Source organism: Pecten maximus, chromosome 4, assembly GCF_902652985.1.
Source record: "Pecten maximus chromosome 4, xPecMax1.1, whole genome shotgun sequence".
In the NCBI taxonomy this organism is placed as follows: domain Eukaryota; kingdom Metazoa; phylum Mollusca; class Bivalvia; order Pectinida; family Pectinidae; genus Pecten; species Pecten maximus.
Window position 1 is genome coordinate 21988999 of NC_047018.1, and position 72089 is coordinate 22061087.

At 35.4% G+C, this 72089-nt stretch overlaps 4 protein-coding genes and 1 long non-coding RNA gene across 5 annotated transcripts; 4 read left to right on the forward strand and 1 right to left on the reverse strand.

Annotated features, from left to right (window-relative positions):
• The first annotated feature begins 8005 nt into the window (after positions 1 to 8005).
• On the forward strand, positions 8006 to 11584 carry LOC117326436 (GATA zinc finger domain-containing protein 14-like). Its single transcript, XM_033883186.1, has 2 exons — positions 8006 to 8060; positions 10485 to 11584. The coding sequence occupies exons 1-2, from the start codon at positions 8006 to 8008 to the stop codon at positions 11582 to 11584; spliced, it is 1155 nt and encodes a 384-aa protein (XP_033739077.1).
• A 10292-nt stretch (positions 11585 to 21876) lies between these two features.
• Positions 21877 to 25024, forward strand: LOC117325504 (alpha-1,3/1,6-mannosyltransferase ALG2-like). Its single transcript, XM_033881775.1, has 3 exons — positions 21877 to 22470; positions 23468 to 23668; positions 24191 to 25024. Exons 1-3 carry the CDS (start codon positions 21975 to 21977, stop codon positions 24784 to 24786), a joined length of 1293 nt encoding a protein of 430 aa, XP_033737666.1. The 5' UTR covers positions 21877 to 21974; the 3' UTR covers positions 24787 to 25024.
• A 1172-nt stretch (positions 25025 to 26196) lies between these two features.
• LOC117325506 (WD repeat-containing protein 70-like) lies at positions 26197 to 46247 on the reverse strand. The gene is made up of 16 exons (XM_033881776.1): positions 46153 to 46247; positions 45360 to 45449; positions 44713 to 45071; positions 44198 to 44257; positions 43417 to 43550; positions 42091 to 42244; positions 40095 to 40171; positions 38937 to 39117; positions 38379 to 38478; positions 31618 to 31702; positions 30777 to 30915; positions 30215 to 30315; positions 29048 to 29127; positions 28321 to 28437; positions 26999 to 27167; positions 26197 to 26355 (listed from the first exon to the last, which is right to left on the reverse strand). Exons 1-16 carry the CDS (start codon positions 46187 to 46189, stop codon positions 26262 to 26264), a joined length of 1977 nt encoding a protein of 658 aa, XP_033737667.1. The 5' UTR covers positions 46190 to 46247; the 3' UTR covers positions 26197 to 26261.
• LOC117325507 lies at positions 34595 to 35763 on the forward strand. Its single transcript, XR_004532276.1, has 2 exons — positions 34595 to 34704; positions 35264 to 35763. It is a non-coding gene; the product is annotated as an uncharacterized LOC117325507 (long non-coding RNA).
• Positions 46248 to 53103: 6856 nt separating the features above from the next.
• LOC117325508 lies at positions 53104 to 64358 on the forward strand. The gene is made up of 2 exons (XM_033881777.1): positions 53104 to 53235; positions 63102 to 64358. The coding sequence occupies exons 1-2, from the start codon at positions 53218 to 53220 to the stop codon at positions 63999 to 64001; spliced, it is 918 nt and encodes a 305-aa protein (XP_033737668.1). The 5' UTR covers positions 53104 to 53217; the 3' UTR covers positions 64002 to 64358.
• The last annotated feature ends 7731 nt before the right edge of the window (positions 64359 to 72089 follow it).

Sequence of the window (72089 nt, forward strand, 5' to 3'; positions counted from 1 at the left end):
TGGTATAAACCGAATAAGTCATACCTCCCGCGTGGGTGAACTTTGAGTAAAGGGCATAAAGGGCCTTACTCTCAGACTTGCACAACTCTCGTACAGCGAGATGTAGATCGATATGTTCATGAAACCACAATCCTAAGTATTTATACTTAGAACAAATGTCGATATCAGAGTCGCCACACGTAAATTTAGATTGTGTTAAAGTCAAAGAAGGAACCCATCTACCTTGTAGAAATTGAGGTACCAGAAAATGTTGTTGGTGGTGTATTTTCTACATTGAACAAGAGGCGTGGAGAGATTGAAATACATTTACCTGCACCAGTAGGACGCGCAACTGATACCATCAAGGCTTATCTGCCTGTGAACGAGTCTTTTGGATTCACAGCACATTTGCGTTCAAATACAGGAGGACAGGCTTTCCCACAATGCGTGTTTGATCATTGGAAAATTCTGCCAGGAGATGTACATGATCCAAACTCCAATCCTGGAAAGGTTGTTGTAGCAACGAGAAAACGCAAGGGGCTCCCTGAGGGTATTCCAGGGTTGGACAAATACCTCGACAAGTTGTAAAGTGACCCTTCAATGTTTGACTTTAATAGTGCTTAAACGTGCAACAGTTAACCTTCAGTTTCATCATGTGGTCTTTCAATATCCCTTTCTCAGATTTAGTTATGCTAATAGCAAGAAAGTTGTAATGATTTTGTTGTTACTTCTATGTTCAAAAACACCAGTGCTGAGGGGAAATAATTCCTAACGATTTGGACATACACTGCTCACCATTTTGGTTAATTTATTAAAACAAATTTACAAGTATTGCAAAGTGTAAACCATTTTGAGATCATGGCTCCTTATAACAGCTCATTTGTTTGAGTTGTCCAAAGAAATAAATGTGGAGAAATGGAAAAAAAAAAAAGTCAAAGAAGGGTTACGGAAATGAACAACGTTAGTTTTGTCCTTGTTTATATACAGTTTCCATTTTTCACACCATTCTGCTAGTTTATCAAGCATATTTTGCATAGAGTTTTCATCCGGCGATATGATAGCTATATCATCCGCATACAGAAGGATGGATATCATTGTGTCTTCTACTTGAACACCACAGTTCATAGCGTTTATATCTTTCGCCAAGTCGTTTACGTAGATAGAGAAAAGTGTTGGTGAGGCTTTACAGCCTTGTTTTAATCCAGTCGAGACCCCGAATGGGTCAGTTAACTTTCCATTTACCCGAACCCTACTTGTGGTTTGTACGTAAAGTGATTGTATCGCTCGTAAAAATAACCCGTCTATTCCGAGATGTTTCAACTTTAACCATAAAAGATCTCTATTAACGCTGTCAAATGCTTTTTTCATGTCCACAAAGCAGACGAACGTGGATTGTTTTCGTATTTTACGATTATTTAGAATGGTATAAAGTGCATATGGGTGGTCAAGACAACTGCGATTTTTCCTGAATCCGTTTTGTTCATCGACTAGGATATTGTTAACTTCCAACCAGCTATATAAGCGCTGATTAAGTATGTCTGCATAAATTTTGCACGGTATAGATATAAGTGATATCCCTCTATAGCTGTGTGGGTCCAATGGGTCTTTTCCCGCCTTTAATATAGGGGTTACAATACTTTCACCCCACATATCCGGAACTATGCCCGATCGGAATGAGTTACATATAATCCTGTGAAGTATGTCTATACAGGCTGGATTCCTCAGCACTGCACTTTGGATATCGTCTGTACCTGCGGCTTTGTTCAGTTTAGCTCGATACACGGCGTCCTCTACTTCCTTTATAGCTATGGAGTTGTTTAAAATGGTAATGTCTGTATCTAGCACAGGGCCCAGTCAATGCTTGAGATGATCTGTTGAAAATGTTGCATCGGAGTCAGACGGCACGTTGTATAACTCTTTGTAAACATCGTGCCATACTCTTAAGACTTGCTCGTCGTCCGTAGTTATGTTACCATCCTTGTCTATCACTTTATCTGGTATCGATTTTTGGCGATCATTAGAGATACCCAATTGTCCTATTTTCTTCCAGAAATCTCTGGGCGCAGTTTTGCTAAGCTCTAATAGTTCCTGCTGTTTCGCTATTTGAAAGCGGCGTTTTTCCCGCCTTAGTGCCTGGTCAAAACTTTTTCGGTCTTTAATATATATTGCACGAAGTTGTTCCCCTAAACGTTTTGATCTCGTCCGCTTTTCGAGCCATTTACGTTCACTATCACGTCTTATCTCCCATAACCTCTTTAATTCGGTGTTCCAATATGGTCTCCTTTTGGAAAATATAGTTCTTTTGTTCCTTTGGAGGTTTATTTGAACTTTGGGAAGTTTGTTTTCCATTTCACTATGTATAAGGTCTATAAAACTTCTATATGCTTTATTCATATCACTATTTTGTTCAATGGCCTCTTCAATAGTGTCTATGGCAGATAGAACTGATAGCATAGCCTCGTGGTCCAACATGAAGTCTTCCGGTATATTCCTAGTGTTGTATCTATATTTTGTGTTGTCGTTTCCGGTTCCGGTTTCCGCGGAAGACCTGCACCGCGGAGTGCTGGCTTTGATGATAAATGACAATAACGAATGGTCTGAAGTATTTTCTTCGTCTATGCTAATAGTGTTACATATTTCCGTTATGGGATAAATATTGAAATTTGACACAAAATCTAAATTCTCCTGAGGAACCAGTAGATAATCGACGACAGACCTCCCTCTCGTAGATATACAAGTGAAGTTCTGTATCCCTTTTCTCCCGTTGACCATGATGAAATTTGAATCGGTCAGGAAATCTACGAGATGGTACCCATGGTCGTTTATCACAGTGTCGATAACTTCTCTATTCTCAACATTATCCACACCTTCCACGAAATCAGATAAATTACCACATCGTGCATTAAAATCGCCAACTATATACATATCACCAATATTTTGATAAAGATACACTTGATCCAATAATTTTGAAAAGAATATAGTGGAATCCACTGATCTCGTTGACTCCTTAGGCGGTAAATAACATACACAAACTAAAAAATACTTGATCACGTGAGTAGAATTTGATCCATAATATACCCTCCGTAGATATATTTAATATTTCATGTGTATAATTCTTGGTAAGGCCGTTTTTGATAAATACACAGACGCCTCCACTTCCTCTCCTAGCTTTGTTGTTTCAATAATCCGGTTTTGGTGAATACAGTATAGCCATCAACACTTGCGCAATCCTTCCCTTTCCAAAATGTTTCCACACAACATAAGATATCGAAATCATACGCCTTTAAAACACTTTCCCTGAAAATTGAATTTGGGTTACTACTGATACTGGTGGGTCGGGACCATCCTCCTACGTTCCACATACCAAGCCGAACGCCTGTCCTTTACACATGTATTGAATGATCCAGTGCCATGAATTATGTTCACATCTCCAGTTTCAATTTCCAGTTTTGGCACGAGCTTGACCTGTCCGTGGGGTGACCCCTTATTAGCCTTGGAATTTCATTGGTCAGTCCTATTGGGCGCCTTTTCTCTTGTTATTTCTTTGTAGCTTGGGTCACTCCGTTTTAGAATCCTGAGGTGTCAGGATGTACAGATATTTGGTCAGAAATCTTCAAAAAAAAACACCCACCCTCCCTTGAAGAATGTTAAATTATCTTTAATTTATTGCCTTCACATAGGTTTAATATAAAATTTAGAGAACTTTTAATTATCTATTGTATGTAATATGAGTATTTGGTGCTATTTGTGCGAGAGTGGAAACTTGTATAGTATGTTTGATGTGCTTAATTAATATAACAAATTTAATTTATTGATTGTCTGCCTTATAGGGCTCATATGTAAATTAAATTATTCTCATATTTGTAGCCCTTTCACCCTGTTCAGAATTTATGGCGATTTATCATGAATGGACTTTAATGTGACTCTATATTTCGATCTGGGATGAAAGGGCTTTTTGTATTGTATTATTTAGTTTCATTAAATGCCAAAACTAAAATTTCTGTCTTGTCTTATATATAATGGAGATAATATATAAAAATACAACATTCAAAAACAATAGGGCAGGCTATTAACTGCTACATTTTTAACGAGGTTTGCCCTATAAATAGCATGACTGCTCTTATCAAATCATGAAATTTTGACAATCGACCCCGGCACAAAATGCTTTTGGTTAAGTACCTCTTTGACTTCCCAGATCGCATTTAGGGTCTTTATCCTTAAACAGTACGTACAGGTTATATATTATCGGACAGTGTGTTTTCAGACACGAGTCCTAACTACAGCTGTAGGAGTCAAACGATCAGGCTTTTTGCTTAAACATATTATATTGGCATGTTAAATTTCAAAGAGATGTGTTTTTCAACTTATATATGTTACATAACAAAAGCCAGATGGTGCCATTTAAAAGTACAAACTATTCTTAGACGTTATATCAAGTATGTTATATCTTTATTATGCCTCATAGATAATAGATAAGATATATATATGCACACACACACTCTCACTCACACACCCACCCACACACACACACACACACACACATATATAGTTCGAGTTAAGAACGGAGTTGATATGCAGAATATTTGACAATCAATGCATCTCCCGGACTTGGTTGGAACGGAGATATGTGATACATTGTATGTACGTATTGTATTCAGATAAATTGCCAATCATCATGATCCGATTAGACATGGTCGGTCTACATTCTTAGCCACAGGCTACTCTCCACAAGCAATGATAGCCAAGTTCATTTATACATAGTCATAAAAAACGAATGATAGCTTGAATTAATTTGAAATATCTAGTCTCGTGTAAACTTTATATATTTTCAATTAGTTTGAATCATACGCACTCGGTATCGCTCATTTTCGAGATCCACAGTTTGGTATCCATAACCCTACAGTCCTATTGGAGCTTCGGTACTAATACGCGATTTATTTTTATACAAGAGTTACCCCCCCCCCCCCCCCCCCCCCCCCCCCCTGCCTTCTTTTGATTCCCAGCCATTAACCAATGACCGATGAATATCATTATTTTATTGAATGTTTGCCAGTGACATATAGAAATTTATCAAACTAATAAGTGCTTTGCAGTGAAAATATAAGTTTTTTCGTTTTTGACCAATCAGAGCGAACCTTTGTATTTACCTCATTGAAACTTGCCGATTTTTCCAATCGAAGATCGATAAATTGGTTATTTTGCTGTATTTCTGAAATATTCAGACTAGTTTATGACAAAATACTCATTTGACCTTGGCTATAAAAACAGAAAACGCTGCGATAAGTCCTTTCAAAATGGTGCCGTCAAGTTAACAGGAAGTAACATTACAAAGCGATGACGTCATGAATGTTGTTACTGATTCCAGTCCTTTTTGAACCTATCAACCTTTTGATGTTTTAAATTTTGTTTTTTAGTATACAAAATGCAATAAAAAGAAAATTGAATGGTTTCCCGCTTAATGTAACATATATTTCACTCGTATGACAGAATATTTCAATATTTTTCATTCGTGCTTCGCACTCGTGAAAATATCGATATTCTGTCATACGAGAGAAATATATGTTATATCAAATGGGAAACCATTCATTTCTATATACATGTATATACAAGAATTCGGTTGTTTTCTTTAAATTCAATTAAAGTTTACTACAAATATTCAACTAAAAAAACAAGAGTATTAGATATGATAAAACAAGAGTAAGAGATATGATAAAACAAGGATATCAGATATAGTAAAAAAGGGTATTATATATAATAAAACAAGGGTGTTAGTACAATAAAACATGGGTGTTAGTACAATATAACAAATGTATTCGACATAATAAAACAAGGTTATTAGGTATAAAAAAAACAATGGTATTAGTACAATATAACAAAGGTATTAGACATACTAAAACAAGGGTATTAGATTATAATAAACAAGAGCATTAGATTACTTAATTGGTTTGTATGTCAATTAGAAATATTTTAAAATCTTTCACTTTTCCTCTGAAATTGATCAAATTTTCGCCTGAATTGGCCAATGAAATTATGCCATTAAATGACAGATAGATTTCGTTTAAAATCAAGCTAAGCCATCGCCGTTGTATAATCTAAATAATAAGTTGTGAGCCTTATGTTGAAGGATTCGAATTTTGCCGGACATATTGTATTATTTTTCAACGTAATTGAGTATCTATACAATTTTGCCAGCGGTGTTTAAGGGCCTCAATGCCACATTTGAAGAACATCCTTTTCTTCCAATGCATCCAAGTCATCCAATGCATGTTAAGGTTAGGGTTAGGTTTAGGTTTAGGGTGCCTGAATCAGCTGTTTTCAGTTTTGGAAATAGATGAAAGTCTGATGGAGCGAGATCAGGTGAATGAGGCGGATTCTCAATATATTTAAAGCCGCAATCGTGAATGGCAGCCATGGCAATAGCAGACTCTTTCACCCTAACCCTAACCGATTCTGTCCATTTTGCAAAAACCGCTTGTCTTTTTTACTTTAGAGTTCTACCTCGTCGATAGAAACTTATCAAATGAGACCAGTCCTTGGGTACACGGCCCTATATAGTCAGAGAAAAGTAGGATTTAAAAAGAACATCGTTGAGTCCCCTCCTTCAATACGAGGCTCACAATTTATCAATCAGCCCTCGTACATGTCATTTCATAAACTGTCTCTTTTTCAGACCCCAACGCGCTTATCAATTATGCGCGGCATTTAAACTCAAATCACTGTATCTTTTATGATTTCAAATGTTTAACAAAATCGAATTCTACTAGCATTGAAGCAAACTATCGATATGTTCTGTGTCCCAAACACTTGTTAATTATAAGATAAAAGGGTCAGATTCTCTCTATAGGTGTACAACGTAATGATATGATAACTAGATTCTGACGTGTCTGGTTCGTGTCCTGTACACGGAATAAACAGCACAGGAACGTCATACACGTGCGTGTATGTCCGGTCGTTAACGTATTCAATTTGTTGGAGGGCGTATTCTGTTTATTATGGGCCAAATGACTTATTTAATGTACCATACTATAGCTCAAATACATTCTAAACCAACCAAGGCGTACCATATATCCCAATCTAACCACACAAACATAAGAAGCAGGGGCAATATGTCTTTCTGTTCTCATGGACACACCACCGTTGGCGGGTTGCGAACCTGTGACCTTTTGTCAAAACGCCGTCGCGATTCCAACTGTACAGCCCCAGTAACAAGGTACTCCTGAATCAACCCCATCATTAGTGGACATTATCATCACATAACTTCAACAGTTGAGTAGTTAGGATTTAAAAGCACCAACTTGGCAATGACAATAAGGTATTGTCTACAACATTCACGCATTCCATGACATCTACACGTGCTTAGAACAGCCTCGTGCATGCTTATTCAATTTGTTTTGTATGTCGCATAGCAAATCAATTTGGCCTAAGTTCAAATACAGTTTTTTTTACAAGAATGTTTTTTTCCGGACGTCAACGGCTGTCTCTGGATTTCTTCATAATAAATTCCTATTGTACACAGCGATATGTAGGCGTTTTTTCCTTTGTTTTTTTTTGTAATGACAATGAATTAAACTCCGTAAATCCGATGCAATTTCCAACGATTACACGTACAATCAATTAATCCGAAGCTTCCTGGATTTTTCTCTTTCAATTTTTCTGATTTTGAAATTCTGTAAACATTTATTTTTTTATCGATCTTTTAATTGCTTTTAATAATCATAATGGTTGCTTTGATATCTGGAAAAATCTGGTTGACGATAGTGATTCTCGTGGGAAAATATAGTGTATTCTTCAATAGTCATGCTGAGGAGGTGTCCGTTTAAAGTAGCTGTTGATCACCTAATCAGAGCACTCCTGAGCTACCATGACCCCACTCAGTACTAGAAATGACGTGTATGTGAAAGAAAGATGCACGTGGATTGCGCGCACTGTCTTGCTATCCCACTGACCTACATAGTACTTAGATCTTGATGAATGCAACAATCCAGCGTCTACAGGTCTCAGAATGTAGGTTATCGGTAAATCCTACATGAGTGACGCGCAGAAGCTTGGAACAAATATGCGAAGAGGTCAAACGAGGGGAGGTAACTGTAGTGTTTTGTGTGAGGAGTGACTGGCTGATGGCCAGGCATTCATGTCATTGTCTGTTGTGCTTACTTGTCACTTGTTTGGCGAGATCACTGGTTATGTCACGCAAAATAAGTAAGATTGTATGCATTTTATGAGTATTTGTACGAAAAAATCGTATCTTCTGAATAGCAGGATCCCGTGCTAAAAATGGTATTTTCTACAGTTTTTGTTAAAAGGATTTCATGGATTTTGTTAATGCATTTGTTTTTTTTAATCAGTATTATTGTATTGCAAAGTGAACGAGTTGCTCTTAATATTTAACAATTAATGCCGATGACCGCTGAAGTACTGCATCTACCGATGATATTACAGGAATAATCTCCCAATAGAGTAAGAAGGTGCGTGACCCAAAAGTAACCTGAGAAGTGGAAGAAGGCCAAAGGTCAATCATAAACCATCGATACAGCGCCATCTGGTGACAAGCGCTGTCTCTGAAGTAAAATTGCTGCTAATTCGCTCATAGTTCATTAGGTTTTCCGGAACTAGGTTTCCTGGATTCGGATCCGATTGTATCTGAGCCGTACCATGTTGATTAACGTTTAGCAGGACTTTTATTGGAACAAGAGATTGGCTTAGCGGTATCGATGTCAATAAAAACGACTCGAGCACGTGAGATTTGTTGACAACCATGTATATAAGACAAAAACATGGTCATAGATCAATTTTACAAACATATAACTGCATTATTGGTGTTTGGCCCTAAAGTGACCTTGTCTTTCGAGATTTGAGCGATACTGGTTTGAGTTGATGCCACAGGGACTTGGCAGAAATTCCCACTTCCAAGGTCCGTATACAATGTTTATCTAATTTATATATCGTGAGATCGGTGCATTGTACCAAATCCCTGAGATTCATGAAACTGTTGTTACGGGTCCGATCTTCACTGGAATATTGGATCAAAAGAAGTTAATGTGAACAGAGGACACGCAAAAAACATACAACAGAGGACACACCAAAACAGCAGGACAAAAACAACAAATAAATAGGAATAGACGACACACCAAAACATCAGGACAGAAACAACAAATAAATAGGAACAGAAGACACACCGAAACATCAGGACAGAAACAACAAATATATAGGAACAGAGGACACACCAAAACATCAGGACAGAAACAACAAATAAATAGGAACAGAAGACACATCGAAACATCAGGACAGAAACAACAAATATATAGGAACACAGGACAAACTAAAACATCAGGACAAAAACAGGAAATAAATATGAACAGAGGACACACTAAAACATCAGGACAAAAACAGGAAATAAATAGGAACACAGGACAAACTAAAACATCAGGACAAAAACAACAAATAAATAGGAAAAGAGGACACACCGAAACATCAGGACAGAAACAACAAATAAATAGGAACAGAAGACACACCAAAACATCAGGACAAAAACAACAAATAAATACGAACAGAGGACACACCAAAACATCAGGACAAAAACAAGTAATAAATAGGAACAGAAGACACACCGAAACATCAGGACAGAAACAACAAATATATAGGAACAGAGGACACACCAAAACATCAGGACAGAAACAACAAATAAATAGGAACAGAGGACACACTAAAACATCAGGACAGAAACAACAAATATATAGGAACACAGGACAAACTAAAACATCAGGACAAAAACAACAAATAAATAGGAAAAGAGGACACACCAAAACATCAGGACAAAAACAACAAATAAATACGAACAGAGGACACACCAAAACATCAGGACAAAAACAAGTAATAAATAGGAACAGAAGACACACCGAAACATCAGGACAGAAACAACAAATATATAGGAACAGAGGACACACCAAAACATCAGGACAGAAACAACAAATAAATAGGAACAGAGGACACACTAAAACATCAGGACAGAAACAACAAATATATAGGAACACAGGACAAACTAAAACATCAGGACAGAAACAACAAATATATAGGAACACAGGACAAACTAAAACATCAGGACAAAAACAACAAATAAATAGGAACAGAGGACACACCAAAACATCAGGACAAAAACAACAAATATATAGGAACAGAGGACACACCAAAACATCAGGACAGAAACAACAAATATATAGGAACAGAGGACACACCAAAACATCAGGACAGAAACAACAAATAAATAGGAACAGAAGACACACCGAAACATCAGGACAGAAACAACAAATATATAGGAACAGAGGACACACCAAAACATCAGGACAGAAGCAACAAATCAATAGGAACAGAAGACACATCGAAACATCAGGACACAAACAACAAATATATAGGAACAGAGGACAAACTAAATCATCAGGACAAAAACAACAAATATAAAGGAACAGAGGACACACCGAAACATCAGGACTGAAACAACAAATAAATAGGAACAGAGGACACACCAAAACATCAGGACAGAAACAACAAATATATAAGAACAGAGGACAAACTAAAACATCAGGACAGAAACAACAAATATATAGGAACAGAGGACACACTAAAACATCCGGACAGAAACAACAAATATATAGGAACAGAGGACACACCAAAACATCAGGACAAAAACAACAAATATATAAGAACAGAGGACAAACTAAAACATCAGGACAGAAACAACAAATATATAGGAACAGAGGACACACTAAAACATCCGGACAGAAACAACAAATATATAGGAACAGAGGACACACCAAAACATCAGGACAAAAACAACAAATATATAGGAACAGAGGACACACTAAAACATCAGGACAAAAACAACAAATATATAAAAACAGAGGACAAACTAAAACATCCGGACAGAAACAACAAATATATAGGAACAGAGGACACACCGAAACATCAGGACAGAAACAACAAATATATAGGAACAGGGGACAAACTAAAACATCAGGACAGAAACAACAAATATATAGGAACAGAGGACACACCGAAACATCCGGACAGAAACAACAAATATATAGGAACAGAGGACACACTAAAACATCAGGACAAAAACAACAAATATATAAGAACAGAGGACAAACTAAAACATCAGGACAAAAACAACAAATATATAAGAACAGAGGACAAACTAAAACATCCGGACAGAAACAACAAATATATAGGAACAGAGGACACACCGAAACATCAGGACAGAAACAACAAATATATAGGAACAGGGGACAAACTAAAACATCAGGACAGAAACAACAAATATATAGGAACAGATGACAAACTAAAACATCCGGACAAAAACAACAAATATATAGGAACAGAGGACACACCGAAACATCAGGACAGAAACAACAAATATATAGGAACAGAGGAGAAACTAAAACATCAGGACAGAAACAACAAATATATAAGAACAGAGGACAAACTAAAACATCAGGACAGAAACAACAAATATATAGGAACAGAGGACACACTAAAACATCCGGACAGAAACAACAAATATATAGGAACAGAGGAGAAACTAAAACATCAGGACAGAAACAACAAATAAATAGGAACAGATGACACACTAAAACATCAGGACAAAAACAACAAATATATAGGAACAGATGACAAACTAAAACATCAGGACAAAAACAACAAATATATACGAACAGAGGACAAACTAAAACATCCGGACAGAAACAACAAATATATAGGAACAGAGGACACACCGAAACATCAGGACAGAAACAACAAATATATAGGAACAGGGGACAAACTAAAACATCAGGACAGAACCAACAAATATATAGGAACAGAGGAGAAACTAAAACATCAGGACAGAAACAACAAATAAATAGGAACAGAGGACACACCAAAACATCAGGACAAAAACAACAAATAAATACGAACAGAGGACACACCAAAACATCAGGACAGAAACAACAAATATATAGGAACAGAGGACACATTGAAACATCAGGACAGAAACAACAAATATATAGGAACAGAGGACACACTAAAACATCAGGACAGAAACAACAAATATATAGGAACAGAGGACACATTGAAACATCAGGACAGAAACAACAAATATATAGGAACAGAGGACACACCAAAACATCAGGACAAAAACAACAAATAAATACGAACAGAGGACACACCAAAACATCAGGACAGAAACAACAAATATATAGGAACAGAGGACACACCAAAACATCAGGACAGAAACAACAAATAAATAGGAACAGAAGACACACCGAAACATCAGGACAGAAACAACAAATATATAGGAACAGAGGACACACCAAAACATCAGGACAGAAGCAACAAATAAATAGGAACAGAAGACACATCGAAACATCAGGACAGAAACAACAAATATATAGGAACAGATGACAAACTAAATCATCAGGACAAAAACAACAAATATAAAGGAACAGAGGACATACCGAAACATCAGGACAGAAACAACAAATAAATAGGAACAGAGGACACACCAAAACATCAGGACAAAAACAACAAATATATAGAAACAGAGGACACACCAAAACATCCGGACAGAAACAACAAATATATAGGAACAGATGACACACCAAAACATCCGGACAGAAACAACAAATATATAGGAACAGAGGACACACCAAAACATCCGGACAGAAACAACAAATATATAGGAACAGAGGACACACCAAAACATCAGGACAGAAACAAGAAATATATAGGAACAGAGGACACACTAAAACATCAGGACAGAAACAACAAATAAATAGGAACAGAGGACACACCAAAACATCCGGACAGAAACAACAAATATATAGAAACAGAGAACACACCAAAACATCCGGACAGAAACAACAAATATATAGGAACAGAGGACACACCAAAACATCAGGACAGAAACAAGAAATATATAGGAACAGAGGACACACCAAAACATCAGGACAGAAACAACAAATATATAGGAATAGAGGACACACCAAAACATCAGGACAGAAACAACAAATATATAGGAACAGAGGACACACTAAAACATCCGGACAGAAACAACAAATAAATAGGAACAGAGGACACACCAAAACATCCGGACAGAAACAACAAATAAATAGGAACAGAGGACACACCAAAGCACTGCAACAAACGACGTACCAAAACATAATATTTTGTATGTTTATGGCCAAGTTCATTTTGGTTATTTTAATTCATCCCTTAACGGAGAATATTGAAGTTCGCGATGATTTGAGCAGTAGGAGGCGGACTGGCTTCCATTACATGTAATTATATTGTGAGAATCGTGTTCTGTTTTCGCCAGCGCGTGGAGCGACCCCTATGGGGATGATACCATTACTCAATGCAACGTAATCCCTGAAGTCATCAAAGGCTATATTCAACTTCCCGCCAAAAAGTAATTACACACGAAATGATTTTGAGCCTATTTAATTTGATTAGCATTATAAATATCAATTATCTGAAAATCAACTATTACGATGATAGTAAATGGTATTCAGTAGAACCCCCACTGTCTACACATGAACGCTGGCTATAGAGTATCACGTGACAATACAGTTTGTCCACCACACCATAGAAACAATTCTAACAATAAAATGTCTAATTCTAAATTCCAATTGGCCTGCTAATGTATCAACGATATATAGGCATTATATAGATATGTAATTCCATGCCAGTCAAGATATTTATAATTTTCACAAACACGTGATATCTATTACCCAATAAAACAATGTTACTATAGATAGTTCACTGGTTCATTTCTCTATATACGTGCGCACAAGTTCATCATGTAGTAAACTTATTTTAGCGTCTCATGAACTTTACTACACAAGAGAATATGTATAGTTAATTCATTTTACAGAAATTATGAAAAAAAATTATGTCAACTTACATAAATCTCTTTTGCTCAGCCGAATGGAAGCACGCGAGGGGGTCTAAGTGTTGTAGAAAACCGGAGTGCTGACTCTACCCGAGAGAGAAAAAAAAACCAAAAAAAAAAAACCACCCAGTCGCCTAGATAAAAACGGATGTGTTGCCATTGCGCCTTCCAATTATCCAAGATAACTTGCCATTTTTATCTATTCTTAATTTATCTTTGGTTCTATCTTAACTCCCATTCTATATTGCTGTTGCTACATGTGTGTGACCAGGTGGTAGACACTGCTGGTGGACTTGTGTGCTACCAGGTGGTAGACACTGCTTGTGGACATGTGTGTTACCAGGTGGAAGACACTGCTGGTGGACTTGTCTCCAAGGTTTGACGTAGCCTGTATGTCATGGATGAATTCATTTGGATTTTGTCAAAGTTCAGAATATACACATGTACTTGTTGACGTTCTTGAGAAATCCAATATTATAGATATCTAATGTAATTTTTTGATTTATTTCCGTTCTTCCCTAAAAGCAATCAAACCCCTTCCAGATTTTAACATTTCCTTCGGCCGATTTTGAGTTCCCATCGTCGCCTCTTAGGCCCCTTTTCGTTTTTGCAATCGAATCTGTTGGACCAGTTGAACCGGTGTTGTTCATTTATGAAATAAAGACGGACCTGGTGATTTTTTTTTATTGTTTTAAGACGATCCTTGACAAAGACTTCGAAGGCCTTTATTAACATTTGCAGGTCCGTCAAAATATATGTTTGAAATATTACATCGAAAAACTGAAGAACGGGTTTGTCCGCATAAACGAACAGGCCACTAGTTATCAACATTACAGGCCCTTAAGCATTGCTGACGAGTCCTAGAAGTAAACACATATACATGATGCAGTGGTTTTACAGTATCAAGCTGTATATTTGTATGAAAGGTGATAATATCATGTGTGTCTAGTACAATCCTCGGGAGACTATTTACTTTAAAACTACATCAATCGTACAACGAGCGAGATGAACGGGAAAACATGGAAAACCAGACCTAAAAGCTGGTGGGTTTTATGTTTTCAACTTGCACGATGAAACCTAAGGAAGACTGAAGATTGATTCACAGATGCTATGATAATTCTAGGTTGTTTCGTATACAAGACATGAAAATATATAGTTTAAGGAAGTGACACAAGACAAATTACCATTGGATTTATATGACGAATGTACCACCGGTATTCGGTAAAATTTAATCGCTGTATATAGTGTATTGGCAACTGATTTCAAAATCCAAGTGTAAGATTAAAACATCATAGAAGAAAAGTCGAATTGTTGAAAGAAATATATAACAGTCAGAAGAAATAAAGGGTATATTTTAATCTCTAGCTATAGATCCAGTTGTCTTATTTTTACGCCTCCGTGGTGGTTCTAGCAGTCCCTTCTTTTCGTTCCTTGACATTCATTTCACGGTTCAAGATTGCTCAGTCTATCTTCTCTTCAATTGCTATCAATCTCTCAGTTTTTATTTTTATTTTAGTCAGAGCACGACAGATCGAGATTCCACGACAGTCCAAAACTGTTTATGTATATCCGGTAGTACGGAGTCAGAAAAATGTATTGAACTCAATTTCAAAGCGTCAGGCGCGGATCCAGGATTTTCGAAAGGGGGGGTGGGGGTCCAGTATTTTAGTGATAATGCGAGCGCCATAGGCACGAGCCGATTTTCTTTTGGCGAGGGGTCTGGGGCCCCCAGCGGGTGCAGGGCAGCGCCCTGGTAGGGGGTTCCAGTGGGGCAAAGCCCCCCGGCGGAAAATGAATATAGCAAATTTGCCATCATTCGGGATCGTTTTCTGGAGAGTAAGTTGCAAGAATTCATCAATGCATTCAAAGTTGTATCTGACGTGACTTTCATGTGCGAGAATAATATCGAAAGTTTGTAACGTGCTCGTGTAGAGAAAGTTATTGACTTTTCGTTAATACACCATATTTATAGAGTCAACATGGACTAAAACAAAAATTAAAAGACTTTTAAAACATTTGTTTTCGCTAACGGATCAGAAATCGGAGATCGAAGTGTGTTACCTGTGCGTGACCGTTTATATATATTAAGCTTCAACTTTCGACCATATCATTTTTGGATTTGATTAAAACATGTTTTATTTGCATCAATATATACAAAAGGATTGGGCAAAGGCTTTCAAACTTATATGAAGCCATTTCCCAATTATATATATGTTTTTAGATCTACCCACAAATGACAATCACAACATGGGATCATCGCGAGTATACATTAGAGAAAATTAATTTCATTACTTTCTGTGGAATTAAGATATGAACAGCATCCATTTTCAATTTATTTCCTTGTTTAGGCAGCCGCAGAGATATTTTCGATTTTCGAAAGTGGGCGGTCAGCGAGGGGTCTGGAGGTCGACAAGGCATTTTTAAGGCTATACAAAATTTTCCTCCTTCGAAAAAGGGATGTGTGTGGTGTCCTGACCCCCATTTGATCTATTTGATCTAGCTCCCGATACCGAAATGCGCGACATTTAGGTATTCTGATTTTATATTGGCCAGGGGTACTCCCACCAAAGTCGTTTGTCCTAACGGACTAAATGAAATATGTGTTGATGCTAATAATAGTTTTAGAAGCCATTGGAAATTAGAAAGAACAGTCGGAAATACTATTCATTTTTTTCAAATGAAAGTGGGAATGAAATATGAAATACAAATTTAAAAACAAAAACATAAATATATCATATTATATCATATTTCTGACACGAAATGAGATATCGTTACATTTAACTCGTGACATACCGATGACTTACGAGATTTAACGGGGAGGTGCAACAGGAGTAAAGTTAAACATAAACAACTTGAGACTGACTCGACATATAAGTTTACACTTCACTGTCTGATGGTTCTGCCGTATGACGTCACATTAACATGAAGAGCCCTTGACAATAATGCTCATTTCAAATAGATACCTCTACTGGTTGAGTGAGTATACCTAAAAACTGACAATAAATTAGAGTTGGTTAGTAACATACTTCATCTCTAGTCGTAAAACATATGGTTTCGTTTATCACTTTTAAGTTCCGGTGAACGATGTTTGGGATCTTCAGTATAAGGTTGGTGTTAACAAACAAATTTTGGAAAAATGATGAACTATCGTGTTATACCTCCGAATCAACGATTGCGTGTTTTCGTTGAAATAGCTGTATCGGTGGAATTAAATGATATTGTTTGTTGTATATTCAGTTCCTGTTGTTTGTTGTGTGGTCAGTTCCTGTTGTTTGTTTGTTGTGTGGTCAGTTCCTGTGGTTTGTTTGTTGTGTGGTCAGTTCCTGTTGTTTGTTTGTTGTGTGGTCAATTCCTGATGTTTGTTTGTGTGGTCAGTTCCTGTTGTTTGTTTGTGTGGTCAGTTCCTGTTGTTTGTTGGTCAGTTCCTGTTGTTTGTTTGTGTGGTCAGTTCCTGTGGTTTGTTTGTTGTGTGGTCAATTCCTGATGTTTGTTTGTGTGGTCAGTTCCTGTTGTTTGTTTGTCGTGTGGTCAATTCCTGATGTTTGTTTGTGTGGTCAGTTCCTGTTGTTTGTTTGTGTGGTCAGTTCCTGTTGTTTGTTTGGTCAGTTCCTGTTGTTTGTTTGTGTGGTCAGTTCCTGTGTTTGTTTGTTGTGTGGTCAATTCCTGTTGTTTGTTTGTGTGGTCAGTTCCTGTTGTTTGTTTGTTGTGTTGTCAGTTCATGTTGTTTGTTGTGTGGTCAGTTCCTGTTGTTTGTTTGTTGTGTGGTCAGTTCCTGTTGTTTGTTTGTTGTGTGGTCAGTTCCTGTTGTTTGTTTGTGTGGACCGTTCCTGTTGTTTATTTGTGTGGTCAGTTCCTGTTGTTTGTTTGTTTTGTGGTCAGTTCCTGTTGTTTGTGTTTGTGTCAAACAAACGCTCGCACTACCTGCTAAAGTCACTTGTGAGCATAAAGACATGGTTATTTTGTGCAATATGTCTGATCCACATGATCTATCTGTGTTCTCCTGAAACTTACGTTTGACACATGTTTTGCCGAAATTAACAGATAGCTTGACAAATAAAATGTCAATATCAAGACCCATGGTTAGTCATGATGCATATCAACAATATAAACAATTGGTCAAGTTATATCTGTTCCATTACACCCGAATAGTGATTTATATAAAATATCACTGGATTGGAACCTTAATAGTCTATCCATGTGAACTATAACAGTCTTTAAATCAGCTATTGGCAACCAATATTGTTCACATGGACGTTGGAACGTTATACTACAGAGGATGTTCAAATCTTTGTTCAGTGAAAGAGATTCTCTGATATTTAGGTTTGTTTAAGTATAAAGTCTTTTAGCGTGATTTGTAACACAATCAGTGGTACTTAAATCAATATGGTTCTGTATCATATATATATACTGTGGTGTAACCTTACCTTTAGTGACAAGTAATGTGATGATACACTTTGTAATTAAACGTTCAGTCGTAATGAAAGTCAGTAGCTAATGGAAGTCGACCAACCTCAGTGTTTTACATGCAATATTGCCTATCACTGACTTAAAAGCAAACAAGCATTCAAGCTTCTATGTCAGAAGAATGGTTTTCTATTATATAGACGCCATCGCCATTTAACTCTCAGTTAGCACGTTATGGGATAGTTAAGGATCACAAAGACTTGAGCTTGATGACAGAAACAAATGCATGATATATATATATATATATAATAGATAATAAATTGTTTTTATCCTTACGGACGAATTATAAAAGTAAAATAAATAAAACAACTCTCCGTTAGCGCTTTCGTCGCGTCATGGCGACTCTTCAGAATCATGACGCGACGAAAGCGCTAACGGAGAGTTTTTTTATTTTTATTTTACTTATATATATATATATATATATAATGGGTGCGGAATCAGAAAGATCTATGCTTTTATCAAAACTTTCAATGCAAATTATTCACAACTTTCATTTTCGGTTTATAAGTATTTCAGGTTGGATACGATACCAGGGTAACCCAGTACGGAACAGCATTGTCATTTTGTCCTTAACTAACGACCTCTCTCAGCAGCCGTGCTCTGTCAGTACCATCTATCGAGCTGATGCTGTAAAAATATATAGGTGGTCAAATAAACAGGACATCAGCTCTTCCAATAAACTGATAAACTTTATATTTATAGATACAGGTTTGTCTCCCAACAGAACTGATACAGATATGATAACTGGCCGAACGTGTTATGGATATCAAATATTGACAATATTATGTCCATACATCTTATCCGTCACGCCTTAGGCCTAACGATACAAGGACTCGCACAACCCAATTAATATTCTACAATATGGTGTTAATAGTGAATCCATCCCCTCAATCGCTCAAATATCAAAATAAAGTTTTCGCTACCTGAAATATAATGTTATTGGAGAGGTTTAGTGGCATATAAGAGTACAGGGGTAACGAGAGACAGTAAATTGGACGGGGAACCACCACCTGGTAAATTCCCGCATTTTTTTCACCTATCGTCCCCACAGTGGTCGAACTCCGGTCCACTGTACGGTTTCCGGATGTTGCGATGCACGAAGCCAGGAAATCAGACACGAAAACAGGTAGGTAAGGTTTCAATACCTGTGGCCAATTAATTCCTTTGAACTACTAAGTATTGTGGTGACTCACAATGATACATTAGCCATAATGCACGTCTCCAAGGCCCATGGTTAATATTTCAGAACAATCAATGGGAAATCTAATGGACCGTTCCAGTTTTTACATCGGTCAGTTAGTGAATATAAGGTTATATTATACCATCGACAATGAATCGTATTGGGAGTGATATTTACCAACTAACATTGATACATTGGGAAATGTTAGGACCCACTGTACGGGTGGTTGTGTCGATGTAAGTTTTGTATTGTACATGTAGATACTTGCGATATACAGAAATTGTTTTTTTTTATCCTGATAACTCGTCTAACCCCATTATTTTTTATATACGATTTCAGCGTATTCGATAAAATTCCATCGATATTATCAAGCATACAATGTTCAAATGTATATGGTTGTATTCCGCTTGCCCAACTTTACTCATAACATCTCTTTTGCTAGATTTATAATCACTGACAAGTTTCTTGGCAATCAACTTAATACAGATTTTGATATCAAAATTTTAGATACGTGTATGTGTACGCATTAACGAAAATGCTTACTGTACATAATGAATCTGTTTATCGTCTTCGCTTATTTATAAAAACACAAGTTACTTCGTATTTCTTTTTTTCAGAGATTGGCAACTCCTTCCAAGAAATCCAACCTCTAGATAAATGCACATGAAAAGGCATGACACAGTAGTGAATGACACTAACAAAAACCGATTACCTCCTTAACGTGCAGTTTGAAACTGAATTCAAGTATATATCAATGTTCAGAGCGCCTATTCTGTGACAAACATGCATAGAACACAAATTCATGGACAAACCTTGACAAAACAAGTGGATTCAGTGACAAAACTGTATAGAACACAAATCCAGTGACAAAACTGTACAGAACACAAATTCAGTGACAAAACTGTATAGAACACAAATTCAGGGACAACCCTGTACAGAAAACAAATTCAGTGACAAAACTGTATAGAACACAAATTCATGGACAAACCTGTACAAAACAAGTGGATTCAGTGACAAAACTGTATAGAACACAAATTCAGTGACAAAACTGTACAGAACACAAATTCATGGACAAAACTGTATAGAACACAAATTCAGTGACAAAACTGTACAGAACACAAATTCAGTGACAAACCTGTACAGAAAACAAATTCAGTGACAAAACTGTATAGAACACAAAAGCAGTGACAAACATGTATAAAACACTGATTCAGTGACAAACCTCGGTGGGAATAAAAAGTAAAACGCCGTTCCATAGTGACAATGGTGATAGGAATAAAAAGTAAAACGGCGCTCTATAGTGACAATGGGGGTGGGAATAAAAAGTAACACGGCTCTCTATAGTGACAATGGGGGGGGGGGGGGGGGGGGGAATAAAAAGTAACACGGCGCTCCATAGTGACAATGGGGGTGGGAATAAAAAGTAACACGGCGCTCTATAGTGACAATGGGGTGGGAACAAAAAGTAAAACGGCGCTATAGTGACAAAGGTACTAATCAGGGTATTGGTGTTTACTCGGGACCAATTGAACGCTTCTGAAGCAAGCGATAGTTTAATTGTCACGGCCATTGGAGGGTAGGGAACATGTGGCAGGGCGGTTTTGAATTAGATAGAGGCGGCATATAACTCAGACAACGGGCCGATATCGCTCGTCGGCAATCTATAAAACAATAATTTATGTCCGAGTTTTGCACATCGACTTGAACGCGTGTCATTTCAAAGTTCTGTTTAGACTTGCACCGGATCGAAAGTGACCTTGTTTTCATGTAATGATTATAAAGTGACCAAAAATAGGTCGTTTTGATAAAATTATTAAATTATGGCAAAGTTAACATAAATTATCGGTAAACATACAAGTATTATTGCGAAGTGCACAAAGTTTTCGGTAGATTTTTACACAAGCAAAACAGCTTTTTTTTTTTTTTTTAGGACGATATTAAAAAAAAAAAAAAAAAAAGCACTTGATCGACGTGTCATGCTTATTTCTTTCTGAGAAATAAATTCTCAAAATGGTCATGACTGTTAATTGGGAGATAAAAAATGTAAACAAATATCTCCATCTGGTAATTTGTGTTCATACACGGTATTGACAGTGAACGACTCATTCTATAGATAATTATCTTATCCCGCTCTTAATTCGATTTTTCAGGTCGGCGAACATGATTCTATAAAAATGTTTAGCGTATAAAAATGAGAAACCCAACTTCAAAATGTTCTTGGGTAGGGTTGGTCACATTATTTATGTCATTACTGGTGCACCACCTAAAAATCCGATTTTAAGGAGTTATGCCCCTTATAAGAGTTCTTTAGGCTCTGGAGATACCTTTAGTGGCCACTTCCGCGTATTGAAATCTTAGACGTGGCTAGCGGTATTTATTGCAAATTCTATCATTTAGGGTTCTAATATTGTATGATAAGTAAACAAAATGGTTAAAGTGGTATTTCTGCATCCAGACTTGGGGATTGGAGGGGCAGAGAGAGCCGTTATTGATGCTGCACTCAGCTTGAAATCCCGAAACCATACTGTTCATTTCGTGACTGCTCACCATGATAAATCACACTGTTTTCAAGAGACCAAAGATGGCACGTTAGACGTGACTGCAGTTGGTGATTGGTTACCAAGAAGTATCGTGGGGAAGTGTTATGCACTCTGTGCCTATCTACGAATGATTTATGCCGCCATTTTCCTAGTATTCTTCAGTTCACTAGAATATGACCTTGTGTTTTGTGATCAAATCTCTGCATGCATTCCGGTATTGAAATTCTCCAAAGCAAGGGTTATATTTTATTGTCATTTCCCTGACATGCTGCTGACACAAAGGAAAAGCGTGTTAAAAAGGCTATATAGAGCCCCAATAGATTGGATAGAGGAGAAAACAACTGGAATGGCAGACTGTGTTTTGGTAAACAGCAAATTTACAGGTATATATTTATATATCTTATTATCCTTTCCCAATTATTATTATCGTTTTCCATGTATACATATATCAAACAAACATAGAAAACGACTTTTTGAAAATTGAATGGTAAATGGTGAAGTGTTGATTATATAGTTTGATGCAATTGCTAACTTTTATGCCAAATCACCAGATAACATTTACTGTACATTTATGATGAAATTTCAGGCAAACTGATGAAACCAAGATACTAGTTGTACATGTAGTTAGCTCCCTTCGTGCTATATAACCATTGACTTCACCAAAAAATGATGACTTTACTTAAACTACTTTGTCCTTTCAATTAAGTTTGTATTGGCCTATATAATACTCAACTACTTACAATGCTGACAATAAGGACAGAGTTCAAATTCATTTCTGTCATAATCATGATATGAAAGCAATGAAATGGTATATGGAAAACTTATGCCATAAGACAATACACATAAAAAAAAACAATGTTTACAATCAATAAATGATAATCATTAATTGATTATATAAGCAATGTTTTTTTTGATTTTCACACATTTAATGAATGTGTGAAAACCAATAATAGACTCCATACAGAAAATCACTATGTTTGAATTGGACTATACTACTGCATTACAATATAGATGTGTAACAGGTGTGTAAAAATGCATGACCAGATGAGGATTTGAACTCGGGACCTCCTAGCACTAGCTTGATGCTCTACCAATTGAACAAATTGTGAATTGGACAACCTGCAGGTTGCTGATGATTGACCTGGTCCAGTTCCGCTACACATAGAAAGTTACTCCCAAAGTTTAATTGATTTTCCTTGGTAATACACTGTTTCAGTGTACACAGATCTTCATGACACCCTTTAGTTCATATTTTGATGAAAGTACATATTCATTAGCAATTGTTTGTATATATTTACAGATACACTTCTCTGACATATTAATCCTTTCCTTTGAGGAAGTTGAAATAAATAAAATTATTTCCACATTTCTTTTTAACAGCGGGAATCTTCAAAGAGGCATTTACATCACTTGTAAAGACAACTCCGGAAGTGCTATACCCAATACCGGATTTTTCTACATTAGACAAGCAAGCACCTCCACCTACAAGTGACCTTTTGCCGCCAAATGCATCCACGATCTTTCTGTCCATTAATCGATATGAAAGGAAGAAGAATCTCCTCCTTGCTATTGATGCTCTTGGTAAGAAATATTAATCATATAATATATAGATATGTAAATCATTTTTTTGTGTATTCAATATGAGTTGGCAACTTCGATGATCAGATAGACATTACAAGTACAACTGCAAAAACATGACTGTAACTTTAACATAAAACTTTTAAAGTGTCTAAGCTGTTAAAACTGTTTGTGAAGTTGTTAGTTATCAAGTTTTATGAGCTTGTTCTGAAGTTTTTATCTGCACAAGTATTACAATGATTGGAAGCTTGATCTTTGACATATTGCATGACTGAATTTACAAGGCAGGTAATTAATCTAGCACAAGTGATATGTGAACACAAAAGTAATTCAAAATTGTTGCTTTCACAAAGATATGGGAGAGCCAATAGACATGGAGTAATTAATTCATTAACTTTCCCAAAAATGGATTAAATGCATTTAAAATTTACATAATCTCATTCACCACATACTAGCTACTCAGCCTATACTAAGAGAAAATGATGCATGTTTACATAAATGAAGTTATATGAATTTATATTCCAGCCTGTTTGAAAAAAGCCAATGAAAAAAGTCTGGATGGAGTTCACCTGGTTATGGCTGGTGGGTATGACGAAAGAGTTGTGGAAAATAGAGAGTATTACCATGAACTCAAACAACGGGTAGACAAAGATGGTATATCTGAACATGTCAGCTTTATCCGCTCATTCAGTGATGCACAAAAACGGACCTTACTCCGGAACAGTAGTTGCCTTCTGTACACACCTGATAGGGAACATTTTGGTATTGTACCAATAGAAGCTATGTACCTGAAATGTCCAGTAATCGCAGTTAAAAGTGGTGGTCCTTTGGAAACAGTTGGGCATGAATCCACAGGATTTCTATGTCAACAAAGTGATGAAGACTTTGCTGAAGCCATGAGGAAATTTATAAAAAATAAAGATTTGCAAAAGGAAATGGGAGAGGCTGGTAGGAAAAGAGTGGTGGCACTATTTTCTTTTGAAGCATTCACAAACCAGCTTAATAGCATTGTCAAGAAGCTGTCTGATCAGGGTCGCCGCCAAACACTGACTTTGTCTCTGATGTGGATGATGGCTTTTATTAGTGTGTTAAGTCTCCTGTTAGTGTATGTATTATTCTGATAATTTATCTTTGTGTTGTAATTGAATTGTAAATGTCTACATTGGACAAGCGACGAACGCTGCACCATTGCATAAGCTCGCGTAACCTTTGCTCAGGTGAGCTAAAACCAAACGCTTATATTGAAAGTAAAGATTTTTAGCTCGTCTCTTCGAAGAAGAGTGAGAGCTTATGTCGTCACTCCGGTGTCGGCGTCGGCGTTGGTTTTTCAAATGTTAAATTTATGGTGCAAGTGTTGAAAGGCATAGTAATTTATGGTAATATGGTCCCTGTGGGGGTTAAACTATCCCCCGCCGGAATTAAACTTTTTGGAAAAAAAACAATTTTTTGAAAATTTTTGGACTTAGAATATTTCTGCATTAAGTTTTTGGAGCAAGTGTTGAAAGGTATTAGTACATCACTTTATAATTGTACTAGGGTGCTGATAATTGGCAATAGAGTCCCTCTGGGGTTAAACTATCCCTTGCCAGAGTAAAACCGACAGATTTTTTGGGGAAAAAACCAGAATTTTCAAATTTTTGGACTTATAATATTTCTGCGTTAAGTTTTTGGTGCAAGTGTTGAAAGGTATTAGTACATCACTTTATAATTGTACTAGGGTGCTGATAATTGGCAATAGAGTCCCTCTGGGGTTAAACTATCCCTTGCCAGAGAAAACCCGACAGATTTTTTAGGGAAAAAACCAGAATTTTCAAATTTTTGGACTTAGAATATTTCTGCGTTAAGTTTTTGGTGCAAGTGTTGAAAGGTATTAATACATCAGTTTATAATTGTACTAGGGTGCTGATATTTCGCAATAGAGTCCCTCTGGGGTTAAACTATCCCTTCCTGGAGTAAAACTGAAAGATTTTTTTGGGGAAAAACACATTTTAAAATTTTTTGTGCAAATGTTGAAAGCTATTAACACGTCACTTTATGATGTACTAGGGTGCTGATATTTGGTAAAAGAGTCCCTATGGAATTACACTATCCCTTCTTGGGGTGAAACTGAAAATAAAACAATGTCAAAATGATCACAATAGACAATTTATACTGGTCCACATTTTTAAAGGGAGACAACTCTCATTAGGATAATATTTTGTCAAAAATTGAAGAAATATGTCCAAAAGCAATTACATTTGTATTTAATATATTCATTTAACAACAGCATAGCTTGTCTCCCGAAAGTTTGTCAATAAATAATTTATATATATATAAAATGGTATGGTTTTGAAAATTGCATGAATTCACAAAACATAATCTGATCTGAAAACAATATAAATATTATTAATGCAATTTGCGAAACCATTCCAATTAATATATTTTAATTATTTATTGACAAACATTTGCGAGACGAGCTTTGCTGTTCTCTAACAGCTCTTGTTTAATGAGTGAACCAGATGTATGCATTTTTTTAAATGAAAAACTAGATATTGATCTTTATATCACATTTATTTATTTATTTACAAAAATAAAAGATGTAAACAAGAAAACAGTATCATCCTAGTTTTGTTTTCTTCCACAATGGCTCATCATCATCATCACTCTTCTGCTCTTCCTCTACCTCTTGGAATATCCTGACAGGTTGATTTCTAAGAAAGATAATGTCAAAATATGACTAATTGTTTATCTCTTAATCATAAACAAATAACTGAAGCTATTTCAAGTTATGGTGCATGTGCAACATGTGTAACCATATTTTCAATGATATATCTTTGTGATAATCTTCTTTCTAGTTAACTTGATGCCAAATCTAACTTAATGATTGTAGTGTAGTAAAAGGAAGGGACAATTATAGAAAGATATAATAATACATTTATTACAAAACATCAATTACTCAATAACAGACAAACGCTGCTCATTTTATAAACATCTTGAAGGAAGAGATTTTCTCAGAACCACAATCAAACTTCGAAATTTCATTGTTTCTTTCTTGAAGAACTTCATAAAGTGGTATTTCATTTAAGACTTTGCATACTAAAATTGATGATTACAAAGTGGTGTAACTTAAAATTTATAGATCAATCAGTTAGTGAAAGTACACACACTGATCACAGGCTTGCTAAAAATTTTATGTATCATTTTTGAATATTGGTTCATAAAATTTTTTAAATAACTGAAAAGTCACAGTTGACAAAACAACCATATACCATACCTGAAATGTGCATGCGTGATATCTCGCACATAAATACTGTGAAAATTTTAAATTATAATAGATAATTTAATAGCTCTTACTTTTTGTATGCTGGTTCCACCCAAAATGGATTTTCCTCTGCCTCTTTGGCATGACGAAGAATAGCCTCCCTTGGATCATTTTCATATTTATCAGGTTTTTTAAGAACAAGATTCTGGACCACATACTGAGAAAGAGTTGCTCCTCTTTGGGCAACACGACCACCTTCACCTAGAAAAAAATGTGTACAATGGTAGAGAGACAACCAATACACAAGCTAGTAAAATTTTCAATTAGAACTTGTATATAATAAATACAGTGGACCCTCGATAATCCGAACACCTTCGTTCCCAGTCCAAACCGTCCGGATTACGAGTTTTCCGGACTGCCGAATTTCGTGTACCAGGTCAAAAAAAAAAATTGTCGTGTAAGAGTTATCTCCCTTGATTATATACAATCCGGGACGTTTCATAAACACGTCTAATTGTCAGACTTTTTAACAATAAATATACTTATGTTTCTGATATGATTCTTGTTTTGTTTTGTAGAAAGTAAAAAATAAACTATGTTTTTGAAAGAACATGTAAAGTGAAAGTTGTTTTATTTATAGCGGGCATATGTGACCTACAAACAACACACATGGTGTCACGTCCCGCAGGTTCACAAACAAGTAGAAATTACAAACGTTAAATACCTTAAATAAAATACCCGGATTTTACAACTTACCGTCAGTCCATGTTTTTTTTAAATGATTTTTATGACCAGAAACCCCAAGCTATCTATTTAAAAGTACGCGACACCAGCGAGAACTACCCAAGATGTCCGATAATTATTAAACCCGTATTCACTTAACAATGTGACGCTTAGTTAAGTATCAGACGACTATTGACTAATTTATGTGTAATCAACCCAGTTCTGGTGATCACTGCTTAATACGTAAATGGTGACTTGCCCCGACATTTTTTTCTCCCCGTGGTGAAAAAATCGTCCGGATTATTGAGGGAAATTTACTAATGAAAAGTACGTTCCGTTCCCAAAATGGGCTTCCGGAATCGGAATCCGAATTTCCGGACTGGTGAGTACGTTACGGAAATCTGTTCCCGTGCAATTCCGTCCGGACTGTGAGTTTTCCGAACTATCGGCGTCCGGATTATCGCGGGTCCACTGTATAGGATATGATTTTTAAAAAAACCCAACAAATATGATTAGATACATCTCAAGTTTAATATCATCACTAAACTTAGACTTGTAACATTAGATACATGAGGAAATTAATCTATGGTAATGGCAGTCCCTGTAAGTTTTTTACTGTTGAGACAATAGTATGACATCACAAAAGTGTTGTTACATGTGTGTCGTACGATATTTTGATGCAAGATTTTACCTGGCCCAGTGATAGGGAGATCTGGTCTTCTGGATTTGACAGGGTCTTTCCTCACCCTTTCCTCTGCCTTGCGTGTACTGGTTGGGCGACCCTCACGGAACATTGGCAGGGCATATGCTGTAAGATTAGACAGACAATGAGGATTAACCAAGTGTTAGATGAGCGGATATAATATGTTAGTCTCAACCGATCGATTTTTATTATTATTAATGTGTTAGCCTACCGTTGCATAATCTTTGAAAATAGTACTTTTTTTTTATCTTACCCTGGGATTGAATAGGTCTATTTCCTCTAAAGCACAGTTTGCCATCCTTTTATACTAGCTTTACTCTGTGTAGTTTCGTATCTTTGTATTTCATCATACCATTTCCATATTTTAAACTTCAATGAGCATATACTTTTTACAATTAATTACAGGTATGTTAAAAAGGCATACTTGGTAAGAAGTTATCATTTTAGAGTTAAATGGCCTAGAAATCCTGTTCTTTTTTTAATGAAAATGAAAACAATAATCGACGTTGACAACTCATGATCGATTATCGGGAATGAGTTGCATTTCCGATTAGATATCGACTGTAACCAATATTTGGGACAACACTAGCTAAACCCTGAACAGGCTGTCATAATAACAGGTATATTATTCTATATATACATTGTAATATAGCACTCAGTATATTAATATTAATTCTATAGTAATTCCCTTTATATACTTTGAGAAAACACACACGTGTTATAATTTGTTGGGTAGTCATCACTTTGATTTGTCGACTCTTTCTTTCTGATTTCACAACACTCAACATTGCACCCCTGAAAAAAATCACAAAAATATATATAAATTATAAATACAAGGAAACACTAATAAGTTAATTTCTTGCATAAGAAAACATTACTTAACAAGGGCTTGTTGGAGGGCCACAACATATGCCTGCCTGCAATATTTAACACTTGGAAGTGGGTAGTTTCACAAGTTGTAATGCTTTAAATGAAGTATCATTGTTGGAAAGTTAGAAGGAGATATTGATACACATAATAATGGTGTGTAGTTGAAACCGAAGGGCAACTTTAAATGATGAGATGTATATATGTTGCAAATATGGGAAACTTTGGTTTAGACACAACAACACAAAAATTAGTTCACATGTTTATATTCAGAATATACAGAGCCTGGGTCGGGTAGTATTGAAGTTATGGTCCGGATAAGTAAAATCATCAAAGGGAAATAACTCTGCTAATAAGGGGGTAAGGGGCATGATTTTGGTATGTGACACTCCGGCTCATCAAGATGTATATTTGTGTCAAGTATGGAGAGCCTGGGTTGAGTAGTATTGGAGTTATGGTCCGGACAAGTAAAATCATCAAAGGGGAATATCTCCACAAATACGGGGGTAAAGGGCATGATTTTGGTATGCGACACTCCGGCTCATCAAGATGTATATTTGTGTCAAGTATGGAGAGCCTGGGTCAAGTAGTATTGGAGTTATGGTCCGGACACCATATGTGCCCATCCGCCCGCCCGCCAACATGATAACATAATACGTCCCGTCTTTCGTCGGGCGTATAAATAGAAAATTTAATGTAAAACCCATATTATTCTTTCTGTTTCCTTCCCATGGCAGTGTGTGTTACTCAGAAAATGGACCAGTCTGTGCGGATGTGATTGTTTCCTTAGGAAAGACACTTTACTCTAATTGTTCTTGACGGCATGTAAATGGCTGTCTGTTTGTTGTTCAGCGACGTAGTCACCATCTACATCAATGGGACACTACCTCAAAATGACCATGGATATTCACAGGGCGAGAAATCCAACAAACAAAGAATTAGTCCAACAGAGGAAGATACATTGACTTTTTTTAACTCTTACTTGATTTTGAACTGGATGATAATGAACACTTACCGCTGACTTTTTTGGGGATCGTAGAAAAGTCTGACTTGTCCATCTGCACAGCCGGCGACCATCTGATTGAGCTTTGGGTGCCACAAACATCGCACTACACTCTGTACAAAATTATTAAAAGAGGTTGAAGACATGAAAAAATTTCAAAAAATATAATCCTTCTGTAGAAAAAGTTTTTACACACACATGAGCTGGAGTTTTGGTGAGACTTTGTGTATACATATGTATCTACGACAGATTCGTCTGGATTGCTACAACTCTACCTTCTGGGATGTTGTCTCAACCCCCTGCATTGATAAAACTGATAATTGCTACGTCAAATACTAGATTTTACTAATGATCTGTGTTTAAGTATACAGATGTGTAAATCAATAGGTTAAAGTTCATGTTACGCCTGTTAATGCTGGTCTGTACCTTTCACCTGGACGTGCTGTTTGTAACACTTAAATTGGCACTTAGTCTGATACTGTTCTGCAATAAATAAATAACTGGATGATCTGTAGTAATTTTTGTACCTGCAATCAATCTTAGAAAAGCATAGCAGTAATAGCTCATGACTTACCGTGTCAGATATTTCAAGTTCTGATAACTTGGTTAGTGTGTTGCGTTCATAAAAGAGTAACTTCCCCTTGCCAGAATTCTTCTTGACAGAGAGCCCAGTGACAATCATTTGGTCATCTGGACTGAAAACACAATCTGTACTGTAAAATTAAACAAAAGCAAGATAAGTTTACAGTGGTAGATAAAAAAAAAGATTCACTTATTTCTTAAAGATGCAATCCTTGACATAACTCTGATGAGTCAAAATCAAAAGGACCAAATAGAATAGTCTACATATCTAATGGTTAGACTAATGGGTCACAGTTACCTAGTGTATGAGTTCTGAGACCCCAAAATGACTTCATCTGATTAAAGTTGAATTAGGAAAAATGACAACTTCATTTTAATAAGGTTGTCATCCCCATAATACTTTCAAAAACTATTATTTTTTCAGCTGAATTAATTTTCAATAACATATAAATAAATTTTAATTTAAAACATTAACAAATTATGTACCAGGTAAATATAGTTTTGTCTCAATCATAGTCACTTTATTATTTACACAAGAACATCACATACTATTTTTTAATTACAAAGTCAACTTTTCTCAGATGATGTAAACAGAAGTCAAATGGTCAAGCTTTCCTAGATGAAGTAAATAGCAGTCAAAGGTCAGAAATTTCCAGATAAAGTGTATAGAGGTCAATTGTCAAGCTGTCAAACATGAAGTAAATAGATATCAGGTGTCAAGGTTTCCTAGATGAAGTAAATATAGAAGTAGTCAAATGCCATGTTTCCCACAGTTAATAGTGGTTAAAAATACAGGTTTCCTATATGACTGAACAGATACATTTGATTCTTACAATGAGAAGAAGTTGTCAAGTCCATTCACAACATTGAGTGGCTTCTTGAAGTTACGGATATCCCAGGTCTTGAGAGTATCATCCCCTACAATAAAGAAGAGAAGCAAGGTAAGGGCTTTGTTCCAATCTGGTTTCATAAACTCTAAATCTTTTTTTTCAATAAACTAAGATTGGATGTTGAACTAAATCAATCATGCTATTGATTGTTTGTCTTTGTTGTAACGATACAGTGTAGAAATTGGTCTCTATTTCATTTTTTTCCCATGATGCATTTCGGAAATCTATGTAACAAGAGATACTAGACATTGATGGCCATCATTTTATATCTTCACTGGTTTTTATTGTTATATTGATAGTTATATCAGTGGAAAATGGATCATGTGGTGACTCGTTCTAAAATTCATATTGTTGTGTTTGACAAGTTTGTTCTTACAATGTAAGAATGTTACTCAGTATATTGACTAATGACTAGAAAAGTAATAAATAAAACTGAGATTTTTGATATCTGTATGCCAAAATTTTCTTCTGAAAGTCAATCGAATCCATCTCAAAGTAGCTCACACCTTTTTGTTTTGAAGTCTCTTTTTGTTCTGAAGTCTCAAAATAAGTATCACCAACTACGGAAAAATATCCCCTATATCCCCCTGTTTTTACTAGGGGTGGAGTATTGCTGGTCACATATGGTACATATAAAATGATCCCTCAAACAGTAACTGTGAGAAATTGTGATAACAATACGCAAATATCAAAATCTAAGACGGCTTCCTATCAGCCATATTGTTCTTTCAATAAAACTAGAACCTAAATATGCTGACACAATAATTTCGAGATCACTCTCCATCATTGTTGTTGATATGCAGTGTATATGTTATCTTCAATCTGACTGGCTGAAATTCCGACAGGAAAATGTGACAGAGGCAATCAAATAGCCTCTGTTGAAACGAGAATTTTTCACTGAGTTGATCCTCAGGTGTTAGTGTAGTGTAGCCTTATGCAACCTGTTGGTATCCGACGATGACGCAATATTTACTTCTTGAAGTGAAAAAAAATGTGAGTTACCTCCCCTTGATGCTAGTATCCGTCCGCAGTAGCTGAAGCAGAGACAGGATGTATCGCTGCCATTTGTGTGACAGTTTCTGTTCACCATGGAAACATTAACCTACAATGAACAAATGTATAATTCACTTATATACAGATGACTTCCAGTATTGACGAGCATTGCCATGAGCTGTACATTTTCTGATAAACTCATTGAATTATTATATGACGAAAAGAGAAATTAACAATACAGTAAACTCCGTATTTCACAAAGTCGGATTTAACGATATACCGCATTTCACGAAGTCTTTAAAAATCCCCTACTGAGCCTCTATATAAACCTTTGTAAATCAATCCTGTATTCACGAAGTCGCTATGTACGAACTATCGCTTTGTGCGATATGGTCTGGGGGTCCCCACGGGATAATTTACCTGTATGCACGAACTGTGAAAACAACTCATTAACCCTACCCGATATAAATCGCTGTAAAAACAAGTCACTGTTCATTTGTTTGTCACTTTATACACGAAATGGATAACAAATCGGAAGACTCTGAGTCGGACAGCGATAGTGATACCGGGGTTGAATTGAAAATTCCTACTCTCATAGAGTTCGTGGACAGTGTTGACAAAATAAAAATGTTCGTAGAGTCACGCGAGAATGTCGATGAAACAATGTTTGCGTGTATCACCAAACTTTCTGACTTTGCTGACAAGTGTCATTATTCTTCAAAACAGAAACAAATGACTGACTTTTTTACGAAAGTATGAAAAAAAAAGTTCGATGATCGCTCGCCGGTATGTTTTCCTGTGTAACTGATACGTACACGTGTACTGTATATAGGCTAATGTACACATGATTCAATGCATGCGTTTAGCTTACGTTGTGTTAATAACAATTTGTAAATAATAATTAAAATGTAACACAAGTTTAACAAAATGTCCAGTGATTGTTGTTTTTAAATACTGATCATACAGTTAGTGTTTACACATTTACGCTAGGCCTAGCTAGCCAGCTGGTGAACGGTATATACATGTATATCGAGATTTTAGACAGGGAGGACTGGTCGTGTTTCACGAAGTCCGGTTTCTACGAAGTTGTTTTCATGGTCCGACTGACTTCTTGAAAACCGGAGTTTACTGTACAAGAGTCCTGTTTCTATATCAGATGAATTTACAAAAAACAGCAAGAGTAGTAGTTGACCTGTAGGTCTTTGAATTATGAAGCCATTCCGAAGATAAAAAAAAAAGTAATTTTACTTAATTTAATTTTACTTTTAACTATAATTTAACTATTTCAACAACTAATTAATACAAAATATAAAATGACACACACTGTAAGGTTGAAACACTGTCCTTAATAGCCAAGATATCCGCTGTCTTTGGGTTGTCACAACAATTACATTGTAGTCGTACTTACACTATCAATAAATGTGAACTAATACTGAAATTGGTCAGACAGGATACAGAGATTCAAACTATTAAGCTATACATACAAACGATTTATTATGGTCCCAGATCTGAATAGAGCCATCCTGGCATGCTGTAGCTACCCAGCGGCCATCTTTACTGTAGGCACAAGTTGTAGGAACAGTTTTACGACCCAACTGAGTCCTTGGTTTGAGACATTGCTTGTGCTTCTTTCCTTCCATATTCACATCCCATAGCCGAACAGTGCTGTAAGGGTGGTATAGACATTAATACTTTTGTAAATGATCATTTAAATGTAAAATGTGTAACTTACCACTGCAGCCAGTGAGCAAGCAGTAAATTATCAAAATTTGTGCTTCATTGTACTTTTGAAGGGAGCATTAAAACAAGTTTCCTTTGGTTTCAATGTTTCCTTCTTGTTTCTGTCACGTCGTATGTATATAATTGTTATTTGTTGTCGTGCGGTGTTTGTAATTATATGTTCCTAATTGGCTACCGCAGGGGAGTGTGTGCGAGGTCATAATGAGTTAAAGTCTCGGACCGCGATTTACGGGTGTTTTACCCTATTTGTACTGCGTTAGCAGTGGAATTTATATCAGGCACAGATGTCAGACTGTGGTAAGTCTATCTTTATATTTCTGTACCTATTTTACTGTTTTCATAGCCCTATTTTTGATAAATATCTTTGGTAAACACTCTTTAGAGAGCGTGCGGCTCAGTGATGCGTAACATTGTTGTTATTGTTTGTTGTGCTTATTTAAGGTATATATTTACGAATATTGCTTTGTAATTTGCCATAAATATTATTATTTAAGCTATGTGTATATATATTTGTAATTATTATAACTTAAACTAATGTTATAAATTTGAAGTGTACTCAGGTGAGAACGTATGCATGTTTGGAAAAGTATGGAACCCTTGAGTGGCCGTATGATGTTGTGTGCATTGTTTTCAACATAGTTCTTAGGATATTCTGAGCCCGCACATAGTCGTTTGTGAAATCATTATCTATTACATTGTAGTATATTGTGAGTAATATATAACGGTAATTTAGCCTTTTTTCCTATTAATAATTAATATTGATATTAATTATTTGATTAAGATTGTTGTGTAATAACTTCGGTATAAGTGAGGTTTGTGTGCAAGTATTAGACAACTTGTATTATTATTCTTTAAGCTCCATGTGAGGGTCACACCAGCATATGAACCCCTACCAGGGCCTATACCATCGCCAGGGAATGCCGGCGCCAGGACCATCAGACAGGATGGTCAGCCATCATTACATCCCGAGCGCCAGGACAGGTCAGGAGGTACAGGAGTGATTTAAACACTGACAAGCTTGAGGAGGTTTGTGCTCCAGCAGTGCTACAGTGTCAGTGTTTGGATGTGTCACATAAGGTGTTTGTGTAACCAACGTGCTTAGTGTTGTTGGTTGTTGGTATCCTGTGTGGAAACCTTAACTTGTATTCTGACTACGGTTGGAAATATGTCATGTGTAATGGACTGGCACAGTTATAGCTACAGCTACAGATATACCGCACATGTTTGATGCGCGTTTGTGGATTTGATTGACCATTGTTTTGGAGCAGAGACTTTAGTGAATCTAAATTTGTGTGGAAATGGCTGAGAGTGAGTGCGTTTTGTTGTTTTGTTGTAAATAAATTGTTAATTTTCATATTCAATGTTGTTTTCATTTCTCATCTAACTACTCGACGCTCGTCCTACGTAACAGTTTCATAACTGACATATTTCCATGTTCCCCAAATATAACTGTTGCTCTTCATTTATGCTAAATTGAATCCAGGAATCTTAATATCAAGTAACCTGAAAATCCTTTCATTTGTTCTTAAAGAGTAGCCTTAAAGACATTTATTTACTTTGGCCTGGTACCCCTATTTACCTGGTACCCCTATTTACCTGGTACCACTATTTACCTGGTAACCCTATTTACCTGGTACCCCTATTTACCTGGTACCCCTATTTTCCTGATACCCCAATTTACCTGGTACCTCTATTTACCTGGTACCCCTATTTACCTGGTACCACTATTTACCTGGTAACCCTATTTACTTGGAACCCTTTTTTACCTGGTACCCCTATTTACTTGAAACCCCTATTTACCTGGTACCCCTATTTACTTGGAACCCCTATTTACCTGGTACCCCTATTTACTTGAAACCCCTATTTACCTGGTACCCCTATTTACTTGGAACCCCTATTTACCTGGTACCCCTATTTACTTGGAACCTCTATTTACTTGGAACCCCTATCTACCTGGTACCCCTATTTTCCTGGTACCACTATTTACTTGGTACCCCCATTTACCTGGTACCACTATTTACCTGGTACCCATATTTACCTGGTACCCCTATTTACCTGGTACCCCTATTTACCTGGTACCACTATTTACTTGGTACCACTATTTACCTGGTACCCATATTTACCTGGTACCACTATCTGCCTGGTATCCTATTTACCTGGTACCCCTATTTACTTGGAACCCCTTTTTACCTGGTACCCCTATTTTCCTGGTACCCCTATTTTCCTGGTACCCCTATTTACCTGGTACCCCTATTTACTTGGAACCCCTATTTACCTGGTACCCCTATTTATCTGGTACCCCTATTTTCCTGGTACCCCTATTTACCTGGTACCCTTATTTACCTGGTACCCCTATTTACCTGGTACCCCTATTTTCCTGGTACCCCTATTTTCCTGGTACCCCTATTTACCTGGTACCCCTATTTACTTGGAACCCCTATTTACCTGGTACCCCTATTTACCTGGTACCACTATTTACCTGGTAACCCTATTTACCTGGTACCCCTATTTACCTGGTACCCCTATTTTCCTGATACCCCAATTTACCTGGTACCTCTATTTACCTGGTACCCCTATTTACCTGGTACCACTATTTACCTGGTAACCCTATTTACTTGGAACCCTTTTTTACCTGGTACCCCTATTTACTTGAAACCCCTATTTACCTGGTACCCCTATTTACTTGGAACCCCTATTTACCTGGTACCCCTATTTACTTGAAACCCCTATTTACCTGGTACCCCTATTTACTTGGAACCCCTATTTACCTGGTACCCCTATTTACTTGGAACCTCTATTTACTTGGAACCCCTATCTACCTGGTACCCCTATTTTCCTGGTACCACTATTTACTTGGTACCCCCATTTACCTGGTACCACTATTTACCTGGTACCCATATTTACCTGGTACCCCTATTTACCTGGTACCCCTATTTACCTGGTACCACTATTTACTTGGTACCCCCATTTACCTGGTACCACTATTTACCTGGTACCCCTATTTACCTGGTACCCCTATTTACCTGGTACCACTATTTACCTGGTAACCCTATTTACCTGGTACCCCTATTTACCTGGTACCCCTATTTTCCTGATACCCCAATTTACCTGGTACCTCTATTTACCTGGTACCCCTATTTACCTGGTACCACTATTTACCTGGTAACCCTATTTACTTGGAACCCTTTTTTACCTGGTACCCCTATTTACTTGAAACCCCTATTTACCTGGTACCCCTATTTACTTGGAACCCCTATTTACCTGGTACCCCTATTTACTTGAAACCCCTATTTACCTGGTACCCCTATTTACTTGGAACCCCTATTTACCTGGTACCCCTATTTACTTGGAACCTCTATTTACTTGGAACCCCTATCTACCTGGTACCCCTATTTTCCTGGTACCACTATTTACTTGGTACCCCCATTTACCTGGTACCACTATTTACCCGGTACCCATATTCCTGGTACCCCTATTACCTGGTACCCCCATTTACCTGTACCACTATTACTTGGTACCCCTTACTGGTACACTATTACCGGTACCCATTACCTGGTACACTACTGCCTGGTATTATTTCTTCCCCATTTTGGCCCACCTCCCATTCCCTTCCCTATTTTCTTACCCTTTTCCTCCCAACACCCCATTCCTACCCCATTTCACCTTTTCGGACCCCTTTCCTACCTTTTTACTTCCCCTTTTATGGTACCTATTTCTACCCCATTCGGTTCCACTTCCCATCCCCCTTTCTTCCCCCTCCACTCCCCAATTCCCCACCCCCCTCCCCCTTTTTTACCCTTTCAAAACCTTTCTTTCCCTTTCCGTTCCCCCGCGCCCCCCCAAAATTTTTTTTTCCCTTTTCCCCAAATTTAAAATTCCTTTTTTAAACCCCTTCCCTAATTTATGCAACCTGTTGGTATCCGACGATGACGCAATATTTACTTCTTGAAGTGAAAAAAAATGTGAGTTACCTCCCCTTGATGCTAGTATCCGTCCGCAGTAGCTGAAGCAGAGACAGGATGTATCGCTGCCATTTGTGTGACAGTTTCTGTTCACCATGGAAACATTAACCTACAAAGAACAAATGTATAATTCACTTATATACAGATGACTTCCAGCATTGATGAGCATTGCCATGAGCTGTGCATTTTCTGATAAACTCATTGAATTATTATATGACGAAAAGAGAAATTAACAATACAAGAGTCCTGTTTCTATATCAGATGAATTTACAAAAACAGCAAGAGTAGTAGTTGACCTGTAGGTCTTTGAATTATGAAGCCATTCCGAAGATAAAAAAAAAAGTAATTTTACTCATAATTTAACTATTTCAACAACTAATTAATACAAAATATAAAATGACACACATTGTAAGGTTGAAACACTGTCCTTAATAGCCAAGATATCCACTGTCTTTGGGTTGTCACAACAACTACATTGTAGTCGTACTTACACTATCAATAAATGTGAACTAATACTGAAATTGGTCAGACAGGATACAGAGATTCAAACTATTAAGCTATACATACAAACGATTTATTATGGTCCCAGATCTGAATAGAGCCATCCTGGCATGCTGTAGCTACCCAGCGGCCATCTTTACTGTAGGCACAAGTTGTAGGAACAGTTTTACGACCCAACTGAGTCCTTGGTTTGAGACATTGCTTGTGCTTCTTTCCTTCCATATTCACATCCCATAGCCGAACAGTGCTGTAAGGGTGGTATAGACATTAATACTGTTGTAAATGATCATTTAAATGTAAAATGTGTAACTTACCACTGCAGCCAGTGAGCAAGCAGTAAATTATCAAAATGTGTGCTTCATTGTACTTTTGAAGGGAGCATTAATTTTGAAAATGGTTCTATGAACATGTACCTCAAAACAAGTTTCCTTTGGTTTCAATGTTTCCTTCTTGTTTCATAACTGACATATTTCCATGTTCCCCAAATATAACTTTTGCTCTTCATTTATGCTATATTGAATCCAGGAATCTTAATATCAAGTAACCTGAAAATCCTTTCATTTGTTCTTAAAGAGTAGCCTTAAAGACATTTATTTACTTTGGCCTGGTACCCCTATTTACCTGGTACCCCTATTTTCCTGGTACCCCTATTTACCTGGTACCCCTATTTACCTGGTACCACTATTAACTTGGAACCCCTATTTACCTGGTACCCCTATTTACCTGGTACCCCTATTTACCTGGTACCACTATTTACTTGGAACCCCTATTTACCTGGTACCACTATTTACCTGGTACCCCTATTTACCTGGTACCCCTATTTTCCTGGTACCACTATTTACTTGGTACCCCCATTTACCTGGTACCACTATTTACCTGGTACCCATATTTACCTGGTACCCCTATTTACCTGGTACCCTTATTTACCTGGTACCCCTATTTACTTGGAACCCCTTTTTACCTGGTACCCCTATTTTCCTGGTACCCCTATTTATCTGGTACCCCTATTTTCCTGGTACCCTTATTTATCTGGTACCCCTATTTTCCTGGTACCCCTTTTTACCTGGTACCCCTATTTTCCTGGTACCCCTATTTTCCTGGTACCCCTATTTACCTGGTACCCCTATTTACCTGGTACCCCATTTCTGGCTATCAGGACACATACCTCCAATCATTTTTTGGCAATCATTTTAAATATAGTTGTTAATTACAGGTTGTACTAACCAGTCATTGGAACAAGTCATAAATTCCTCCCTTGTTTTAGGATGCCAGCACCCAGAGTTCAACATGGCTGAATGTCCCTGAAATAGAATATTTCAGGAATCTGTTTTTTCAGTAGATAAGTGACTAACATATATATAGGAAATAACGTATCTACCATATTCATATGCAAATAAGCTCCTGTCCACAAATAAGCCCCCTCTTCCATTTTTGCACTATGATCAATAATACAATTTTTTAAATAGTAAGCTAAAAGTGGTTCACAAATAAGCCCACCCCAAATTTCAATACCACCCCAAATTTCAATACCAGTTTATATACTCAGGTAGGGGGCTTATTTGGTTAATGTAGGTTAGTATATTATATACTCAGGTAGGGGGCTTATATGGTTAATACCATTTTATATACTCAGGTAGGGGGCTTATTTGATTAATGTAGGTTAGTATATTATATACTCAGGTAGGGGGCTTATTTGGTTAATGTAGGTTAGTATATTATATACTCAGGAAGGGGGCTTATTGGGTTAATGTAGGTTAGTATATTATATACTCAGGAAGGGGGCTTATTTGGTTAATGTAGGTTAGTATATTATATACTCAGGAAGGGGGCTTATTGGGTTAATGTAGGTTAGTATATTATATACTCAGGTAGGGGGCTTATTTGGTTAATGTAGGTTAGTATATTATATACTCAGGTAGGGGGCTTATTTGGTTAATGTAGGTTAGTATATTATATACTCAGGTAGGGGGCTTATTTGGTTAATGTAGGTTAGTATATTATATACTCAGGAAGGGGGCTTATTTGATTAATGTAGGTTAGTATATTATATACTCAGGAAGGGGGCTTATTTGATTAATGTAGGTTAGTATATTATATACTCAGGAAGAGGGCTTATTGGGTTAATGTAGGTTAGTATATTATATACTCAGGAAGAGGGCTTATTGGGTTAATGTAGGTTAGTATATTATATACTCAGGTAGGGGGCTTATTTGGTTAATACCATTTTATATACTCAGATAGGGGGCTTATATGGTTAATACCATTTTATATACTCAGGTAGGGGGCTTATATGGTTAATGTAGGTTAGTATATTATATACTCAGGTAGGGGGCTTATATGGTTAATGTAGGTTAGTATATTATATACTCAGGTAGGGGGCTTATATGGTTAATACCATTTTATATACTCAGGTAGGGGGCTTATATGGTTAATACCATTTTATATACTCAGGTAGGGGGCTTATATGGTTAATGTAGGTTAGTATATTATATACTCAGGTAGGGGGCTTATTAGGTTAATGTAGGTTAGTATATTATATACTCAGGTAGGGGGCTTATTGGGTTAATGTAGGTTAGTATATTATATACTCAGGTAGGGGGCTTATTTGATTAATGTAGGTTAGTATATTATATACTCAGGAAGAGGGCTTATTGGGTTAATGTAGGTTAGTATATTATATACTCAGGTAGGGGGCTTATTTGATTAATGTAGGTTAGTATATTATATACTCAAGAAGGGGGCTTATTTGATTAATGTAGGTTAGTATATTATATACTCAGGAAGGGGGCTTATTTGGTTAATGTAGGTTAGTAGAGCTTCTTTTGCAATGGTTATAATATAAAATAAATAAAGTTTATGTTTGAAGATAAATACAGTTACCATAAGAGTTGTTATTTTCAAGGGGTTCTGCTTTTAGCTATTTTTGAGGATAGGATATGGAATTGTGGAAAAGCTGATACCTTGATGTTGAATTAGATAAAGATTATAGTTCACAGCCCAATGTCTGTGCTTCACACTTTAATTAACACCATGAAAGTTAGAACCATATTACAGTAATTTGGAATAATCTCTATATTTTTGCTGGTGGCTATCAGACTAATAGAAAGTTTCTTCCAATCAAGATTTTGAATAAGAATTATGTCCAAACTGGCATATTCTACATCATTTGTTAAAGTTTGTGTGTATAAAAAGACAGCCTCATTTTAATCTTCCTCCATACCTTTGTGTTGGCCATATCTAAGAGATACGGATCTCCCTTTGCACACTCCATCTTCTCAAAGCCATCCCGATCTAGCACCTTAGCTTTGTTGTTACCGGACACCACCAGAATAGTGTCACCAGTCGAACTATACTGTAACTGCTTGATAGGATGACTAAGAGTATTCAAACAAATATTAAAACAATCAAATGTTTTCAGGACAATCAACCTATCATCAACAAAAGAATGGCAAAATGGTGGCCTAAGTTGGTGTGACATTAAAAACAAAGGAAGATGGTAAAACAATTTTCAGAACCTTATTTTGATTACCGGTGTCATGCATAATATGTACCCCCTACCAAAAGGTATCCGGATACTTTTTATTCCTGCATAAAATGTACCCCCCTACCAAAAACTTTTAATTTTGACTTTATCAATCTGAAATTGTGAAGATATGATAAGAGGACCCAGGGGATGTCATTTTCAATGTTTCTCACCCCCATCCCAACAAATCCCCACCCCAGGGCCAAAAATATGAAAAAAAATTTGTTTGCTCAAACTTCCAAATATGACTTGGGATCAACATTGGAAACCTTCATATGCATAGAAAAGACATCTCGCAACTTCCCCACCCACCGGATACTTTTTATTCCCCTGCATAAAATGTACCCCCCCGGTTACTTTTTATTCTCCTGCATAAAAAGTACCCACCTACCAAAAACTTTTAATTTTGACTATATCAATCTGAAATTGTGAAGATATGATAAGAGGACCCAGGGGATGTCATTTTCAATGTTTCTCACCCCCATCCCAACAAATCCCCACCCCAGGGCCAAAAAATGAAAATTTGTTTTTTTGCTCACACTTCCAAATATGATTTGGGATCAACATTGGAAACCTTCATATGCATAGAAAAGACATCTCGTAACTTCCACACACCCCGGATACTTTTTATTCCCCTGCATAAAATGTACCCCCCCGGATACTTTTTATTCTCCTGCATAAAAAGTACCCCCCTACCAAACTTGTTTAAATTTTGACTTTATCAATCTGATATTGGGAAGATGTGATAAAAGGACCTAGAGGATGTCATTTTCAATGTTTCTCACCCCATCCCACCAAATCCCCACCCCAGGGCCAAAAAAATGAAAAAAATTTTTTTTGCTCAAACTTCCAAATATGACTTGGAATCAACATTGGAAACCTTCATATGCATAGAAAAGACATAAGTAAGTAATCCTCCCAGCGCTTGGTGTCAGGGCCATGGCATATATACATCCTTTTGCTCAGGTGTGCTAATAGATCTTTAATAAGTAAACTTAGAGACTTCATTAAAAACTGACTTACCATTCACAAGGTCTGATTGATCTAAAAGATTGTAATGATGTGTCCATTCCAGCAAAATCCCAAAACTTCAATTCATAGTCAACCCCTCCAGTTACCAGTCTCGCCCCTGAAGGATCCAACGCTAGGGCAGATACCTATAGGTACAACATAGTCGTAATCAGGGACGTATAATAATAATCTATACATGTCCCTGTCGTAATGTACAATCACAATCTACTAATTTTGTTAAGTGGTATCTGGAACTGAACAGTTAAATGAAAAACAAGAAGGAAACATAACATTTATAAATGTAAATTTTAGCTTAATTAAGATAGCCTTTGATTCAAAGTTAACCTCTGTGTCTGAAGGGAAAGGTTTTGTCTCTTAATTTTTTTCTGTTACCACCATTTTGTTTACCTTTTCGAAATAATGCGACATTCATCTTAATTTGGTAAAATACAATGGATCAATAAATTTAACCATGAACCCTGGGTAAATCATACAAATTCATTGATCAAATCATGAAAACTATCCTCAGTACATGTTTTTAAATCGTGATTGCAGGGATAAAAAAAATTGCCAAGGGGACATAACTCTGCTTACTATCGCAATTCTTTTACAACATAATACAATATAAATGATGATATAAAAATATATTTAAAAAATACAAAACATTCATATTTAATTTAATAACAAATTGCATGCATAAAGATAATTTTAGTTTTTTTCCTCATACTATTATATAAAAGAGATGGAAGAGTTAACAAAAATGTTAAAATTTTAACATTTATTTAAAACTTACAGGTTTAACTCCATGGTTTAACACAATTTCATGGCTGGATGGAATTTTACTGACCAAACTCTGAAAAAAAACATACACAACACATTTCAGCCCAGATATTTATTTATCTATGCTTCACATACATATAGAACAGAGAATGTCATCGCTTTTAAAGAATTGGACAATTTGGCTTAAATTATTCACTTTGATTATTTTTAAATAGTGATTTTTTTTTTATAATTTTCCATAAAGTGGAAACTTTGTTTAGCTGCACTGAAAACCTGTTCTTATACTTTTTAATATACCAAACACATTTTTTTTTTATAAAATCCAAGAGATGTTCAATACACAGACAGTTACAAGTTCACACATCAACATCTCAATGTCATCTATTAGTAACATATTTATTTCTTACATTTTTTTTATTATAATTTAGTAAACTTTTAATCAAGAAACAATTTATTATATATGAATAAATATTCTAAATCCGTTCTTCTCATTTCTATATACTGGTAGTACTGCTTTAATATTCTCACCTCCTCTTCTTCATTCTCACTATCATCTTCATCAGAGTCTCTTTCCGCTCCACTCATACCAGGAGGAAGGGGTGGGCCTATGGCATCATCATCCTCCCTATCACTTTTCTTTGTTTTGTCTGGGACAAGCATACCTGGAGGAAGTGGAGGCCCTATATCACCCTCATCAGAATCTGACGCAGTTGTCTTTTTATTGGATATACCTTTTTTAGACTTGGATTTTTCATCAGAACTAGAAGAGTCTGAGTCGGAATCATCACTACTGTCACTACCAGATGATGAACTTGATTCTTTTCTTGATTTCTGTTCCTTACTCACACTTAATGCTTCTATATCTGGAGGAATGGTGTCTATGTTGTCTGAAAGATAATACATTTACAAATTGAAATGACACATTAACAGTACTGGTAATTCTGTCATGTCGACTCCCCGGATATTCAACATTATTATCACTAAATGGAATTGATTGCTATCATAAATTGAAATATGGAAAGCATAAGAAAGTACATATTCTACCTATAAGCTATGGTAACTTGCGATATAATTTGTTTATGCTATTGTAATTACTCTATATATACATTTAATAATATTACTAAATTGAATTATCCATATAAAGCTGGGCTTGCTATCAATGCTTGTCTACAAACCTTTTGTTCTTTCAATGGCAGTTTGGCGGGCTTCCTGAAACATTGCCATGAAGTCAAATGTGCGAGCCTTTTTCTCCTTTCCTTCCTTTCCTGTTGTAATTCATGTAATAAGTATTACGAAAGTATTCAATTATTTTATGTATTGTAGTTATAGTGCAGTGATCGCCACGGGCTGTTTTACTATGGCGTAGTGCCATAGTAGAAAATTTCAGCGCAATTGTAAAAAAAAATCTGTTGCATTGATCTTTCTTTTCAAAACTTAACCGCTGTTGCATGTAGTGTTTTACTGACTGTACATGTACAGGTAAGATCGTGGGGCCAGGTATATGCCTTATATATATCTTTTGAATACGGAACAACTATTTATGTTCTGTTTCCTATGGGGCTGTTCTTTAACAACAACAACAACAACGATATTTTTAAAGTGGCTTGCCAATTGACTTGCACTATCCGTATATATCCGCTGTATATATAACATTACAGATAAATTGATATTTAAGGTAGACAGTCTGATCATGAGATCATATACGGTTATGTTATCCATTCCGGGGCAATTGACAGATTCAGTGAGTAAATTCTACAAACATATTAGAGAAAAGGTTATATTTATCAGAGTATTTTAAAGAAGAAACGTTTTTATAACGTTGAGCAAGAATCTCATCGACGTTTCCTGGTCGAAATTTCAAATATATAAGTGATAAATCTACCAATAAAAAAATAGTCAGTATAAGTGTTAGATGTGAGCTTCAGATATAATAAGATCGAGTATGTAGGAAATATACACATATTTTACCACGGAGAGATTCCATTTTTTCTTCGTCGTCCTCCATGTTGTAATCTCAGTCAAATGAGCGTTTGATGGATCGGCCCTTTGTAAAGGAAAGAAGCGTTTCGTGCACCTGTTGAGCATATACAAAATATGGAATTAAAGTTAAACGAAACGAAATAGGCCTACCTAATTTTAATTGTTTCAGGCACAAATCTTGACAGACCTTCATACATTGTTACAGCCTACAGGCATGGAAAGTCTTTGTCAAGGCTCGTCAAAAGTAAGGATTAGACCAAATATTAATGTAACGATAATTGAAACCCATTTTTAATAACATTAACACTAATGATAGAAAATAATTATTTCATACCTGTATCTATGGGGCGCCGTTTTACTATTTATTCCCATTTGGTGATATCACCTATTCAATCAGTGATATCACCTATTCAATCAGTGATATCACTTATTCGAATAGGTGATATCACCAATTCAATTTTCAAATACGTGATATCACCAATTCGAATAGGTGATATCATTTAATGAAACGAATAGGTGATATCACCAATTCGAATAGGTGATATCACCAATTGGAATAGGTGATATCACTTAAAAATATTCTTAAGTGATATCACCTATTCGAATTGGTGATACCACCTATTCGTTTCATTAAGTGATATCACCTATATTCGAATGAGTGATATCACCTATGAAAGTTTATAAGTGATATCACCTATTCGAATGAGTGATATCACCTATTCGTTTCATTTAGTGATATCACCTATTCGAATAGGTGATATCACTTATAAAATTTGGAAAACTGTATGCTCCCAACATCTGGCCTACTCTACAGGGGAACAGTCTTTTGTATCGATTCTAACGTTAAAGTGATATAACTCATTCGGATAGGTGATATCACTTATGAAATTTTATAAGTGATATCACCTATTCGAATTGGTGATATCACCTATTCGTTTCATTAAGTGATATCACCTATTCGAATTGGTGATATCACCTATTCGTTTCATTAAGTGATATCACCTATTCGAATGAGTGATATCACTTAATGAAACGAATATGTGATATCACTTATCCGAATAGGTGATATCACTCATTCGAATAGGTGATATCACCTATTCGAATAGGTGATATCACTTAAAAAAGTTCTTAAGTGATATCACCTATTCGAATAGGTGATATCAATCACCTATTCGAATAGGTGATATCACTCATTCGAATAGGTGATATCATCTATTCGAATAGGTGATATCACTTAAAAAAGTTCTTAAGTGATATCACCTATTCGAATAGGTGATATCACCAAATGGGAATAAATAGTAAAACGGCGCCCCATATGTATCATGAATTACCCAAATTTCTCATCCCTAGACTCGTCAGACAAATACACGTGGTAGATGAATAATGCTAATATAAATATTTTGAAATCGTTGTCTAAATGTATGCATCATAACTGACTGACTGCGTGCGCGCGCGTGTGTGCAAAGGGTAAAAGTCTTGAAATATTTTAAACGACTTCTCAATAACCAAGTGACACAGAGACCTGCTTTATTTTTAGCAAACTGGTAATAAAGTAGTAATGTTTGTTTAAATGTATGACCTTGATCTACTTTTAAAGTCACAGGAGTCAACAATTCCTCTTCTCAACATCCAAGAGGCGCGGGATCCTGTATTGGGCCTGTAACACACTGGGATGAAGGGTTGATAAGTCCTTTCAAGGCCACAAGTGACAAGTGATGTATATGGCTCAAGAATATGCTGTGTTGAAGGTCTTAAAGGTTTGTTGAAATAACTTCACTTAGCCTACTCTCATATTGAAATGAAGATATATTCAGCTTTGTAGCCACACACATGTCATTGGCCAATTTGAAAGTTGCATTAGTAACAAATGAGTAATACAGGTCCACAGAGTCTTTTAATTTGGGTGTTGTTATGACTATTTCCACGTAATTTTTGCTTGGCCTATCGACTTTTTCCACGAAATAGTGTTTTATTTTTGCGTTATTACAGTTTCATTATGGTTTCCTACATGTATTCTGCACTGTTATAACTGTAATTGTAATAATGTGAATCAAATCAAATAATAACGGTATTATCTTTGTTTAATATTGCTATCTAAGTATACTATCAATTGATAACGGTATTATATTTGTGAAACATTGCCTTTTAAGTATACTATCAATTGATAACGGTATTATATTTGTGAAACATTGCCTTTTAAGTATACTATCAATTAATAACGGTATTATCTTTGTTTAATATTGCTATCTAAGTATACTATCAATTGATAACGGTATTATCTTTGTTAAATATTGCTATTTAAGTATACTATCAATTTAATAAGTTTTTTTTTTATTCGTAACTGGAAACGAAAAAGAATGAATGAAATAGTTGTTTTGATTTTTGAAAGATAAATATATATATATATATATACAATTATACCTTGTACATATAGGCCTATATTAGACATCATTTTGTTTATATTAACATAATCAGTGACATAGAATTGATAAATATTAAATACATGTGTACGTACTGTACTTACCATCTGTATATGTCTGATTGTTTTAAGATCTCCATAACCTGACATATATCTACTATAGATAAGATATTTAACACACTAATTAGAAAATACTAAAAGAAAAACAGTTAATTATTATTCATTATTTATATTGAGATTTTCCAAAATGGAATTGTAAATGAAATAGTTACATCGCTTTAAAATGTCAGTGATTGAGAAATCGGAACATATGAAGGAAAATCCCTATCATAACCGATTCCAATTTTCTGAGGTTTATCAAGAGAACCGTAGTTTGTGATTAGCGGCTAGCTAGATTTTCCAAGACGTCATTCAGAACATTAGTTTAAAAAAAATCCAGATGTCATGTCCGTGCATGTCACCTTTAATATCATTGTGTGATGTTGGTTTGGAACTGCTTGAGATGTCGGTGTCATGTGATAAGCAAAACAAACTAATCATCTACCTCCATATTCCGGGTATATGATGTTATTAAGGACAGACTCCGTATTTCCGAAGTTCTGAAGTTGGCCCATCAACTAGGCCATGTTTGATTTAGCTGTTACCCATTACTACGGAGCACGGATGGAATGTTTATGGTAAAACAGTGTGTTTGTCAATTTATTTAGATATCATGTCTTGTACAAGCAAAATACAAAAAAACAAACTAGGCGATACACATCAACTTGCCCACTCCCCAATACATATTAATCAGGCGATACCGACCAACTTGCCCACTCCCCAATACATATTAATCAGGCGATACCGACCAACTTGCCCACTCCCCAATACATATTAATTAGGCGATACCGACCAACTTGCCCACTCCCCAATACATATTAATCAGGCGATACCGACCAACTTGCCCACTCCCCAATACATATTAATCAGGCGATACCGACCAACTTGCCCACTCCCCAATACATATTAATCAGGCGATACCGACCAAAGATGAGACAAAGCCAATACCACCCAATTTATAACAAGATTATGTTAATGTATACTTGACAGAAGTAAACCTATTGAACCCTTTGTGATATTTATACCAGGTATTGTTTTTATCGTTAGATATGTAATATACATTGTAAGCCAAGTGATAGCAATGGAAAGGTCAGGTATCTTTTCTCTTTCTTTACAATATTTCAATATGAATTTAATCGTCATTTACTTCCATGGTACTTTGATCCTATCATATAACATGATCGCGTATATTTATATAATGTTAAATATTAAAGATATCAAAAAATATCTAGACAGGAACTCCAGTAAAATGTTAATTTTTTAAAAAATATTGTACCGCTGTATTAATATCATAACACAATAGTTATGTTAATACGTAGGAAAAACCTGTTGTAGATAAGATTTTAAGGTTTCTTGTGTTTATTGATATGTGTATCTCGGTAACTAAAATATCATTTCAAAGAAAAAAATATTAACAGTTATATGAAATTATCAGAGATTTGGATTGATAATTCAATCTGATTGAATATAAAGTATGATTGAATTATGCTTGTTTTCAGGGCATTTTTTTACCGATTGTTGTCTTCAGTGATCTGCAACTGAACTACTTAATCGCTGAAAGTAGTAGAAACACAATTGAAATGAAATGAAGCGAACAATCACAATACGGGATGTCTTTGATAGTCTCGGTGAATAGCGATACAGATCTTTAGCATATTTGAAATTCTCAGCGGGGTATAAAAGGCACGGCGATTCATTTTGCAAATCTCCAGCTGTACAAAGAATGGGATCTTTTTTGTTCTACCGCAATATGCTTCCAGAGCGAAGAGAAAGTGGTCGATGATTTTTGTCGTGTCATTTCCATAATAGTTAACACACGTGTCTAGTACTGGAGACGTCAGATACGGGGAAACATTAAATATCTATTCGTTAATTCCATACCAAGAAATTGTTATTTTATGAATAGTTTGACAACAGCGTAAATATCTGTGCACGTGACTCTATTCCGAGGTCACATTTTACAAGAGAAGCGGACGGGAGTCGCACTTGACATCAAATCAAATCGAATATTGTAAATGAGATTATAATTTGATTTAAATCTAACGTGTGCAAATGTTTTGTCGATATGGTTCCTGATCAGGTAATGAAAATGTTTTTAAAACTTCCGGTCGATTTTGTAAGGAACATGTCGTCTGCTTGGTGAATAACCATTGAGAAAACTGCATACGCTACTCGAGTGAAGACGGCCGAATTACATTTGCTAGAAGACAGCTAATGCATCATAATATTTACTGAATATATTAAAGATCCCAACCCAAGTGTGAACTCGAAGTTAGAATGTAGTGATTGAACCAATGGATAAGTGACGCATATTGGATGTGTAGTTAGAATGTGCCATGCATTAGTTTTTAATTAGTTTAATGAAGTGTATTGAAAGATATAATTTGATATTGTGTACATCGTTTATGAACCCTAATTTGCATTCTATTCTAATGTAGCAACACTAATCGTAGACTTGGATCTCTAGATCTGTCTTTCTTCCTGTAATTCTTCTTTGCTTTTATTCACATTATTATAACACGTATACTGTGTTGCTATCACGATCTCTGTAATACGTATTTGTGGAGAGGGCATTTATAAGTTGCTAAAAACTTGCGCCCAATCCAATTGTGTCTAAACAATAAAATACGTTCAAATTAATAAAAAAAATCAAAACCAAATTGATTTTCACTCCTCGATTTTGTCACTAATTGCCTTGTAGTAAGTACACTGTTCAAGTAAGTTTCAAACAAATCCAAATATTTTCCAGCCTCTGCCAGTATGACATGTCCTACACGCATTGTTTTATCTTACTCCTCATTGTGAAATATCACATATGTATAAGAAACGTAAATTGCTTGTGTTCTTTTGTCTGTAATAAAATTGATCAGAATTGTTTTTGTACATTGAAAAGATAAAACTTATAAAAAGAGTTTTCTTATTATGTCGTCCAGCCATGAGCTAAGGTGTTTAGTGTGATATTGTATTCAGCATCTCTCCAATAAATTGTGTGGATATTGTTGTGACCCCGCTTGATATCTATGACAAAGGTCTTTATCCGTTCTATGTATATAACCTATTAATCATTCAAATGGACGACCTTTTTGTATACTGACTCGACACTATGTCTGTGTGAATCGTTTGTGTTCCTCAACGGAAATTGTCAGTCAAGAGGCTAGGTTAAATTCTTAATGAATAATATACATCAAATCATGGCAACAACCCACCAAAGGTACTTTTCTTAGCAAGAAGATCAACACACACACATATCCAAACATCAAAGCTTCCTGTTGGCCCCCTTTTCAAATAACCATATAAAACGGGGTTTACACGAGAGGAGAAAATACACCTACTGTATGTTTACTTCAATTATCTAATTATTGTATATTTTAATAAACAGTTATCTAATTTCTGTATAACTCTTTATATCTCTAAAGATGTAGGAAGCAAACATACATTACCTTCCTTACTGCATGAATAATTCTTGAAATAATTTCTTAAAACCCACAAAAAGAAAGTTATCTGGTGTAAGCTATCATTTATATTACTAAATACAATGTCGTCAGGCTATTTAGTTTTCACACGTGTAAACCTTAACCGTTTTTGAGAACTAGTGTACTCCTTTTGTTTAAATGACCACCAGTTTTTGTCATTTGTCGTTGGCATTGTTTTTTTTTTTATTCTTTATCATTTTCATATAAATGTGTTGTTTTCTTCGGAATATATCACACTCTCATGTTAATCAAAATTCTTTTCTGTGATATATACAGCCAAATCTATTTCATTAATCTATCGTCGTAATTATGTTTTACAATGCAAAATGTAATATTGAGACTAATGTGTTAATTCAACAACAATAACAACAGCAAAATAACAACAACAACAACAACAACAGGGGGCGGAGCAAGATGCTGCGAATGGATAAGCTTTTAATGCAACACATATGTAACTTTTTAAAATTAAACAACAAAACAACTTCGTTCATCATGTGCCATACTTGTTAATTTTGGTAACTGACTGCATTATTCATGATATTGTTAATCATATATAGAAAAACGCGATTATCAAACAATCTTATGTTTTTTTTCAAATTACAGATTTAAAATTAAAGAATTCGGAAACAAATTCTACCAATTTCTAATCCGATCAAGCATTTTATATCTTTTCAAAATAAATAAACCCGAAGTTAAGTGGTTTAGCTGTCCGCCCTGTCTTTGTTTTACTGGGAATTCTCTACACTTAAATCCTTCTTAAGTGGCACTTTGGGCTAAAGGGAAGAACTAGCCACCATACAATACACGGATACGCGACGTGTTGAAGTTGACCATTTCCGGAACGTTCTCGTTGATAAGAGATTGAAATATCAAACATAATTTCGCGTCATCATATCTGCGGCTACTGGAGAGGAAAAATAAATCCACGAATAGGCGCGAGACAGGCTGAGTCACGTGGGCGGTCGCTCATTTGTTTCCGCATCTATCAGGACTGGATGAAGCCGATGATTCGTCAGAACACACTTTAGAAAGCGATAGTGTTTTGGAGGGATCTTACGTCGTATGCAGGGAAACCAACAGGTAAACCTCTATTTTAGCAATATTTTACAAATTTGACCCATTCTAATTTTTATTCCATTGCTAAATGTATTTTATTATTTCTATGTTAATATTTCCTGTCTTTATGATTTACGCAAATAATTATTTTCATCAAACTTCGATTGATTATATTATCAATGAATTTACCTGGTGTATAGCCGATATTAAATGTTATTGTTGAATGAGCCTTTATCCTACATTTAAAATAGGTAACTCATTGGTATCAATATCATTATAATTACATGTATATGTTTCTTTTATAAAAGTAAGTTAACATGGCAAGAATGTTTTCATACTCGTCACGCTCTCATGTTGTGCAACTCTGATGCACGAGGAATTCCTTGTATGTTTATTTACGCGATGGAATAGATATACGGGCAGAACGACACAGTGGGACGATTGTCGACTGGGAGGGGGTGGAGATAGGGAAGGGGAGGAGATGGGGAAGTGTAACAGGGTGTCATGACAGGCTCAAGCCCTGAGAAAGGTGATGATGTAAAGTATACCGCAATGTACATCAATACATCAATCAAATGTAAGGCCGACGGCAGACGTTAAACACCGTTTGACAAGCCACGTATCTTATTTCTAAAATCTGCAAATAAACAGCAAATAATAAAACACATTTTCTTTATACATTCTGTTTTCAATAGAAATTCCAGGATCGTATTTAGTAAGTTTTTGCATTTACTGAATGTTGCAGGTGGTATGGGGTGGGGCGGTATGTTTGCGAATTTTAATCTCCGAACAAATATTGTCAATTATTGCCTCTTAAAATACAACTTTTATCTACTCGTTGTCAAGTGGCAGGCGAAAACGTCTAATGCCCGCTATGCTAATTTGCTTGTTAGATAGAATCTAACCTCGGCTTCAGATTTTGTTACAGTTTTTATCCAGACCGATTTCTCTTGAAGAGACCTTAAATCGAGATAGTTATCGCAGCCACAAAGAAAAGAACTTACCAATTTGATAAGATTTTAAATAGGTTTTCGGACAATGGAACCTTACCATAAATACATTTTAATTCATTAGAATCCATATTTCTCTGATGCAGATGACAATTTGTTTAAGATTCGCTATAATAAAAAATTAATTATGTTCTCTATCTAGATAATTGATATGACAAAACGAGGTTCCCGACGGAATTCCTTTAAACTAACAAATCTAACAAACGGCTTTGTTTTAAATCCACGCTCACCATTTCTATGCTATTAATAAAACACTTAAGATTTTAAAAAAGTACCACTATAAGATAGGTGTTGATAGATTTACCAACACTCTAAGCTTTAGATAAGATCGACAGTGTGCTCTACATAAATATAATATGGATCACCAAATACAGTTATATAGAATCGTGGAAACGGTATCAAAGTGATATCTGGTTTAGAATATTGCGTAAGAAAGTACTTAAAAAATGATTTCTAAATAACAATTTCAAGTCAAACAATAGTTAGTTACAGTAGCATAAAGTACACGTAGTCAAAGTATCTTAAAATAATAAATATCCGAGAGTTACATACAGTAGAGCTTACTAAGCTGCACCATACAGTAGTTTCGTCCATCTATGAATCATCAGTGATGCTAAGGACCTAAAGTATTAATCATAGGAGGCGACCATCAACTCGAAAAAGGTCAAAAGTAATGTCAATATCTAGATGGAAAACAAATATAGCATTACACTATCACGCTGCAAGAAGTTTATTTAAAATTACAAATCCAAGTCAAGCGAAGCTGTACACTATTCTACAGGTAACGAATAACTGCATTTCGTTGTTTGTCTTACTGTTATATTTCACGCCACGCGTTTAACAATAAATGAATAAATAAATATATAATAAATACACGAATAAATAAAAATAAAATAATAAGGAATTAAAACAATATATTACATGGCAATTATTTTTTTCTTCAAAGAAACCATTACTGAAATTGAATCGATACACTTGTGCATATTGTCTGGCACATTTATGTTACTGAATGATGATCTAATGTAGACTTTAATCAAAGCCTATACATGATCCTAATGTGTCAACTGATAGAATGCCAACACTAACGATAGCACAGGATTGCTGATTTTCTCCCAGATACTATAAAAGTATTGTTTGTTTTATCGTAGACCAAAAATCAAAACCAAGCAAGTTTTCTTATAATTTCAATACGGTAATTTAATATTTAGTAATAAATTGAAAAAAAAATTGTAATATAAAAATATCCATACTCTCAGGAAATAAAATTTGTATACATCGCATAAATCAGATTATGCTTTTTAAAAGGTATGCTAAAAATGTTCTAAAAGAGTATGTGCTGTATTTCAAACAGATGTTTTATGGAAAATATTTGAGATAAAAGTCAAATCTTATGTAATGTCAACAAGAAAAATGCCTATGGAATTATCAAAAATTATTCAGCTTAAACAACACATACACGATGTCCGTCATCAGCCTTACACCAGGTTGTTTTGACACATAGCCCTAGAGTCTGTTTGTCGCCACTAAGGAGTTTCACTTGTACTGCAAAAACTAGCAAATCATCACAGCGCTTTATCTGTAAAATGCCATACTTGTTTATAAACTTAAGTTTTTTAAATGATATTCGGTCTTCATTCGTATACCAGTATATCGATACAGCTGTCAATCATAAGAGAAAGTTGTGTAACATACTAAAGTGGAAAAAAACTGCGAACATGTATCCCATCACCGGGAAACAGTAGGTCCATTTTTCGTGTGGGTAATCCGAGATGGAATGAAACGAAACGATTGATGAGATAATGTATGGTATGATGACATTCACCAGGATACATTTTACAAACCTAGACTGTTTCATGTAATTAAAACATTAATATCTTACTTGCGGCTCCATTTTGGAACAATAAAGTTTAACCTCTTCAGCTTTGTGATGATTCATACAAAAAATATCAGTGGATCAGCGGCAGACACTCTTAACTTTGTGGACATCTTGCAAAAACAAACTTATTGTTACGATCTTAATTTTTTTATAACTATTTTACAAATCCTGTGGAACTTGTTTGAAAAGGATATAAGAAATACGTTCATATGTGCACTGTTGTTCAGATTCAACTTAACACTAACTTTTCAATTTACTCTTTTTTGGGGTTTCATCTGAAGTTATCAATCAATACGTCGTTTTGTTGAGTAAGTATGACTAGGCTTACATACTTTTGAAATCTAGCAGGTTTATAAAACAAAACGCGACGAGATTTTATCTAAAATGATTTAATATACTAGTTCTAAGCGAAATTTGTCACAAAGATTTTTTTTTTCGTCTGTTAGTTTAAACTACATTTTTTATACATACATTATACAAAAACACGAAAGGATTCAGAAACGAGTACTTAGTACTTATGTAAATCCGTCTCCTTGTTTATAGAATGGCTGTAGAACAGTCCTGGCAATTTTATATGTATTATATATATATAACATGTGGAAGGGAAAACATAAAGGGTGCAAGGGTTTAAAAGGCGATTTAATTCACGTTTGAGAAATTAGACAATGAACTTTGAATCTTCCGAGTCAGTTTTGATTTCTATTATCATGTTGAATAATGAATGGAAATATTAAATGTAATATGAAGATGAAATATACCGTAATTACACAGTGAAAGTCTATTACTTAGATTTTTTGTTATTGTTATTGATGTTGGAGGGAAAGCTAACCCCGTAGTGGTTTATGGAATGTTGAATAACCTCTTTTTAAGAAAAAAATAACAAATTACCTTGTCTCCGTCTTCTACAGAAATAATGCTAAGAATTAGTAAATGAGGTTACATGATATCTATATGACAAGCACATGCACGGGTTGTTAATGGTCACGGTATACAATATCGGCCAAACCTCTATTAAAACAGTTAGCAATAACTTTTCGATTGTTACTTTGGATTCAACATTTAGCTATTGTTCGTGGAAAGCTATGAATTAAGCCATTACCTCACCACAGAAATAATAATAAAAAAAAATGGACATTTCCCGTCGTTGAATCATTTTCTTATTGATATTGGATTTCGTTTTGATCACACACATGAAGGCGTACGTTGTGTTCTGAAATAATCTTGGAAAGAATTGTTTAAATTAATTCTTATTAATTTAGGTTTATTTTTATATTATTTTATCAGCTACAGTACCTTAGCAGACTTACAAAAAAAACTATGTCTTATTTGTAAATTGCGAAAAAATACATCGTTTTATCGTCCTTCCATCCATATAATACATAAATAAAACATGTTTGACAGTCAAGTAGTGATGATGATAATTTATTGCTCTTACATATTCGCCTTGATGTATAAAATCCATAAAGAAACAAAAATAAGCATATTACATGTAAACTACATTTGAACTTTTAGAACCGAAATACTGCTCCTCACTCAAAATTACAATATACTTTTAACTATTTACACTAGTAACACTTTTATGGCGTCTAGGTGCTGATTAGTGTCGTCATCGGAACATTTTTTTATTTTTATTTTTATAAGGAGACATACCTGGTAAAGTAACGTAATCAAAATCATTTTTTGGAAACATTTACCCCAACTAATATCGTGTATCTTTTAAAAAATTTAGATTAATATAGACAAGTCCTATAAATATGTTATTTTCATCAATTTGAAATCTCTGATTTTGATATTTGTGCTGAAGATTCAAATAAAAATTATACTAACATTATCATTAAATTTGTTCAAAAACCTTAATTAATTAGATTATCGTTTCAATTTGATTTAATTAACAGGGCTGTATTTAGAGCACAGGTATACGATCAGTGTTTTTTGAATGTTCAATAAAATAAAATAAAAAATGGATATCCAAGACACTTAAGGATGAAAAGCGTAGATTTCTAATCATGTAAATATAGCACATCAAATCTGGAAATATTTGAAAACTGTGACAGATAGACATTAAAATATAGTTTATTTAGAAGTGTTCTGGCGTGTTAAAGGTTAATGACGATTCTTCGTACTGCTTGCCAATATTGCACGTGTCATTGACACTGATTTCCATCCTGTCCGTGATCTCACGGTTAGGTCCGCGCTAACAGCACACGTGCAGACCAATCACGCACGCATTGTTAGAATAACATAAATGATGAGATTGAATGTTATATTATCATACTCAAACAGCAAACAGGTTAACAACAAACATGATCATTTTAAGCCAATGGTAATAATACAAATCCTCAATCAATATAGATTTTTGAATGCTTTTTTAATATTTCAATACTTTACCTAATGTTTAGAGCACTACATTATTTTTGTTTCCGGTGCACTAGTGCACTCGCCTTTAGGTGGGTACTGCAATATAATATCAAATAAGATATCACTAACATACCGTATACCTCTTAATATCAAAAGTCTCGCTTTACTGCATATATACAAATGTAATAACATTAGACTAATGCTGAGTAAGAGTTCTGATATCATTATGTGTAGAGCATGCTAAGTGAGAGTCCTGATATCATTATGTGTAGAGCATGCTGAGTAAGAGTTCTGATATCATTATGTGTAGAGCATGCTAAGTGAGAGTCATGATATCATTATGTGTAGAGCATGCTAAGTGAGAGTTCTGATATCATTATGTGTAGAGCATGCTAAGTGAAAATCCTGATATCATTATGTGTAGAATGTGCTTAGTGATACCTCTAATATCATTATGTGTAGAATGTTCTATTCAGCTCAAAACTAAGAAAAAAATAATAATCAGTTAGAGACGTATAAAAAAATAATATATTGCAACGGTGAACTGTATCGATAAGTTGATATGTATTCTTCTTAATTAATAGGTTCGTGATAAATTTAATGTATATTATTTCACACTACACACATACTATATATGTATAGATTAAATAGATATTAGTTTATTGGTATATCATATATAGCCATGAGGCCCAGCGCTCCAACTCTCCCACGACAAGCAACGCCTCTCTAAACAGACGTCCATATAGTTTACCGTCAAGGAACAGGTGGTGGGTTAGAGGACCCCCTCCCTTGTCCCACGAGTAATAGTCGACCTACATGTTAGTAAACATTTCAATATATTTCCCAACAAACTTGAGGCACTGTGTCTTGTTGCATGGTTCAATTTTTAGTGTATTACTGAAATTAAGTTTGAAATAAAGAAAACAAAGTGGAAATTAGGATATAGACCATATTTAACTTATATTTTGCTATTTTCACGATTTTGTTCTATCCTCGAAAATGAAAGTACAACAAATACATGTATATTAATTTTCAAATTACACTGCATGAATAATTGTATGTACAAAAAATAAATGATTTGTTTAAAAACATCTAAATTCAGTTTTGCTGTTGAAATAATGCATAAACACATGCATAATATATACAATAGCGCATAATCACAAAACTTATATTGGCGAATTAAAAGAAATTGAAATAAGTATTTGAATATAGCCTCTACTCATCAGTGTCTTAGGTTTTAACAACTCCATTTCACGGAAAACGTTCTTAGTTGCTAAGACACAAAGCCTATAAGTACGAGGAGAGCGACGGTTACTAGTCCACTGTTGTAGTGATTAAATTCAATTATATCACACCAAATTAATGTTTTATATAGGAATATATTTCGTGTAATGTTTGGATGATAAGTTATCGTACTCATACAGATAATTTTTGATAAAAGAAAATGATTTTATTTAACACATAAGTCATTGGAGAATGGAATGGAATCCAGCATTATCAGTGATCCTTATTTGATCAAATCACCGGACTTAGTGGAGATTCCCAAACCTGCTGTTCATGTATAATTGTATGTATTATACACTGTAATACATTATTGTGGGTATCCAAGCCAAAACTTAAATAACTTAAAAGGACAATGATTGTTCCAGCTCATATTACAATAGTTTGTATGAGATCTATATTGTTATGTTCCCCTACACTGTGTATATAATTTACTGACGTCATTGGACGATGATGTACGTCATATTATATGAAGGACATTTCTCAGTAAACATTGTAGTTGACAAACTGATAAAAACGAAGCTTCACTTTAAAAGACAGTATCTTTATTTTGTATCAACCATTCTTTGTTAATTACAGATTTTTATACTCGCGGCGTGTTATTTCATGTTATTTTGCACACTGCTACTTTTCGCAGTGTTAAATACTAGGGTTTTCTGTGCCATTTTAATGCTAATACTGATTTTAACAGTTTTGTTTAATGCATTACCATGCTAATACTAATTTGAACAGTTTTGCTTAATGTATTACCATGCTAATACTAATTTGAACAGTTTTGCTTAATGTATTACCATGGTAATACTAATTTGAACAGTTTTGCTTAATGTATTACCATGCTAATACTAATTTGAACAGTTTTGCTTAATGTATTACCATGCTAATACTAATTTTAGCATGGCTATTTTCATATCAATATTTTCATGCCTCGTCACTTCGCGCATTGGTGAGGTAACATTAGTGGAGTGAAGGCTATATGAAGTGCTTATTTACAAAACATGTTTTCCGGGATGAACCGTACAGTCATAACCCAGTACACGGTATATGACATCAGGATGTAAGACCTAATTCTATGTCTCCGTTGAATTTCCGTATGAACGTTTATTTTTTGTAGGTTTATAGTGCTTATCTCAATATAATATGTGCTTCCTGCAAATAGATAAGACCATGACTATATTCGGTCTTCAAAAAGATATTAATAGTTTTCGGTAAAAAAAACCCATGACTTCATAGTGTATTGACCAATGAACTTTATCTATACACATGAACGACACGTGCTCTTCTTATAAGTAACTGTTACTGATGAAAGGTAGTTGTCGTTAAATGTTACTGATGAATGGGTGTCACCGTTAAATTGTTTGTGTTATAAGTAACTGTTACAAACGAAAGGGAGTCGTCGTTAAATGTAACTGATGAATGGGTGTCACCGTTAAATTGTTTGTGTTATAAGTAACTGTTACAAACGAAAGGGAGTCGTCGTTAAATGTTACTGATGAATGGGTGTCACCGTTAAATTGTTTGTGTTATAAGTAACTGTTACAAACGAAAGGGAGTCGTCGTTAAATGTTACTGATGAATGGGTGTCACCGTTAAATTGTTTGTGTTATAAGTAACTGTTACAGATGAATGGGTGTCACCGTTAAATTGTTTGTGTTATAAGTAACTGTTACTGATGAAAGGGAGTCGTCGTTAAATGTTACTGATGAATGGGTGTCACCGTTAAATTGTTTGTGTTATAAGTAACTGTTACAAACGAAAGGGAGTCGTCGTTAAATGTAACTGATGAATGGGTGTCACCGTTAAATTGTTTGTGTTATAAGTAACTGTTACAAACGAAAGGGAGTCGTCGTTAAATGTTACTGATGAATGGGTGTCACCGTTAAATTGTTTGTGTTATAAGTAACTGTTACAAACGAAAGGGAGTCGTCGTTAAATGTTACTGATGAATGGGTGTCACCGTTAAATTGTTTGTGTTATAAGTAACTGTTACAAACGAAAGGGAGTCGTCGTTAAATGTAACTGATGAATGGGTGTCACCGTTAAATTGTTTGTGTTATAAGTAACTGCTACAAATGAAAGGGATCATCGTTAAATTGTTTGTGTTATAAGTAACTGTTACAGATGAAAGGGTGTCACCGTTAAATTGTTGGTGTTATAAGTAACTGCTACTGGTGAAAGGGATCATCGTTAAATTGTTGTTGTTGAAGTTTTGTAGAGTTAAGTGTGTAATGATGTAGATAGAAATAATGAAATAGTGTAGTATGGGGCGCCGTTTTACTATGTATTCCCATTTGGTGATAACACCTATTCAAATAGGTGATATCACTTAAGAACTTTTCTAAGTGATATCACCTATTGGAATAGGTGATATCACCTATTCGAATGAGTGATATCACCTATTCGTTTCATTAAGTGATATCACCCATTCGAATAGGTGATATCACTCATTCGAATAGGTGATATCACTTATTGAAACGAATAGGTGATATCACCAATTCGAATAAGTGATATCACTCATTCGAATAGGTGATATCACTTAATGAAACGAATAGGTGATATCACCAATTCGAATAGGTGATATCACCAATTCGAATATCACTTAATGAAACGAATAGGTGATATCACTCATTCGAATAGGTGATATCACCAATTCGAATAGGTGATATCACTTATAAAATTTCATAAGTGATATCACCTATTCGTATAGGTGATATCACTCATTCGAATAGGTGATATCACTTAAGAATATTTTTAAGTGATATCACCTATTCCAATTGGTGATATCACCTATTCCAATGGGTAATATCACCTATTCGAATGAGTGATATCACCTATTCGAATGGGTGATATCACTTATTTGAAAATGAATAGGTGATATCACCAAATGGGAATAAATAGTAAAACGGCGCCCCATAGTGTAGAGGATGGTAATATAACTCGGTAACAAAGGCTGTTATATAAAAGTGCCAAAGGAATGCTACCGTCTCCAAAAAAGATTACAAATGACAAACTTTAGAGATAAGTTAAAACTTTATTTCATCATTGTTAATTGCAATAATACATACATTATACAAAACATGAAAGGATTCAGAAACAAGAACTTAGTACTTATACGTAAATCCGTCTCATTAACTTAGGGAATTGATAAGAGATCAATGGCTATTGGAATTGTTTAGATTGCCAAAAACAAACAGAGGTATTCGAAATACGTTAGGAGTAGCATGACAATTCCCATGAATGTGCTTTGGTATCATTTAAGTTACTATGTACATGGGCTATTTGTGTTTATCTATGTATTATGTCTAAAAACCGTTGTTCTGAACAAACTGTTTAATTATTTTATTCTTTATGTACATTTATATCTACAGTGGGAAGAAATGCCAATTTCAAGACGACAGAGCCGGACGGATAATGCGTTCAGTGTTACCAGAGGAAATCGCAACATCTCAACTTCTAGCATGACGTCACAATATAGCATAGGGTCAATAGGTCATATCAGACTAGGCTCAATAGATCACGACCGACAAGAGTATATTGGCCAGGAGAGACATGACAGTATTGATGACCTCAGTGGATGTGTGAATCGCCGGATGAAGCTGGCATATAGTACAAGCAGTGCAAGCAGTGATACGCTGTATGACGATGTCCACAACGACACCTACCGGATTGTGTCTGATGACAAGGACGACAATTGTATGCGAGATCAAGACGAAAGTGATGATAACGTTTTTTGTGAAACGGACAACAAGGGAAAAGACACCGGATTCATCTGTCTTCAGAGTGTACCCTACTCTCTTTTGTCCCCTAGAGGGTTGAGTGTCAGTACATCTGATGTTGGGACCCAGGAATGTGCCCTGGATCTCCGCCGGAAGCATTCGAACCGATGTAGCGACACAGACAGTGATGGCCTACCGATCAGGAAAATACATCGGCGCGTTTTTACCAATAGCCGAGAACGATGGAGACAGCAAAACGTCAATGGAGCTTTTGCGGAGCTTCGCAAACTCGTTCCAACTCACCCACCAGATAAAAAACTTAGCAAACATGAAATTCTTAGATTAACAATTCGATATATAAATCTCCTTAACAGCGTAGTAAATTATCAAAATGGTGAGATGATTGGACAGGTGAAAACAGAAGTAGAATGTGATACAAGTCATAATGAGAGTAAAGAGGAGGAGGATGGACACCAAGCTATCGACTGGGACGATGACAAAAGTCCTTTTGGATCATATTATCATGGCGATGATAGTGACGATTCTTCGTAAGACCAAGTAGCTCAATGCGAGTATCACAAAATGTACCACTTTCTTTCGTTTTTCGGTCATCGCCTCCACTGGAGTAATACTCGGGTATTTCCGATTTTCTGTCGGAATTGTACTCTAGTGTTTATGTTGTAACGACGAAAGAAATTTGTGAAAGATTTGGTAGATTATCATTGTATTATTGCCGTCAATTGTTTATGTTGACAGTTGAACAGTGGCGTGACAATGCTGGAGATTAAAAACATATTATGGAAGAACCTCTTTGGTGTATCTCCAGAGGCAATTTTTAATAAACGTACTTTCATAATAACAGCAAGCATACAATGACAAGGTTTTAAATAAACAAATCGAAAAGTTAAATTACGTTCATAGTTGTTATAAAAATACAACAAAAAACAAACAAAGCACCAACTATTATCAAGCTATAAAATACCAAAGGCATTGAAAAAAGAGATTTGTTCTGACGCATCTCATTCACAATTTTATGTATTTCTTGATCCCGATGTCAAAACCACACTAAATATTTACATAACAGATTTGTAATCCCTTGTGTGATATGAGGTCAGACATGCTTGATGATATGGTTCCTGATAATACAACTTAACATGGATTTGACCTAGATTGGTATGGCAGGTGTCGTCGTGACCTACATTTGTTTTGGCGGGTGTCGTCGTGACCTAGATTTGTTTGACGGGTGTCGTCGTGACCTAGATTTGTTTGGCGGGTGTCGTCGTGACCTAGATTTGTTTTGGCGGGTGTCGTCGTGACCTAGATTTGTTTGGCGGGTGTCGTCGTGACCTAGATTTGTTTGGCGGGTGTCGTCGTGACCTAGATTTATTTTGGCGGGTGTCGTCGTGACCTACATTTGTTTAACGGGTGTCGTCCTGACCTAGATTCGTATGGCGGGTGTCGTTGTGACCTAGATTTGTATGGGGTTGTCGTCGTGACCTAGATTTGTTTGCAGGGTGTCGTCGATTAAGCAGAAGACGCTTAATCTCCCGGAGCACCTGGTATTATTCTTCTCTTTGTTACTTTTTGCTCTTGTTTGATCGATTTTGAGGTAAAATTACGATATCATTATATCAGTATTTTCAGTGTTTTTGCTTATCTTTGAAATGATGATAACAAAGAACAAGCATTTGCATCGTTGTAATGCATTTGGAATTTTGGATGTGTTCTTGGGTTTAATCATTAATCTTGTAGTTGTTGGGATTTTCTAAAAATAGACATTCCCGCAACTTGACGCTTAGATGAAAAATTTACCGATTCTTGATTTTTCTTAAACTTTGACCATCATTACTCAACATATTATGCCAAATAATAACAAAATTATTTTGGTGTATGAGAACCGGAAGTGGGTGTATCCCTTCTATAAGATATTGACAGCTAAAACTGTGTATCAACATTTGAACTTTTTTTTTTCATTTTTAAGATTGCGTTACATTTTCATTGTTTAATATTTCCTTAATATTTGACGTTGTAATTTGTAGTAAATCACGCTCTTGCGCATATAATATCCTTTTTTCAAATGTGAAACCTGTTGTACACCTCTTGTGGGCAACACTACGTAGATAATAACACACTGGGACCTTTTGAGTTTTTTTAACATAAATCATAAGTTGTGTCTAAAATTTCAACAAATAACACCTCGTCAAATTGATTCCTGGGCAAAATTCCTTTGTTACAAAACCTTTTAAGAACAATTGAAACATGAATGGAACTGGTCATATATGAACCAAGACATGTAAGTACATTTGTTTGACACAGTGAAAAAAACTGAACTAGTATTAACATCTACATGTATATGTATCAATACATAGTGCTATACTCTATCTTGTTATAAGAAATACCTTTACAATGTATTCGGACCACATGCGATTTGATCAGGTGGACTTTGAACCCGATCATAGCATGGTTCAGTATGGTTCATTATCTCCCTGAGAAACCAGGAAGTCCCCAAAACAATGATTTATATCAAGGAAGAAAACAATTCTACCGGAAATAGCACAACTAGGTCGACTATTTATATCCTGCACACACGCAATGATATTGCTAGAAATAAATCACTCGAAATATTCGTAATACAGAATCTTCGTTCCTCTCAAGACGCGTATTTCTTGGATTTGGGGATATCCGGCTTTTCACTCTGTCATTTTGCTTCCTTCCGAAACACTTTAGCGCGTTCATTTCTTAATATGTTCAAACGGACACATATATAGATAGTGCACCTCCATGCTATATATTTTCCAATTTATTTAAGCTTTTCATATTCTGTTCGCTATCCTTATGGATGTTCACACGTCTGTCCCATAACATCACTGACGAGTCTAAGAAAGAGGAAGCAGCTATATGATGCAGTTTATTTATCATTCGGCTTATTAATGCAGTTTAAATTATAGAGTGTAAGATCTACATGATAACAAATTATTAATCGTGTATATCATAATACGTCAGGTCTGCAATCTTTTGTAAAAGTGTCTCTACGGTAGCAGACCTTGATCTAAAATGAAGTTATTCTATTACCACTCTACATTATATTGGCGTCAATTAACAATAAATACGATCATGCATCTTAAAATCAAAATTATATATTTTTAGAGAATCTAAAACCAGTTTTCAGTGTCAGGAAGTTTTTAGTAAGTGCTTGGTTAAACATCTCTGATATTTCATATTACAAAAGCGTTTTTTTGTTTGTTTTTTGTTGTCGTTTTTTTGTTTTTTTGTTTTTTGTTTTTGTTTTGTTTTAGGATAATCACTTTATTGCAAAGGTTCTCGCAAAAACGTTTCCATCCTCTCAATTTTGAAGCTCCATTGTCCAGAAACGAATGGTAAAGTTCTGAATATTCTTTGGTAAACTGACATATGATTGGCGTTTATTTATTTCTGACAAAATAATGATAGTAATATCAAACAGGTAAAATGTTGATTCTGAAAAACTTGAAACGGCGACTGTTGTATGCTGCTAAAAAATTTAAATTTTTCTGCATTCACTTTTCCATTAAGCAAAAACTAAAATGCAAAATGGTGACGATTTCTTTGTTTAAATATATGACTACACCTACATCAACAAAGAAATTGACACTATGTATACAAATAATAGTCCATTATGTATACACTTAATGCTGGACGTTTTCAAGTGTAGGCTACACAATTGAGATAAGCACACTTACAAGTGCTCGGTTGAGTTGATGACGTACTTGTATGTCCGTCAATCACCAAATGGCAGGCTGCATAAAACAGCACGTCACAGCGGAAAATTTCACGATATATGAGTATCGTTGAGGCTAAGGTGACGGAATTTAATTGGAAAACGTGCCTACTTTTGATCGCGCGTGCACTGTGCGCGAGGCTAAGTGGATTATAATAGCAATAATACTCCGACGTAAAACCATAGAAAGGGCCTAGTGCCGTCGCATAATTGAAAGGAAAATCTGGGTTCCTTGACAAATTGGTTTGTTTTCAGTTCCGCTTATCTTTGCCAACACTCGTTGTAGATAGTAAAGGATTATTTTGGAACTTCAAACAGAGCTTTGTCCCAGACGGACAAAAACAAGAGAGCATAATAAAAGTGGGCAACAATTGTATTGAATGGCAGGACTCTATACGTGATAAGGCACGAGAACAGCGTCACGTGCTGCTGTCGTGGTTTGTGAAGATTAGAGAGAAAAACCAATAATGTGTCTATCACGGTATCCACTGTCGACTAATCCTGCAGTCACTCTGAAAACTGTGTACACTCTTATTCATATCACATGCAAATCGTCACTTAAAAAAACAGCGTTGATGAAATTAACTTATATAAACCCATCATATGTTAGAATACAATAATTTGTTTTAGTTAATTAGTTAGTAATTGGACTGGTTTTATCGCCTGCATGACTCCGCCTATTCCTAGTCTGCGTCTCATGGACCACAGTCACGGTTTGTCGGCGTACAAATCCGTCTGATTTCTTTTGATTTGTATCTTACTTGTTAATGACAATGTTAATTAGAAATAGGCGATTGTATCATTCTCGAGTCATTTATACAATACTTCCATATACCACATCTACAAACGATACACGTTTGTTTTTTATAGATCCGCGACAAACATTTATTCTTCTATGAATCCCCGGGGAATAAATCACTTTAAACAGAGATAAAGTACTAAGTACATGTCGGATGTCGTTTTAGAAAATCCTCGGATGGAAGTCATCATCATGGTCATCAGTGGTGTAGTATTGGTTACCTTTAAACCCTTGCTAACTGTTCCATTCAAATGAATGCAGAACAAAACACATGATTGACATCAAATCATTTTATCTCAGCAAAGGAGATTTACACTCAATCAAATATAAATAATGGTACCATGACAAAAATGACATTGGCATATATTGGAACACTGGCGAAAAAAACCAACAAATTTTGCTTCCAGAAAATGAAAGGTAAAAACGACGAAAAAAAAGGTAACGCCGTATTTTCTTAGGAAACATAGATGTTACACAACGAGTGGTTGTTGTATATGGAGTTCTTTCAATCGAGTGATGATTCTGGTACAGGATTTGTTATAACTAACTCGAGTGAAAAGAAATATCATATACAACAACTACGAGTTTGTGTGACCTGTTTCTACTACAACAGAAAAGCTATTTGACTTGTTCTGTGTCATTGTGTGTTCTTTTCACAATATCAGGTGGGGTGTAAGGATATGACCTAAAGTGCTGAATTGTCGCTAATTGATATGCAAAACTGACAATTTCGGAATCATGTGCAGATATTACAATTTATTGTTAATAACAACAAATAATTAGCAAGTTTACTATTTTTTTCAAAACAATAATTTGATAGAGATCTTTATATAAAATTAATTATAACAAAAACAAGCATTACAAAACAAAAAAGTCAAAAACAACACATGCGTTTCATCTTCAACTTCATTACTTTCACAAAGAGTACATAGCCTTTCAGACCAAGGGATACTATGGTATTTGCACTCAACCTATACAATGTCAGTGGCTTGCCGAGATAGACCTGTGTAACACACTGGTCAACAATATGTTTAGATATAATACCCTTTGATTTAAAAAAAATATTTCTCAATTCTTGTATAAAAATGTCATGTATCCGTTGTTTATAAAGCAACAAAAACTATTTTTTTCATTGAACACATGTTGTGCCAACCATACATCACCAAAACCAGATGAACATAAATCATGTTTCAAATGAAAAATCCAGTTTTCCTTACAATTCGGCTTTTTATTTGCATTGAGTTCTACTTATCTGTTATAGCAAGCCCTCAATATGCAATTATCGGTCTTCAACAATATTAACCCGTATTTGATAATAGAAAACTTACGCTGTATATAATATGGAAAACGACCACAATCAAAATAAACCATGGAACTATTAACAGCTTTTTTTTTTACAACCAAAACATATTTCAAAAACGACAAATGTATCTTTTCAATCTGTGGCGCGTTGTTGAAGGGCCGAACATCACAACAATAAATCAAAATGCATGATATGTAAGCTTCAAATAATGATAATTTAGTATTTTCATTCAATATAAACCTCTTATCTTACGATTGAGGAGATAATAAGCCTTCCTGCCTTGCGCAGCAATGTTACTCTGTGCCATTGTAAATATCCAGTTATAATCAAACCCTCATCATAAATAACAAAACTGATCTATCATCTCTATAACTTTTCCATCATATTTCCACTGTTCATTTGGTAATAGTTTTTTTTCTCTCTTTTAATCACTATTTTCGTTTTATCTACAATTACAGCCAAATTCCAACGCTCCGAATACCTCCTTTAAAAGTCAAGCATATTTTGGAGGTCAACAATATATTCAGAAATAACACAGTATCATTTGCATACATAATTAAGAACATATTAAGTACATTGTAGTTGAATATGATAACTTTGGCAATTAGATATCAAATAATTCTGATTCCATGTCATTGACAAATAAAAGGGAACAAAATCGGCGACAAAGATTCCCCTTGTAATAAACTGACCTGTAAGTCGAACATTGGGGACAATTTACCATGCAGCCTTACACAAGACTTGACACTTTCAACACTATAAAGAAACGCCCCCTGACACCAGAGTTCCATAGCTTAAACCATAACTTCTCATGCGATACACTTTCAAACGCTTTTCTATAGTCGACAAATACACATGAAAGTCGTTTGTTGTTTTGTAAAGATTTGGTTCTCAAACTATTAAGAACAAAAATTGCGTCATCTTTCCTGTGCGACCAAACTTTCGGAAAATAACCTACATGTAATATGGTGATGAATGAATATCCTTAAAGTACCGCATCTAATCCCGATAACGTACCCCTAGATAATCCCTTAATTGAAGCAAACAACTCATCGATACTAAAATCGTTACCAAGATCAGAGTAGATACATTCGTTATTTGTAACATGGTCTGTATGTCCAGGGGAAGAATTAGCTGAAATATTAGCAATATCTTAAAAATGTACGTAGGAACAGTCCAAGGATAAATCTCCAACGTTCTGAGTCTTCAGCTTAGAAAAACTTGTATACAATAATTTTGGGTCGTTTTTCCTTAAAATGTTGAACATGTCACCCTCCATCTGAAGATAATTACGTTTAGTCTTGCTTCATACATCTTGTACTTTTTCTTATGACGAACTAAAACCTTTATTACCTGAAGATCTACACCTATTAAAAGAAAACAGAGCTGTTCTATACACTTTCTGTGAACGTTTACCTTCACTATGAAACCCTCCGCTATCATACATGTTTAATATCCTAATTACAAATATAAGTAATGTTGTATGCGTAACAATAACCATGTACATGAATGAAACACTCAGCTGTTATTCTTGTTAATAACGTCTAGTGGTATATTTTTTTTTTATACCTATAAGCATTCTAAGGGCTTTTGGTTGATAAAGAACTTGAAGTTGTTGCCCGTGTGTTAAACACCTCCAGTTTGTGTCCTCGTAAGTCGTCTTCTTAGCCTCTCCTATGAGAAATCTCCAAACCCGAACAATTATTCTTTTGTACCCTTTGGATCCTTTACTTTGCATGTTATACGGTATTTTCATATTCCAGAAGAAGTGTCATTCAAATACTGAAAAGTTCATCGGAAAATAGCTAACAAGGAATTTGCTTATTTTTTAAATTGTGAACATTCGTGATCTTCACCTGCAAGAACAATATCTATAATCAATCCAAGATCGTCCCCACTTAGCATCTCTCCTAATACATCACCTTTTAGGAAATAAGTATAGTATGCCAATATGCGTCCGATATGCAAAGATTTACACTTTTCTGGGTGAGAGCGCCAGACCCACACGAGAGCTTGTCCTGATCAGATTGGAATGCATCATTCGGGTCCCTGTCATACCTGATACAATTTGGTATAATCATTAATCATTTGGTATTCATTACAAATTATATTATCTGGCAGATCATTTATATACAAGACAGACAAGAAAGGGCGTAATACAGATTCCTAGGCTACATCCGAGTTCTTCATAGTCCAGCGTGATTGTCCATCTTTGAGACAAACTGATTTCTGTCCGAAAAGTGACTAATTGTCCAGATGATAATTTCTTCAGTGGGATTTAAGTTTTCTTATAAATCTTTTATGAGGATTATTGAAACTGTTATTTTTATAATGCAGTGGTGCCTCGCAAAGAAATCGAGGGAATCTATCAAGAAACCAACCAACCAATTGCACACCCTGTTTAATGAATTGGATTAAACGTCTAAAAAGTTCTAAAATATTTCTTGATGACCATTCCCATATTTGTATTACGTAGTAAAAACGACATTAACGTCGATAAAAATGCTAGTTTGTCTCATGTGGCACGACATTTTACTTGATTGACAAATTGGCGTATAAGTGTTTGAGAAAACTGCACGACATAAGTTTATTCTAAAACACTTCTAGTGACACCTAAGATGCATCTTGTTTCCATACGATAACCATTCAAAGGCGCAATACATATCATTTCTTTATCAAGAAGAAGCAAAATGTTGATTTTCATGATAGACATTTGGACTTAATCCATAACAAAGCTAGTATTTAGCCATGGACGACATCATACATCTTTGAAAAATAAAT

Coding starts and splice junctions, on each gene's coding strand:
- LOC117325506 (XM_033881776.1), bottom strand. CDS start 46,189: ATGGAGGACGACGAAGAAAAAATGGAATCTCTCCGTG. Junction 45,450..46,152: donor AAAAATGGAATCTCTCCGTG/GTAAAATATGTG, acceptor GAATTACAACAG/GAAAGGAAGGAAAGGAGAAA. Junction 45,072..45,359: donor TGCCATTGAAAGAACAAAAG/GTTTGTAGACAA, acceptor ATTATCTTTCAG/ACAACATAGACACCATTCCT.
- LOC117326436 (XM_033883186.1), top strand. CDS start 8,006: ATGAGTGACGCGCAGAAGCTTGGAACAAATATGCGAAGAGGTCAAACG. Junction 8,061..10,484: donor AAGAGGTCAAACGAGGGGAG/GTAACTGTAGTG, acceptor ACAAATAAATAG/GAACAGAGGACACACCAAAA.
- LOC117325504 (XM_033881775.1), top strand. CDS start 21,975: ATGGTTAAAGTGGTATTTCTGCATCCAGACTTGGGGATTGGAGGGGCA. Junction 22,471..23,467: donor GGTAAACAGCAAATTTACAG/GTATATATTTAT, acceptor TCTTTTTAACAG/CGGGAATCTTCAAAGAGGCA. Junction 23,669..24,190: donor CCTTGCTATTGATGCTCTTG/GTAAGAAATATT, acceptor TTTATATTCCAG/CCTGTTTGAAAAAAGCCAAT.